The sequence below is a fragment of the Bos mutus genome, chromosome 20, assembly GCF_027580195.1.
Source record: "Bos mutus isolate GX-2022 chromosome 20, NWIPB_WYAK_1.1, whole genome shotgun sequence".
Classification (NCBI taxonomy): Eukaryota; Metazoa; Chordata; class Mammalia; order Artiodactyla; family Bovidae; genus Bos; species Bos mutus.
In genome coordinates, this window is record NC_091636.1 from 58,346,254 (window position 1) to 58,410,835 (window position 64,582).

Below are 64,582 nucleotides of genomic sequence, written 5' to 3' on the forward strand. Positions count from 1 at the left end.
GGGGATGTACCTGAAGCCTCCGTGAAGGGCTTGCACCTCACTTCACCCCCATTCACCCCGGAGCAGGTGGCGTGGAGGCGAGGACTGAGACGAGGAAATGGGGTAACCGGCCCAGCTCCCCTAGTAGCGGGTGATGGGACTGTTTGACTGAATCCAGGCCCAAGACCAAATCTAATTTGGGGAGTGATCATGTCCTAGGAGTTCAGCACCAAAAGGTCTGTCCTGGCAGTGCTGGAAAGTTAAAGCACCAAACCTCAATCTCCAAGGTCCTCAAAGTCAGGCATTTAACCAGAGCAACACAGCCAGGCTTCCAAGTTTTCATTCTCTGAGTTTTTATTTTTAGTTATTTGTTTTTACAGTCCTTCGTGGCCAGACTTGCTACAGGAGATCGACAGCAAAACCCGAGTTGGCTTGGCCTCTGACAGTAAAGATGAGGATTCAACGTGTCAATGAGGCAACCTCCGCCTTGGAGGCAGGTGGGACCATGGTCCCAGGCCGATGGGAGCCTCAGGGGCACGGTTCTCAGAGCAGATGAGGTTTTTGACAAACGCTGACATCTTAAGAGTGCAAACTGGACACTCTGCTAAAACAAGCCAAGACAGACGAGGCGGCCAGGTTTCACTGAGTTCCTGTCTGCCTTCCCTAGGCAGCCTGGCCGATGGGGAAGGAAAACCGCCGCTACGGACAGACAAGGGGTCGGTATCCCCTCCAAATTCATAACACAGACTCAGAGGCTGTGAGACCAAAACATGTTTACAGACAATGGAAGCGAGAAGGGAGCTCACTACATACATTCACTTTGGCTTTTTTCCCACATTGAAATACTCAGAAGTAACCAACCCACAGACTGCCCTGGCTCCTATAAGGAGTACCATAGTTTAGCACCATTTGTGAGACAAGTCAAGGCATTTTTTCATTATACAACAGGTCTTGAGTACAAAAAAAAAATTATTTTGAAGTTCAGAACTGAACTCAACCACCCCTGGTTACTGGGAAAAAGACTGCCAAGACTGGTTTCATCTAGAGTCCCAGATCCTTTCCCTGGATCACCTGCATTTTGGCAATTTCACCCCTGACCCACACCTACACCCGAAAAATCAACAAGAATGAGACAAAGCTCTCATCAATGTTCTATTAACAAGCCCTGGCTATTAATGAGCACTCAAGTTATGGAAATATACAGATGGCCATGAGGTCAACGGCCTCGCCTTGCTCAGTCACTAAGTCGTGTGCCGACACTTTGCAACCCCTATGGACTGTAGCCCGACAGACTCCTCTGTCCACTGAATTTTCCAGGCAAGAAGGTGGCCATTTCCTTCTCCAGGGAATCTTTCTGAACCCCAGGGATTGAACCTGCATCTCCTCCATTGCAGATAGACTCTTTACCACTGAGCCACCAGGGAAGACCCCTGGAAACAGAGATAAACGTAGCAAGTGGTTTGCTGATAACACATTTCAATATAATTATCTCCAGACTTTATGACCACTCTGGAGAGTTTAATGATACCTACTAACATCCTCCACTATCTCCAGTAATAAATTTCAATTTAGCATGAGGGGAAAAAAAAGGCAAAAGGGACAGCTCACCTCCACCCTCCCAAACTTGTAGGGTCTCAGGCTCTGTGACCTCACACAGAACGTCGTGATTTGAGTGCAGACCATCGAGCAGGCATCACCCCGCCCATTCTGGTCGTGGCCAAGCCTACCCTACCCTTACAGCCACCAGGGCTGGGGGCAGGCAAACCAGTTTAGTTTTGTGCTTTTCATGGCTCCAAGTTATTCCCTGGATCAGTTACAAGTATTGATCATCAGCTGCCCATTGTCTCAGTTCACTGCTCGATTCAGCACTGGCTTCCTGCTCTCTCCAGGCCCTGAGAAGAGACCCCCAAGAAGGTTTTCTAAAAGTTCAGCATTAGGCAGTCTACTTCTGTTACACAGGGGGCTTCAACTTTAGAAAAAGGCATCTGCAGAATCCAGGCACAGAAGTGGTGTGCGCTGGTTCAGATTTTTATCCTTTTATTAACTTACGCTAAGGAGGTCTGTTAGGCATCCGTTTTGTTTTTCAAAGGCATTTTTTCATCTAGAATCAGTTCGTCACTCTTCAGTTCACTCCTTACTGTTCTTGGGCCTTTTAACACATTACTGACTGGGGGGGTTTCACAAAAACTAACGCCTGTGGCCGGTGATTTGTTATCTAAACAAAACTGAAACGTCTCTGGTAAGTTGGTAAACTTACTTGATATTGTGCCCTGACTTTGCTCAACTATGTGGGGACTCCTATATCTTTCACACACATTTCAGATTCACTCCAAACACATTCTTATTGGTTTTTAACTAGATACAGATCATTTAAGAAAAGGCATCCATGTATTTTTGTGTATGAGCACAAGCACAATTCCCTGGAGGTTTGTATTTCTGAAAATAACTTTCTGGCTTTCAAAGGGGGAGTACCTGCAAAGTGTTGCTTTAGAAAGAGAGACAGGAACATGATGAAACTTTAACACCACAAAGGAGACAAAACCAGGAGGTACGTTTGACATCTATGCTGCAATGTAAGGAAGCTGGATCATCAGAGGTGAGACAGCACCTCAGTTACCACCTGGAAGCCCTTCAAAAACGAGGCCACACACTCTCAGGTAAATGAGCACCCTGAGGTGAAGAGGGCAGAAGGGTAACATAGCCTCCTAAAAAGCAAAGCAAAAAACAAGCGCACAAAAACCAACAAAGGTGTTTTTTCTGACAGAGGGGTGAGATTCAAGCGGTCTGAGATTTTACTTGACAAACCCTAGAACTGGAGGGAAAAATAATGAAACAATACCAAGGGGATCTCTGTTTCCACAATCAAAGAAAACGTCAGACGTTAATGGAACGTACAACGGTATAATAGGAAGTGTGAACGGCTCTATGTAGAGAGCAGGGACAATCCTGTTCTGTGCCTTTAAGGTGTTTTCAGATTTGTTGAACTCCAAGGAAGAGGAACTGACATTTCAGATCAAATCCCACACGCCGAGAGGTAATTCCATGGAACTTGTTATTTAGGTTTAATGCACTTTAAATGAGCTCAAAGGTATAAGTCACACCTGTTCAAGGCAGGTATTTTCTTTCTGATAAGACCAGAGGGCTCCAAAATGACTGAACTCTTGCAATAAATCCTGGGATAGAAAGTAAGCAAAGTGTAGGTCCCACTACCTTCCTTTTTTGGAAACACTCATACCATTTTAGAGATCCCCTCTAAGTAAATTTATCCTCCTGAATCCATTTTGGTCTCAACTCAATTTCAATTCTACTGATATCACCCAACCAGGCCAAGACCAAGAATGAAAAATGGAATTAAAGCTCTGGGTAACTATAGTTGCACGTAGCAACAAAAAAATTTTTTTTTAAAGTTCGCCAATCATCTACATTTCCTAAAGTATTGTTTCTTTGAAAGCTTTTCTTCTCTGATGCTATGATCCCTCTAAACCTGCATGACAGTCTGAGAGTCTAATATGGCCTTGGGTCAGAAAGCAACTTAAATGCACATTTTTGAGTTTTTATCAATGGGGTAGTTAAGACCACAATTTTTGCACACACTCTAACAATATCATACACAGGAACAAGAAAAAAGTATGAGATGTAATCGAGCTACCCAGAAGCCCAGTTCAAGTTCACTAAGACTAGAACATTCTCAAAAATGCAGAGATCATGAGTATCATTAAACTCAACAGAGGCGATCTGCCAGCAGTTTGATGGACACAGACACCAACTGCCTTGTACAACTGAAGTGTTTGAAGTTGTGCTTTTAAACATGTTCAAGAATGAACTGGTAGGCATTTCCTTTTATAAGCTGCATGAAAATCATGTAACATAAAATGAAGCATCCAAGCCAACAGGAAGTCGTCATTTTCATTTGGCTTCTAGGTACCTTCTTATTATTATTTGAGGCACCATTGCATTTCACAGTGAAAGACAAAGCCTCTCCAACACATTCACGCCATCTAGAGTAAAATTCAATTCAAACACCCTAATGAGTTAAGTATCTACCAAAATGTGAATATTACTGATGAGGTAATGGGAGGAATACTCGTGTAACAGTCTGCATAGTCTTCTGTGTCCTCTGAGTTTTTTCTCAACCGAAAATTTTGATTTTTAAGTAAAAGCAAAACTTACATTTTCACAAAAGTTCTGTCCCTGGGGGCGGGGCGGGGGGAGGGACAACAGATTAGATAGCTTATCAACTACATTATATTAAACCACATAAAGATTATAATTATATAGAATAAAGCTCAGTACTTCAGGGTAACACCATCTCCACAAATACTGAGCCAATCCAGGTGCTGCTGATAGTCTGAGTGAGGTGTCCACATGCCACAGGGATTCGGGCCCTGATGCAGACAAGGCTCAGCTGGTCTGCCAGAGCCTATCCCCGCCTCTCAGGCACCACCCTAGCCTGTGACTGACTAGGCAAGGGCACCATTAGTGGCCAGAACACTGCCGACCCTGGGCATCCCAAACTCAACCAAGGGCGGGTGCAGCTCGGCCATGCCTCTGCAGACAGTGTTAAGCACGCTCTTGTACTGAAAACTTACTCATGAAAACCAGAGACTCCCTGCTGCTAACTCATCCCCTCCAACAGATGCGGGACAGGAACCTGGCGATGGAAGCACTCTCCAGAAACTCATCAATTGGCCTTGGTTTCCTGTGGTTTCCACTAAAACCACACATGGGTCTAAGCTTGACTCTGACTAGATGATGGTGAATCTGTGGAACTGCAGATGAAGGAACAGCTCCTGATCCCGGGGGCTCTCCCCCCGACCACCCACCCCCGCACCAGGCTCCCGAGCGGGGGTGTCCGTGACCACAGGCGCCTGGCACGTCCTGGCAGAGCAAGAGTCCTGGGGCCGCTGCTTCTCCTGCAGCCCCTTCTCCAGCCTTTAAGCAGCTGGACCCAGTTGATGCTTCTATTAGACACTCGGCTTACAACAGCTTTAATTAACATGTAGATTTAAACCATTACTGGGTGAGACTAGCAGAGGATGCTGGGCTGTTGGCAGGCTCTGCCCCCGACTTCTACCGCGTGAACCGATTGCATAGATGTAGAGAAAGGGCACCGCAGATGCTGTAACCATCAGAACAAAACTTACCATCTTTTAAAAAAAAAAATTGAAAGCCAGTTTACTATGAGAGAGCGCTTTGGACACTTTCTGTCCAGGACGCGACTCCTCTGATATAAAAGTGTCTGTTTTATGGAGGAGGTGTAGTTTGCACCTTTTAACAGGTGTGCTCTGAAGGCTCCCACGGAAACGTACTGCATCACAGATGAGGGGGAAAAAATCGCGGTTACTTGTGATTCGCCAAAGCTAGTTCCCAGAACATTCCAGTCTGGTGAGGCTAACCGGGCCCAGGCGTCCTCAGAGGTCGGGCTCAGGGACCTGCAGGCCCGAGGCCCCCGCGAGGGGCTGCCCGCGCCCCTCAGCCTCGTGGCCAGGCGGGCCAAGCGCAGCTCACAGGCTGGTCTCCTCACACACTCGGACGGGGACATTGTAGTGCCGGTCGTCCTCGGCGATCAGGGTCACCACCGGCCAGTCCCGGGGGGCGTCGGTGGGGTAGACCGTGATGAACTCCTCAGTGCCATACTTGGAGAGCCGATACACCTGGATGGTGTGGCGCACAGCGTAGGCCAGGAGGAACATCTCGACCTGCGGGGAGAACAAAGGCTGAAGGATGCGGCTGGCTCCCCGCTCCTGCTCTGGGGTCCCCACGGGGCACAGCGCGGCTTGGCCTGAGCCCATTTTCCTCCTGCAGTCCAGCCCCAGTCCTGCCGTTATGTGTGGGTCATTATAATCAAACACATCATCAAGAAGGGGTCATATGTCGTAAGGGACTTGTGGTTTGAATACATTAAGAACATCTCAACTTGACAATAAAAAAAGCCAATAACCAGTCTAAAAACTGCCCAAAGACTTGAAAAGAATAGAGCTTTCTCCGAAGATGACATGTAAATACCACTACGTACATACAAAGTCATCGGGGGAACACAAATCAAACCCACAATGAGACGCCACTTCCCACCCACTCCAATGGCTACAATCAAACAGACAGATGATCGCGGGGAGAGACTGCCTCGCAGGCACCAGGTTTTCTTTCTTTCAGGGGAAGGAAACTGTTTCGGAACTTGGCACAGGTAAAGGTCACACAAGGCTGCAAATGTATGGACAGTGAGTGAATTGTACACTTTAAAATGGTTACTTTGGTGTTATATGAACTTCACCTCAATTTTTTTAAAAAAATGTGGTAAGGATGTGAAGAAATGGAACTCTGAAACATTGCTGGAGGGGATATAAAAGAGTGCAGCTGCTTTTACAAAGTTTGGCAGTTTCTCAAAGTTTTAAACAAAGAATTGCCATGTAGCCCAGCAGTTCCACTCCTAGATTAACATATACCCAAGAGAATTAAAAACATATGTCCCGCAAAAAACTTGTACATGATGTTCACAGCAGGATTATTCACAATCGCCAAAAAGTGGAAACAACTGAAGTGGATGTATAAAATGTGATACATCCATACAATAGAATATTATTTGTCAATAAAAAGGAATGAAGTATTGATACATGCTGCAATACTGATGAATCTGGAAGACATTAGGCTCAGTCAAAGAAGCCAGTCATAAAAGACCACATATTATAAAATTCCATTTACATGAAATGCTCAGGATAGACAAGTCTGTAAAAACAGAAAGTAAGTTAGTAGTTGCCTAGGGCTGGAAAAAGGGGAATGAGGGTATGAGGTTTCCTTTAGGAGTGATAAAATGGTCTAAAATTAGACTCTGCAAATTTAATGGCTGCAAAACTCTATAAACATACTAAAATCCACTGAGTCACACACACAAAGGGGTAAACTGGTATGTACACGATATTTCAACAAAACTGCTATTTAAACATGTTACAGCAGACTTGTGGGGACTCAGAAAGGACCATCAGAAGCCTAATACTCGAACTATGCTCTACCAGGCTTGTTAGTGCAAGCTATCTGCAGTGGTTCAAGACACGTAAGTAACTTACCTTTCGAGTACAAACAACTTTTTTAAAACAGTTATCTTCGACCCTGGCTGACTCAGCGTGACTGCCATTTTTGCTCTTTCCTGTGTAACCAGTAAAAGGCAAGCTCCAAGTCAGCCGTGCATGCAAGAAAGTGGCACTCTGAATGGAAAGCCTCCATGTTTCTCAGTTTTGAACTGTTCAGTCGCTCAGTCGTGTCCAACTCTCTGCAACCCAATGACCACAGCACGCCAGGCTTCCCTGTCCATCACCAACTCCTGGAGTTTACCCAAACTCTTGTCCATTGAGTCAGTGATGCCATCCAGCCATCTCATCCTCTGTCGTCCCCTTCTCTTCCTGCCCTCAATCTTTCCCAGCATCAGGGTCTTTTCTAATGAGTCAGCTCTTCACATCAGGTGGCCAAAGTACTGGAGTTTCAGCTTCAACATCAGTCCTTCCAAAGAACACCCAATACTGATCTCCTTTAGGATGGGCTGGTTGGATCTCCCTGCAGTCCAAGGGACTCTCAAGAGTTATCTCCAATACCACAGTTCAAAAGCATCAATTCTTTGGTGCTCAGCTTTCTTTATAGTCCAACTCTCACATCCATACATGACCACTGAAAAAACCATAGCCTGGACGAGATGGACCTTTGTTGGCAAAGTAATGTCTCTGCTTTTTAATATGCTGTCTAGGTTGGTCATAACTTTCCTTCCCAAGAGTAAGCATCTTTTAATTTCATGGCTGCAATCACCATCTGCAGTGATTTTGGAGCCCCCAAAAATAAAGTCAGCCACTGTTTCCACTGTTTCCCCATCTATTTCCCATGAAATGATGGGACTGGATGCTATGATCTTAGTTTTCTGAATGTTGAGCTTTAAGCCAACTTTTTCACTCTCCTCTTTCACTTTCATCAAAAGGCTCTTTAGTTCTTCTTCACTTTCTGCCATAAGGGTGGTGTCATCTGCATATCTGAGGTTATTGATATTTCTTCTAGAAATCTTGATTCCAGCTTGTGCTTCTTCCAGGCCAGCATTTCTCATGATGTACTCTGCATATAAGTTAAATAAGCAGGGTGACAATATATAGCCTTGACGTACTCCTTTTCCTATTTGGAACCAGTCTGTTGTTCCATGTCCAGTTCTAACTGTTGCTTCCTGACCTGTGTACAGGTTTCTCAAGAGGCAGGTTAGGTGGTCTGGTATTCCCATCTCTTTCAGAATGTTCCACAGTTTATTGTGATCCACACAAAGGCTTTGGCATAGTCAATAAAGCAGAAATAGATGTTTTTCTGGAACTCTCTTGCTTTTTCGATGATCCAGCGGATGTTGGCAATTTGATCTCTGGTTCTTCTGCCTTTTCTAAAACCACCTTCCTTGAACATCTGGAAGTTCATGGTTCACATATTGCTGAAGCCTGGCTTGGAGAATTTTGAGCATTACTTTACTAGCATCTGAGATGAGTGCAATTGTTAGGTAGTTTGAACATTCTTTGGAACTGGAATGAAAACTGACCTTTTCCAGTTCTGTGGCCACTGCTGAGTCTTCCAAATTTGCTGATATGTTGAGTGCAATACTTTCACAGCATCATCTTTTAGGATTTGAAATAGCTCAACAATTTCAAATAGCTCAACTATTTCAAAGCTAGTCACCTCCACTAGCTTTGTTCATAGTAATGCTTCATAAGGCCTACTTGACTTCACATTCCAGGATGTCTGCCTCTAGGTGAGTGATCACACCACCATGATTATCTGGGTCATGAAGATCTTTTTTGTACAGTTCTTCTGTGTATTCTTGCCACCTCTTCTTAATATCGTCTGCCTCTGTTAGGTCCATACCATTTCTGTCCTTTATTGAGCCCATCTTTGCATGAAAAGTTCCCTTGGTATCTCTAATTTTCTTGAAGAGATCTCTAGTCTTTCCCATTCTATTGTTTTCCTCTATTTCTTTGCATTGATCGCTGAGGAAGGTTTTTTATCTCTCCTTGCTATTCTTTGGAACTCTGCATTCAAATGGGTGTATCTTTCCTTTATTCCTTTGCTTTTCACTTCTCTTCTTTTCACAGCTATTTGTAAGGCCTCCTCAGACAGCCATTTTGTTTTTTTGCATTTCTTTTTCTTGGGGATGGTCTTGATCCCTGTCTCCTGTTCAATGTCACCAACCATGCTTCTCAAGTGGTTGGCTATTCAACTAAAGAAGAACTTAGGCTGTTCAGAGCAACGTGATGACCCAACAAAGAAAGAGCAGAGTGTGGTGAGTCAACGGGTGACCCACAGGACAGCACCACGCTGGGTCTGTGGGTGAAACTCCAAACTCAACCTATCTGTTGAAGATCCAAGAGCAGGCTGGCTCTCCTGGCTAAAGTCTATTTTTAAAGGATGCTACCTAATACAGCGACAGCAGCCAAGATTAAACAGGACCCTTCAGAGGACTGCTTCCCAGGGCTTGGTTTCTTTCTGGAGCCAAGGGTTCTGGTCCCATCCACCACACGACAGGAGAAAGCCCAGGCTGAGACAACCATGGTGGGTATAAAACAGGTTCACCCTCGAGGGCTGGGAGGTGGAGGGAGGTTCAAAGGGGAAGGGACATATGTATACCCTCGGCTGATTCATGTTGACGCATGGCAGAAACCAATGCAGTATTCCAAAGCAATTAACCTCCAATTAAAAATAAATAAATTTAAAAAAAAATAGGCTCACAATTCTTCGGCATGCCTGACTTGAGTGTGGGAAGAATGATGTGATCTGCTTCTAACAAACAGAACCTGGTGTAAGTACTGGTGAGTGACTTCCAAGATTAGACCACAGAAGGCACTGGAGCATCCTGGCTGTCTTCTTGGACCACCTTCTGAGAGAAGCCAGCTGCCATGTCAGGAGGACATTTGAGCAGCCCTATGGAAAGCCCCACATAGTGAGGCACTGAGCCCTCCCACTGACCCCCAGTGAGGGACTGAGCCCTCCCGCCAACAGCCAGGTGAGTGTGCACCAGGCTGCAAGTGGACCCTCCAGCTGCAGTCGAGCCCTCCGGAGACTGCAGCCCTGAGCAAGACTCAACTGCAACCTCCTGCAACCCTGAGCCAGAACCACACAACGGCAGGGCTCCTGAGCTCCAGACCCACAAAAACTGAGGCAGTAGTTGAAGGCTGATGCTGCTGCTCTGGGTTAATGTACTCCCAAAGGCACGACTCACCTGCTCCAGGCCGCCAGTGTGCCCCACCTGGTTCAGATGGTTCCGCAGCAGCTGACCAGGGTCACTTGACGTATCCCGAGCAAAGAGAAGCACAGAGAAAAACGGCACTTCCCTTCCCTTCTCCTTATCGTCATAGAGTTCAATGGCTCTGTTCAGCATTAGGAATTTGACAGCTTCATAGAGGCTGTACTCCTCTTCTTCATTTGTGAACAGTTCATCACAAGCCATCTGCCTTGCTTCTGCAGTTCTCAGTTCAGCCAGGCTTGCCCACTATAATAAGAAAGTTACATAATAATTAAACTGTTGTTCTGAAAGTCCCTGGTAAAACCCCACACTATGAGCACAAAATTATTTTCAGAATAGGTAGGTGACCACAGGTCATGTACCAACACTCAGTATTCAATCTTCCAGCTCAAACAACTGTACTCTTTAGACCACACGCTTTCCTTATTCAGCTTTTCCCCCGGCAATCTGATACAAAAGTATACTGCACTAAGGACAAGCTCTAGGATCACGGGATGGAAATTTCAACTCTCGTATCTTCCCAGGCCAAGAAACGGAACCAGTCAATAAACAAATATTTGAAGGAGAGACCTGGTGTGATGATGCCCTGCAGCATAGCTGAAATCACTCCTCCCCTTTAAGGGGCTTATGGCAGCCGATACCACCCAGAAACACCAAGCCAACCTTATGACGTGAAGATGGGCAAGGAAGACTGTGACAGCTCCTGAATACCTGTTTACTAAACTTACCCTTCTAACCTCTTATTAAAAGCTTACTTGAGTTTCAGATGAATAAATCTACTCAGGAAATTCATATTGACTTCTGATTAAAAATAAAGGAGAGAATCAGGTATTCAAGGAGAAGGCGGCAACACAGGATGAGATGGTTAGATAGTATCACCAACTCAATGAACAGCAATCTGAGCAAACTCTGAGAGGTAGTGAAGGACAGGGAAGCCTGGCCTGCTGCAGTCCATGGGGTCACAAAGAGTCGGATACGATGTAACAACTGAACAACAACAGCGACTGAACCACAACAATCAGGTATTCAGCTAACAAATGCTAACTCTTTAAGTGAGGAAGAAAACCCTGTAAGTATAAGTGGTTATAAGTTAAGAATCTCTTTGTGAATAAGAGATGCCAACACAAAACTAATCCTTGTGTATAATCAGTAACTACTGGTCCTCTGCAAAACCATTAAATTTTTTAATTCAAGAGTACATTTAACTGGTGATAACTGTGCCACAGGACTCTGAAAGCTACAACATCTCATATTTTTCAGGAGTACACCAAGCTGGCAGGTGAGAGCACGGCTCTGGAGTCAGAGTCAGGATGGAACAAGGGCCTCGCCACCCAGCAGCTGCTGGCCCCTGCAGGGCCTTAGTCTCGTCGCCTGTAAAGTGGGCACAACCACAACCACGACGCCCTGCTGGTGTTAGAATTACGTAATACTGAAAACTTTAGTGTACAGCCTGGTACCTACGAGGTGTCGGCAGTGCTGGCCCAGATTATTACTGAATAATTGTAATGGAATAATTATGAATTGGAATCACTTCAGCATCCCCCAAATCAAGACCTAGTTACTAGGCGTGTCTTTACTAGGTGTAAGAAGCGACTTCTCAAGAACTTAGAAATCTGAGTTAAAACGGACGGGCAACAGTGGCTATGCTGAAGCCTTCCTGCTCACTCCCCCAGGCCAGAGCCCTGTGCTCCACTCGCTGCTAACCCAGGGCCTGCCTGGGGCGGCGCGGGGCTCCAGCCCCTCTAATCCTGTCTTCTGCTTCAACAGGCAACACAAATAGACCCCCTCTGTCCTTCTCTTGCTCCCACGTCTTTATCACTAGTCCTTCTTCAACAGTATTATTTTCCAGCACACATTTCTCATTTTTATAAATAAAAACTAGGCTCCAGGAAGTCAGGGTCCTCCACGCATTCAACAAAGTATTTCCCAAATGCCTGTTGTATGTCAGGCTCAGGGCAGCACTGGCTGTAAAAGAATGGACAGGACGGTCTCCTCGTCTGTGGTGAGGACAACCACAGTGACAATGCCCTGCTGGTCATGACAATTACATAATAGAAACTTCAGGGTACAGCCTGGCACATATGAAGTGTATGAAGTCTCTCGTGAGGCTGTAGGTCTCATGGGGGCAGCAGACCACAGTTAAGAGGCTGACAACTGGGGTGTGTGCTAGGAAGGGTCCTGAAAGACGATGCCTGACGCCGCCTGACATCCCTCCCTACTCCATCTACGAAGCCCGGAACAATGAACAGGCCCTGTGTCCAGGGTTCCTGGTGAGGAGAGCGTCTGGGCTGTTCAGAGGCCAGCACCCGAGAGGTCCATGTGGGCCGGCGTGCAAGCAGGATACCCCACCCGCGTAAGACAGCAGAGAGCCACGGAGGGAGGGTTTATCGACCAAATCACTGGGGCTCAGCTGACCAAGTGCCTTCTCACAACTCTGCTTCAGAGAAACCCTGAGGACCGTTTTCAAAAGACAAGTTATTAAATCTACTGCCCTGGACAATCGTTGTAAAAGAAAACATGCCTAAGAAATATGGACAGAATCTTAAAACATGAACATAATTGGGAAGAATTTAATAAATGAGTATTCATATCGCTGATGATATTGTACGAGATATGGACCAAGTGACATCCCTGACACTTGGCAGTATGACTTAGAAGAAAAGACTACTATTGTAAGGTTTGCTTTAAACAAAATTAAACATTTCACTTAACATGTCATCTCTGAGAGTGTATGATGTTGATACCTCTTCATTTTACCAAACACCTCAGAGGAAGAGTTTGTGTTTGTTTAGAATCACTTTGCGTAAAATCCAGCCAAGAGCAAGTGGTAACCCACCGTTGTTGCTTAGTCACTCAGGCATGTCTGATTCATGGCAACCCCATGGACTGTAGCCCATCAGGCTCCTCCATCCATGCGATTCTCCAGGCAAGAAAACTGGAGTGGGCTGCCATTTCCTTCTCCAGGGGAATCTTCCCGACCCAGGGATCGAACTCCCATCTCCTGCATTGGCGGGTGGATTCTTTACCGCTGAGCCACCTGGGCAGCCTGTAACCCACTAAGTGAGGACTAAGAAGCGTTGTGCTGGGCCAACTGGGAGTCAGAGCTCCGTACTTATCAAAGAAAACTACATGTTCCAAACCTTCTTCCTCAGTAAAGCGAGGGACTCCTTAAGTTTATCCACCAGGTCCTTGCTCTTCCCCTCAAATTTCAGTCCCAGCTTCCACTGCTTGATCCAGCTGTATTTGCTTATGAGCTTTTCTGGTAACTAGAGTTATCAAGAAACAGAAGAGAGAAAAAAGGTTAACATTCCAAACAGTCCATCGCACAAGCCAAGCTGTGAGAAACAACGTACCCTAGGAGACCGACCTTGTGGCCTTTGTTTCCAGAATTAATTTTTGCACATCTGTCTGGGTTTAGGTCGGAGGACCTAAATCTAGAAGTCAGGAGGTCAGAAACAGCCACTCTGCGGAGGGCTGCTAGAGTGACAAGGTGGTTCTGGGTGAGGCCCAAAGGCATGGTCTACCTTGCTGGGCTCCCGCCACAGCCAGGAACACTCCAGAGCTCTGTGTAAGGGTGTGTGAAGGCAGTGTCCACGCAGGTCTTGGCATAACCCACCCAGGCGCCAGCTGGGCTCACTGGCCCCCACCCTGCCACTCCCTGATGCCTGACTCAGGAAGGCGCTTTGGGTCTAATGAGATGGTCCGGAAACAGCAAAAACCTGCTCCTTTCCTGACTAGGAAAACAAAACCTAATTTCCAATTTTTACACTACCATCATAGTTTTAAGATGAAAAAGAAACAAGATGGTCTCCAGTTTAAGTACCTAATCAGTAAAAAAAAAAAAAAAAAAGTACCTAATCAGTGTAAGTAAGATAAAAGACTACAACTGCAAATAAGAAGCAAGGGTTAAGGGACCAGGCTGGCTGGCTTGTTAGAGAAAGGACACCGTCACTCGGCCTTTTTTCCTGGAGTGTCTGTTACTTTGTTTTCCCCTCATCATCAGTAGAATCTGGAGTCTGAAAGGCAAGCTGGGACAAAACTCAATCGATGTCAGCATGGGAACCCAGACTCTCCCAGCAGTCTAGGGTGTGTCAGGAGAAGTCCACGTTATTGGGCTGGGCACGGGCATGTCACCTCAGTGCTATAAAACGCAGAAAGGAAAAACAGTTCACTTCCAAGTCAAAAGATCATTAGAGAATGATGAATTCTTCCCTGGAACCGGAGCTTAACAATCATAAATACAGTTTTAAATGAGGCCGTATGTTCTGTTCTCCTGAATCTAAGACACTGAAGACCCTTCATGAATGATAACTCAGTTTCACCTTCTCGATCTACAGCAATCATGAGAAACTAAGGGGGTTTCATCTCTCCAAAGAGACAAAACCACTACAGGGACTGAGCTCCTCTTCAGCTAGTTACCACAGTGAGGCCATCTACACTTAACTTGCTCGTGGGGGTGGGAGGGTTGCGTTCTCACTTATCATGATGACAAACGACCCCCCTTTCCACCCAAGAGGAGCCCAGCGCTGCGCCCACGCTGTCCTGCATTTCAGCAACATGTGGGCGGTTCTCCTGCAAACCTTCTGTTAGGCCCTCTGGTTTCTCACCAGAACCTAAAATGCCCTCAAGTGGCAACACGCTGCAATCCCAACTGAGCACTAAGAAGCGCCAATGAGCAGAAAGTACTGGCTGCGCAGATGCGAGCTGGGAGACAGGGTGGGGGAAGCCCAGGAGAGCACGTGAGCATCACGGGACACTGGGTCAGGACCCACAAAGCAGGCATAGCACTCAAGTACTCGAGAGACCCCAAAGACCTAACTCCACAGAGGACCCAAATAAAAGTCCATTCCCTCGCTCCTTCCATGCATGGACCAAATTGTCGCTAGAGTAATTCTCCAGGGTTGTATACTTCTGGGAGATGTGGTGATCCTGGAAAAAGCCCCAAAATTGAGGTGTGAAAAGAAACTATGAGGAAAGAATAATGGGAGTTGAAATCCTTTACTCAGATTTAAAAAAAGAAGAAGAAAGAGTATAACTTTACATGCTTTTGGGGATCATGAGACACACGTCACACATACAAGGCTATTCCTTTACACTGCACACTCAGAGACTGGACTTCTCTTAAGAGTAAAGGAGATTTAAGGAAGAAACAAAATTAAAAACAGGAAACAATGATGGGAAATACTTAACAAAGTAGGCAATCAGCTTTGGTGTAATTTCATTTGTGACTAAAATATTTTTTAAAAGCCTATTTTCTCTAGCAAATGTCCATAATCCTTGAAGTCAGTACTATGACTAAAGGGACAGCATATACCGAAAACGTGTCCTTCCCCAAACTCATAATATGAGTTTTGATACGGTTTATCCTACTCTAAGCAAACACCGCCACAGGTCCCACCCATTCAAGAGACATTCTGAAACTTAACGGAACCCCTGTCCCAAAGGACACCACCTCTTGGGGGACCAGGTGCTGCCCAAGTTTAAGAAGAGCCAGAGCAAGCCACATCCAAGGTCAGGGTCAGATGATCTGACTACAGTCAACACCACAGAGACCGGGGTCTGGACGGAGGCAGACACAACACACAAGGAGCCCAGACCTGAAGACAGGCGGTGAGGAGCGGCCAGACTGTGAGACGGGCTGTGACGGCAAGGCCAGAGCAGCTGAGCAGTGCAGGAAGCGTGGCCTGGCCCTCCACCACCGAGCTCACACCAAGGGAGGCTCTCGGTCCTGTGCTTCCTGTTGCCCCATCATGTCCTGAAACCAAATGTGTTCCAGGAGCGAGGGACGATGCCAAGAGCTGTGGACAGCCTCTCCCCAGATGTGAGTACAAGCAGATACTGCCAGCTACAGGGCGTGGGGCTTCTCTGGGCTCACCGCACAGATTTCCTGATGAGATAAATGCATGCTCGGTCAAGGGACGTTTAGCACAGCAGGTGGCCGGCAGGCTGGGGCCGAGGCTAGCTCCAGCTCTACAGATTCACGTACAAGCTCAGGTGTCCCAGGACCTGTCTGACTCGCAGTGCTGAGGAGGGGGGTTGGGGTGGTCGCAGTCAGAAGAGGTCCTCGGCAATTCAGAGATTCCAGCATCGGGGGAAACGGAGACTGACTTGCTGTCAGACGGTTACTGTGCATCTAACAGCAAGCCCAGCCCATTTTAAACTCAAATCGTTTATACCAAGTTCTAACAGCAAGCATGGTTTAATTCTTATGATCGGATACGACTTATTCTAATTTAGTGGGAAGATGGACAGGAAATACTCAGAGACTTTCATAGCCAAACTCCTGTAAGACTTTCATGTTTGGTAGACAGAGTTAGGTATCAGCTGATCTGCTTGTTTTAGGCATGTGTGTTAACACATGTTGAGATGTGTCCTTACGACAGTTACACGGGGCTATCTGGTGATGGAGAGACCCCACTTCCAGGTGAGGTGGTCCAGGCACCCACCCTCCACGGCACACACTGCCAGTCTCTGTGGGTCTCTCCACCCATCTGCGCTCACACGTGGTTCCACCTTGACTTGTTCCAGTCACGCCACACCACCCTCTCACTCAGCGAGACCCCTATCAGGGCAGACTTCCTGAGGGAGGACCAAGCGGAGGGGCCGGGATGAGAACAGGGATGGGATGGCGGCCACATGCAAGAGCACGCGACAGCTGGGAGGGGTGAGAGACTAGTCTGGGCAAGGACAGCACCCAGTCTATGTGACCCTCCTGCGCTGGGCAAGGGCAGCAACCCAGTCTACGCGCCCCTCCTGCGCTGTCACCTCGAATAAGAAACATGAGGTGCACGTGCCACCTGCTCAAGACACATCACAAAACAGATCCTCCCAGGAAAAGGCTCAAATCAAGGCAAGATGCTGGGGGCCAAAAAGTTAACACAGGGACAAGTCTTCTGGCTGCAGGAGAGCAAGAGAAGTTTCATAGACTTTCATACGACACCCCCGGCAGGTATGATGAGCTTTTTTCTGACGCAGGCCTCCTGGCATTCAATAAAGGTTAGATGACAAAAATAATACCACTGTGACTAACTAATTAGATTATGCTCCCAAGAGAAAAACTCTACTGATTGGCTGATACATACAGAAAAGGGAAGAAATGAGAATGCTTGAGAATTTCCATATGACTCAAATTCAGCCAGGAAAACCACCTTAAAGCCCCACAACTCACACACACAACATATTCTCATAACCATCAGAAACCAAGCACAGTCCACCTAGACTGTTTTCAGTATGACAGATGACCCTACCCAGATGGATCCTGTCAGTAAAACAAAAGGGACATCGTGCTTTACTTTTACGGGGAATATTTTATATGCTTAACTACGTGGACCAGAGTTACCTGGAAATTAACCTGCACCAGAGTTTCTTGGAAAGTAAAAGAATTCTAATTCATTACATCAATTAAATTCATAAATCTAAGCAGCTCCTTAAAGTAAAAAGTTCAAAGGAAAAGAGCCTACACTTAAGAAGCACTTTATGTCACAAGCTGTAATTTAAGCTTTGGTTAGCAAACAGAAGTTAAAGCAAAACTGAGTGAGGTTGCTCGTGTTTGCTTCTCCAGCAGCGGCTCAGGTCCATAGGCAGGCTGACCAACATTTCCAAAATATTTCAGTGCTAATACTTAGCATAACCTGCAAAGCTAAAAAAGCCTACTGTATCAATTTCTTTTTGCTTCTTTATTGAAAAAAGAAATAAGCTAATACTGAGAAATCAGCTTGAGATGGCGCATCTGATTAGAAGAACCTCTCACAGATCACCTAGACACTTACACAAGGGTGCTGCTTTCATGCCGCTTTATAGAGTGGGTATCTCCAGGCGGACAGGCGGTATTCTCCACCCACTGGGCCTGGCTGTGCTCGGAGACTATGTGACACCCCGACCACCTAACAGATCTGCAATTAGCTGAGCTGCCAGCCAGTATCCTCTACAAGTCTTTATTCCAGGCAAATACTCCAGCTCCTTCAACTGTTCTCAGGAGATAGATTGCCTCGGGCACACGCCCTTCTGTCCCGAGGGTACAGGCACAGAGCTGCCCGCAGTCCCTAAAATGGGATCTGACCAGCCCAGTTCAAGACAGGCTGTCACTGCCTGTGTTAAGCAGTATTCCTTTGTTTTTTTAAAACTTTTTATTTTGTATTGGCGTATAGCCGATTAACAATGCTGTGAGTTTCAGGTAAACAGTGAAGGGACTCAGCCATACGTATACATGTATCCACTCTCCCCCAAACGCCCCTCCCATCCAGGCTGCCACGTAACAGTGAGCAGAGTTCCCTGTGCTGCACAGTGGGTCCTTGCTGGTTATCCATTTTAAATATAGTAGTGTGTACATGTCCACCTCAAACTCCCTACCTATCCCTTTCATTACAAAACAGGCTTCCTCATCACTGAGGCCATCACACACCTGTGGGCTGCTACTGGGCCTGTGATCCACTAAAATCCCGACTTTTTCCCCCTAAGTTGCTGGGGAGGCACGTCTCCCAGAGCTGACACTTTGGGTTTTGGTTCGGGGGGTTAAGACAAGCCCAAGATTTCCCATTTTCTTCCAATTAATGTCATATTGTGAGCTCCACTCAACCATGACTGCCCCCCAAGCTCTCGAGGGATGGTCTATCATCTAACCTATCGTGACCTCAGCTGACGTCCATCATGGATACACGACACAGGGGTAACGTGACTCCTTGGGGTGTCACTGTCAGGCTGCAGATTCAAAACAACTAACGAGGGCCAGGCATGGGACAGAGCCCCCAACCCTCCCCTCCCCAGGAAGCCTCCCCCAGCTGACAGCAACCATCTCTCTGCCGGTGTTGCCGCCCTGTCACGTACCAAGCCTATGACTCTCCTTACACTCTCCAGACGGTGCTGATTCCCTGAACTGGAGCCAGAAGCCCAGAAACGTGCCTTTGGAAACCCCAGCAGGTTCTCAGAGAGTATAATACAAAGCCCACTTGGTGGAGACTGCAACCCGGAAGTCAAACTGCCCTCAGTGCTCTGGCAAGCCCTAAACAAACCCCTGCTCTCTAGTTCAGCTGAGGCACTAAATAAATTTTATCATCTTCCTCCTCCGGGAAATAACAATCATTTTTGGTCGCTTCACTATGCAAAGCCATCCCAGCCACAGAAAGCTGCAGAAACCTGCGCGCTGACATCGCACTGCAGGCAAGCACCAGCACACAGCGCGGGCAGACAAAGGAAGTCTTTGCTGCAGAAACGACGGGAAACAGTGCAGACTCAAACCTGCGGCAGCAGCGTACCAGCGTGAGCTCCGGGTCCTGCAGCCAGGAGGGCAGCGCCGCCGGCTGACTCATGGCCTGGAACAGCGTGGCCCTCAGCGCACAGTAGTTATCTCCGCGGACTCGCCTGATGGAGGTGAATTTCTGAGACACCTCCTCGTAGCCCTGCGCAAAAATCATCAAAGAATTCAAATGGTTGCTACTGACCTCAGAGAGCGGGGAGAATTTTATTCGTGTGGAAGAAATGTGCCCCCGAAGCCCCCCACCCCGATCAGAGGAAGAATGGCCAAGTCTTTCCTGCAGGATATTTTAATTCCTTTTTTATTCATCAAAAGAAATTAACGAATGTTAGTATCGTACAAAATATCAGCATATGCAGCAGACGCAACATATTAGAACATATAGAATAGGACACTAAGTATTATTAAAATGCTGCTGCTGCTGCTGCTAAGTCACTTCAGTCGTGTCCGACTCTGTGCGACCCCATAGACAGCAGCCCAGCAGGCTCCCCCATCCCTGGGATTCTCCAGGCAAGAACACTGGAGTGGGTTGCCATTTCCTTCTCCAATGCATTAAAGTGAAAAGTGAAAGTAAAGTCACTCAGTTGTATCCGACTCCTAACGACTCCATGGACTGCAGCCTACAAGGCTCCTCCGTCCATAGGATTTGCCAGGCAAGAGTACTAGATTGGGTTGCCATTGCCTTCTCCATTAAAATGCTAGTTACCCCCTAAGTTGAAGTCGTATGTCCCTTTCTAAGCAACTGGTGTAACACTCACTTATTAATAACCAACAATCTGAAGGCTTTGGTCTGTGTTTAAGTTGACCCTAAACCCTTTCTTTGGAAGGAATGATGCTAAAGCTGAAACTCCAGTACTCTGGCCACCTCATGCAAAGAGTTGACTCATTGGAAAAGACTCTGATGCTGGGAGGGATTGAGGGCAGGAGGAGAAGAGGACAACAGAGGATGAGATGGCTGGATGGCATCACTGACTCGATGAACGTGAGTCTGAGTGAACTCCAGAAGTTGGTGATGGACAGGGAGGCCTGGTGTGCTGCGATTCATGGGGTTGAAAAGAGTCGGACGCGACTGAACTGAACTGAACTGAAACTCTTTAATGAGGAGACAGGAAAGAAAAGAGATGTACCCAGCTTATATGCCCAATCCCCCAGCCGTGTCTGACTCTTTGCAACCCTATGGTCTATTGCCCACCAGGCTCCTCTATCCATGGGATTTTCCAGACAAGAACACTGGAGTGGGTTGCCATTTCCTACGCAAGGGGAATCTTCCTGGCCCAAGGCTCAAACCCTCATCTTTTGCATCTCCCTGTGTTGACAGATGGATTCTTCACCTGGCTATGTCTCCATATTAAAAATAACACTCTGTCCCCCAAATTTCCATGAAGTACATAAAAGACTATATGTATTGTCTTGGAGGTGCCTGGATAAATTCTGTTTTTTAAAAAGTGGATTGAAATGTCATTATTATTCAGCCTGGAAGTGAAACAAGGAAATGAAAATTCTCGGTGACATGCTCAGTCACTCAAACACAGCCATCCAAACGGACCGTTTTGAGCACACTCCCCTTAAAAGGACACCATGAAATCCCAGGGAGCTGGTCCAGGCACCTGGCTGACTGAGATCTCTGTTGGATGCTGCTCAGGCCTCAGCATCAACTTTCAGGCTTTCCCATCTCACTCCCCCTTGACCACATGGATCTGTCGCTTGCCCTGCTCTTCCTCGACAGCCACTTAAAACCCTGTTTCCCCCTCAACACACACGTACACAAAGGAAGAAGTGACACCCTCCTGGGGTGGGGACCCCGTAGACAGTCATCCTGTGTCCAAGCACTGGACCCTGTCATAAGTTGTTTTCAAGATTCAAGTCACAGGATGATGTTCGAAGTGGATATAAAAGTATTTCTTTCCAATAATAAAATTCTGAGAGCTGCATTTCTGTTCAGTGGCCCAACCACTGCAATAGAAGGCCCATCAGGGAGACTTATGCCTACTAAATGCACCTCTTCCTTATGGTGAACCCCCAGCTGTCCCAAATACTAGTTCAACAGCAACTGCACCTTTCCAAATGCATAAATCACTCATGGGATCGTGCAGTACACTGTAGTCCATATTCAGTGAAAAAATCCAGAGAAGCGGGCCCAGCGGTCCAGATCTGTGGTGTACAAGGGTCAACTGTAGGAGCAATCTCCACCCATGGGGGATGCTGGATTCAGGATCCACCTGAGGGGGACCGAGAGGGGTGCTGCCTGACTCCTATGCGGCGGGAGTGGTGACCCAGCCTGGCCACAGCCCAGCGGGGCCGCGTCATGGGAATCCCCGACGTCCCACAGCCTTGGAAGAACTACCTTTGGGTCATCCAGTTATGCAATGGGACTGAGAGGGGGCAGCTCCTGGGGTACCCTAAATAAAGGCAGGAGCTCCAGGTCCCACTGCTAAGGGAGTGAGGGAGAGTCCAGGCCCCGAGGACTGGAGGATGTGAAAATAAATCCAGGTGGGGACAGCAGATGTAGGTCACACAAGGCTGTGACCTCACCGGCCAGAAGGGCATTTCAGCCAAATGCCCCCAAGGGGCCAACCCGTGGCTGGTCCAGCTCAGAAGAGCACACAGTCATTTATGCGTTTTTCAAAGAAGTCAAGTTGCTGACTAACTGATAATGATTTTGTATTAATACTGAGACGGCCCTTATCTTTGCAGTCTGTTTCCTCATCTCTAAAGTTAGAAGCCCTGTAGTAACACAGTCTAATGGCAGTTGTCGTAACTATAACATCTAAACATAACGGCAACCCACTCCAGTATTCTTGCCTGGAGAATCCGATGGACAGGGGAGCCTGGTGGGCTGCTGTTCAAGGGGTTGCACAGAGCTGGACACGACTGAAGCGAATTAGCATGCACGCGTGCATGGGAGAAGGCAATGGCAACCCGCTCCAGTACTCTTGCCTAGAGAATCCCATGGACAGGCGAGCCTGGTGGGCTGCTGTCTATGGGGTCACACAGAATCGGACACAACTGAAGCGACTTAGCAGCATACAAAAGGACATGCTAAATAATTACCTATGGTAGACTACTGGAAAAACTCAAATGCACGCATCCACGCGTCATACCTTTTTCATACATGTTGCTTTTTGCGTATTTCCCCTCCATTCTTTTTTGCAGTAGTCCATGATATCCATTTCAGGAGCTACACTTAATCTAGCTTCTGTGAAAGAATCCAAAAAAAGGGGTGGGGTGGGGGGGGGGGGGAATAAGGAGACAAAGTATGATCAGAATAACAGCACAGCTTCGTCTGAGAGTTCCTTTCTTGCTCACTGCAGTCCCTCCCACGTCTAGAATCCCAAGACTGCTGACCACCCAGTGCATTTAGTAGGCCACCACCTGACTCCCAGATGACCACAGAGGTCTCCCGCTGAGCCTGTCACCAGACCCTACCGGCCATCCCCCACACAGCAGCCAGAGTGGTGCATTCAAAAACCTAAGTGAGATGCTACCTACCCCAGCTGGGCTCCAGGGCCTCCCATCACACCTGGGAGTCTACTCCCTTCCTCCCTACAAGAGGCCCCCCTGCCCTGGCCCTCCACTGCCTCTCGGGTCTCAGCGCCCCCACTACCCACACCGACAGCTCCTGCCCTACCTGTGAGGTACCTGCTCCTCACGCTCTGCAGGTCTCTGCTTACCTCTGACACTGACATTCAATGTCAAAACATCTCACACACACACTCTCTCTCTCATACACACACACTCACACACACACACACTTTCACTCTGTTCCCCTTACATGGTTCTGCTTTTCTTCTTGGCACTGATCTACACCTGACATATTTCTTTCTCTGTACCCTGCCTCTCTCATCCTTAAACACACACACACATACACACTTTCACTCTGTTCCTCTTACATGGTTCTGCTTTTCTTCTTGGCACTGATCAGCACCTAACATATTTCTTTTTCTGTATGCTGCTTCTCCCATCCCTACACACACACACACACACACATACATACACACATAGCAAAACATGAGCTCCCTGAGGGCAGGGGCTTGGTCTGTTTCTCAGCTGTGCCCTCAGCACCGGCAACCACACTGACCTAAGTATCCTCAAATAATGTTCATTCAAACACGCAATAGTCTAAGCTTTGAGACCACATAGCTAGTGATTTGTAATTTTTCCACATCCATTATACAAAGAGATAACACCTCTATTACAGATGTATATTTAATAATCTTTATTTCGTTATATCCTGCTTTGATCCCAAAGGGCTATAAACTGTTGATAATCAGCCAGAAACTAACGGAGCTCTCAATGTGAGCTGAAACACAGGCCTGTTTGATTCTAATAACACATACCCCCCAAATAAAAGAGATAACTGATGATCAGACAGATGTTACAGTAAAAAATAAAAAGGCCTTAAGACTTCTCTTGTTTAACACACGAGGCCTGGGGTTGGATTATGTGGCCTAGGCATATGCACGCACACGTGTAGGTCTTTGTATGTTTTAGGAAGAAAGAGAGCTAAATTCCCAGGCATATCTTGACTTCCTTTTTAAAATATTGAAGAAGTAAATGTTAGCAAAGAAATCAGGATATAAACACAGAAGTACCTCATGGCATATTTACTCAAGAGGAAGTTGTACATAAAGATGTTATAGTCAACTCAATCCAACAAACACTGTGTTTCTAATATGTGCCAAGCACTGAGCTAGGAGCAGAGGCATATGAAGATGATAAAGGCCCAGATTTGGTCCTGAAAGGGTTTAGAGACTACTTAAGAAAAAAGGACCACAGGCCTTGACCCTGCAAGATGTGATGGATGTGGGATGACGGATGGAGGAGCACAAGAAGAACCCCTAAGCCCTTCCTGCACTTTAATAAGTAAAACAACTTTTTAAGACATAAAATGTCAGAATTGCCTATTTTAAAAATCTCATTGATAAATCCTTTCATAAGGAAAATAAACCTTCTATACAAAAGGGAAAATAACACACACACAGGTAACAAATACATTTATCTGTGCTTAAGTCAGGATTGGCTTAAAGGTGAACCAGACCTAGAGCCTAGACCACGAATACCACGGCTGCACAGCCAACCCTCAAATAAAGAGCAGTCACTGTCAAAAACACTTTGTGAGTATTTATTAGTGGAAGGAAGAGTTCCCTTTAATCGCTTTTCAACTCGCCTCCTCAGAAAGCCCGAGGAGCTACACGTGTCCAGAGTCGAGGATGTTCACTGGGACATGTTCTGCCACGAGCAGAGCAGCTTCCAGCTCGGGAAGGGCCCCCAGAGAAGAAAGTCCAGCCCTGGTGCTCTCCTCACCCACGGTCCTCTTTCCTGTGGGTTGGACACCCGGGCCCTCCACAGGCCGGCAGGGGCCCCATCTCAGGACTGAGTGGAGGAGGCAGGAGGCTGACTGGGCTCAGAGCCCAGGCCACAAGCCACAGTCCTCTGATGAATCAGAGGTCTGCGTGAGGCAGTGAGGGTGGGAAAATGGGTACTTAAACAGCTGCCAGCATCGGAAGTGCACCCCCAGTCCCATCCAGCTGGGCACTGGGAGGAAGACTCCAAGAGCCACTGCAGGCTGGGAGCTGGAGATGCAGGACGGCCTGAGCCCGACCTCAGGCAGCTTACAGTCTAAGTCAGCGTCTGCTCTAGTTATCTGCATGCTACATAGGCTGCTTACTGCCCCAGGAATGCACATTTCTAATGGCCAAATAAACTCCACCAAAAACAAATTCAAAAAACACAAAGGGGAAGCTGAAAAGCAAGAGTGGTCACCAGAAGCTGAAATAACCAAGAGGTTTTGTTCCTTAACCACCATATGGTGACCAAGACAAGGATTCAGACCCTTGGAGGATGCGAAGTTAAAACTGAACCCTTCCAGAATGCTGGGACTCTCAATCAAGAGGCTAGGGCAAGAATTGAAAACTTTTTCTCTAATGGGCCAGAGTGTAAATAACGTAGGCTTTAAGGCTATAAAGTTTCTGTCACAACTACTCAACTTACTATTCATGAAAATCACCATGTGCGATGTGTAAACTAAGGAGTTCCAATAAAACTTTATTTACAAAACCAGGTGGCATCTCAACTTTGGCCAGGGAGCTAGTGTTTGCTGACCCCTGGACTAGGTGGGGTCAGCTTCCTGGGTGGCACGAATGGTAAAGAATCTGACTGCCAATGCAGGAGATGTTAAGAGATATAGGTTCGATCCCTGGGTCGGGAAGATCCCCTGGAGAAGGAAATGGCAACCAGTTCCTTGCCTGGAGAATCCCATAGACAGAGGAGTCTGGTGGGCTACCGTCCACGGGGTCGCAAAGAATAGGACATGACTCAGGCTACTTTGCACTCACGGACTAGGTGATTAACAGAGAGCATGAGAAAACTTTCTGCTTTGACCTGGGATCTGCCTTGGGGACAGAGGACCTAAGATCTCATAACCACAGGCCAGCTCTCACACAGGGACAGGGTGTGACTTCACACCAGCTGCAAGACCCTGGGAACTCAAACCCAGAAATTCACCTGACGTGGCCCAAGGCAGGTGACTCCCGGGTGCACGGCAGAAACGAGACCAAACTCCCTCACACTCAAGACAGGCTGCACAATCTCTCCACAGACACACAAAAGCTGAACGTAGAACCAAACTCTGAAGAAACAAGAAGTAAGCAAAAACAGCAACTGGCATAAGTAGACCTGCCAGGATTTTCAGCTAATGGAATTATCAGGTCCAGAAAAGAATGTTTAAAATGCTTAAGGGAATAAAAGAAGAAATAAAAACTTGAGCAAAGAGCAATACACTATCAAAAAAGACCAAGCAAATTGGGAAGGAAAACAGATCTTTTCCAAAAGAGAAAGAGAAAACCTTTCTAAAGGAACTATCCAGAATGTAACAGAGGCCAAAAGTCAGAAAATACTTGAAAGGGTGTGTAACTGAGGGCCCTGGATAACTGAATGGGAGCTAGCAAACACCTGATTTGGAGCTCTGGAAGCAGTAAACAGAATAGGAAAAAGGCAGTATTTAGAGAGATAATGGCTGAGAATTCTGAACTGATGAAAACTAAGCATCTTCAGATTTTAAAAGGTAAAAACAATCCCTAACAAAGTGCTAAAAAAAAAAAAAAATCCGTACTTAAGAGACCCTGAGGAGAAACTTGTAGGACACCGAAGACAGAGAGGAGACAGGGAAAGACAGACTGCCAAGAGTCAGACTGACTGCAGTGTTTTCCAAGAGAAGACAGGGAAAGACAGACTGCCAAGAGTCGGACTGACCACAGTGTTTTCAACTATGAAAGAAACAAGAGAGTGGAATGAAACCTTCAAGGAAAATTAGAGAAAATGTATTATTCACCTGGGGTTATTCACGAAACAAGGTGAAGTCAAGACATTTTTGCAAAAAACGGAGCTGCTCACCAGAGGCCCATCCACAGGATGTTACATCAGGAAGGACAACGAAGCCAGAAGGACTGAGATGCAGGGTGTGAAGGGACCCGTGTTGCCTCAGACCAGAGCTGGAAGAGACAAGACCCCCTGAAAAGCACCTGTGTGGGGCTCCCCTGGGGACAGAAGGGAACCCAACAGAGAGCCCACAGAGCAAGCGAGGAGGCCAGAGGCCCCTGCAGACGGGGCAGGAACAGACAAGGGCTGAGGAAGCGCCTTCTCCTCAGACGGGACTGCCGAGTCCTACCATTGAGGTGAAGTGTGTGCAACTGCCGTTGGGGCCCTGAGACGCCTCTGAAGGCTGTGGGGGCCGGGAACCCGCGGGGCTGGACCACAACAGAGCGCATCATCTTCCCCGGTTACCACAGGGAGGAGTTCCGCCAACTCCCTGTGAGGAAGGCTAGAGAACTGTCTTCAGAGACCCCACCCGTATCTTCTGCTCCTAACGACACATCCTAACACTTTGTCACCAGCACCGTAAATGAGAGCCGGTTCCTAAACCAGAACATTACGCAAGTGGCGCGCAGGAAAACGCAGCTTGTGAATCATTCGGTGGCTCAGTCATGTCCGACTCTGCGACCCTGTGGACTGCGGCACTCCAGGCCTGTTGTCCTTCACCATCTCCTGGAGTTTGATCAAACTCACGTTTTTGATTCAGTGATGCCATCCAACCATCTCATTCTGTCAGCCCCTTCTCCTCCTTCCCTCTGTCTGAATGGTCTGTGGGGTATCCCCTAATGGAGCTCCCTCCCTGGCCTCCTGCCCGGGGCAACTTGGGGAGGAAGGAGGTGCTTCCCCACACCCGGCCCGACGGCCATGGTCGAAGCAGGCTCACCCTAGCAGCCAGGGGTCGATGGATGCTGAAGGATGAACAGAGCGCATGCAGCTGAGCACAAGTGTGGACAGGAAGTCACAACATGACGGGAGAATTAAGAGCTATCATGTCCACCACCGTTCTTTCTTATAAGTCAAATCAAATTCACATGGCCTTCTGCACTCAAAGACCCAGAGGGCCAGCTTCGCAGTAAATCCTTCCACTTGAAATGAAAAACGCACTTCAAACCCCAACTCTCCCTCTATGAAAATAAGGAAGTCAAGAACTTAAGAGAGAGTGGTGTCAAGAGGTTAGACAAATTCTCACGGGTGCAAAAATGCTATGAATGTAAGGAACGCAAGCAAAGTACTTGCAGTGAAATTTTAAAGCCTCAGAAAACAGTAGTCCCCAAATACACCCAAAATATTTTTACCCAGCAAAATGAATAATCCAGTGGAGGTAAGACCAAATGCCTAAGAATGCTTCCGAGGAAGTCCATCTTCCTAGGAAAGTGTGTCTCAATATTTTATGAAAATGGATATACTGATTTAACTGCATTTTCTACTATAAACAGTAAGAACTCTTTATAAAGAAAACAATTTCAAACGTACCTGATGACCCTCTTTCATGTATAAGTAATTCTTTCTCCTTTTCTATTTCATCCGCCGCACGATACATGTCCTCCTCGCTGAAATCACACCAAATCAGACATTTCAAAAATTTGTGGCACTGACATGTCCTTCTTATCACAACATGCAGCTGCTTTATGAATTTATAAGACACGCAAAGTTTAACGTTTTTACATTACATGATGATAGTCTGATAAAATATGGGTTTTTCGCCTTAGACTTGTATTTCTAGCATTACTAACTCAGACTTTTTGAAGTGAGACATTTTACCGCTCCACTGGCTACGCGGTTCTGGGGCCATTTCAACTGTGATGTCTTTAATGCCTCCACCACACACGTAAGCATCTTAGCATGCTCATCTATGCTCATCAGCGAAACTGTTTCTGACTCTCCAGGTTTCAAGCATGGAGATGGTGCTAATAAAAGCACTGAGGAGCGCAGGCCAACTGCCGACTTTGGGACATCACAGGCAAATTTTCCAAGAGCTCCTCGAAAAAAAAGGACAGGAGATTCACAAGATCCCCTGGGCCACACCAGCTCCCTGAGGCGCTCGTGCTCCCTGATGCCCACAGGAAAGCAGCTCCCCAACCTTGTGCTGGGCATATGCCCACCAACCCCCACACTTTTGTTGGGACTTACACAGCAGCTCCCTAAAGAGTCTCCTGGCTCCTTCAGTGAGCCAACAAGAACCTACTAAGTCCTGGAAAGGAGAAAACCCCACTGGCTGCTAGACAAGGAGAGCAAATGGAACTTTCAGATTCTAAGATGACTCCTGTTCCCCTCAAGATGCACCATGGTGATGGGAAACAGTGATGCCATTCTGTTTTTGCTGGAACACAGGACAGGTGAAAGCGCAAGTCGCCCAAAAATGGAAGGTGGGGAGGTGAGGCACGGAGGATGGGAGAAGCCTGGAGGCCTGTGGACCGATGTCTGCTGGAAGGGGAGACCAGCACACCCTGCAGGGCCCAGAAAGGTCAGAACTAGAGGTACACCGAGGACTTTGTGGGGGGCATGGGAGACCTCCAGGGCTGCAAGCAACAGACCCCCCGTTCCCAGTACTCCCCACAACAGCACACCCCTGCTCCTCACACAGGACGGGAGGCTCCAGGCACCGGGGCACATAGGAAAGAGGAGTTACTTAGGAACTAAGGGGATGGCCCCCACGTGCCTGACTCCGGGAGCTCCCCAGCGCCTCGAGCACGGCTCAGAAGCCAGAGGAAAGAGGAAGGGGGTGCCGCTGAGAGAAACAGACTGAGGTGGGGACCAACACACCCTCCACCCTTGAAACCCTTCAACGGCTCCCAAATAAGCAGGGAAGTCTAAATCTGGACGCACCCCACCACGCTAGCCCTACACACACACACACACACACACACACACTTCAGGCCAAACACTTGATGGGCCCAGCCTGTGCTTTTACACCTGTGACTGGCTCTGCTGACGCCCCTGCATGAATGGCTCACTGTCCACCCCAACAGGGCACAGGCTGTGTGGGCGGCCTCGCTGGAGCATGCCACAGGCTGCAGTTGACCACCAGGGTGTGACCATTCCTCACTCCAGCCCTCGTCAACCACGTGCATCACGTGGAACTCAAGGGACTACGCTTCTCAGCACCTAAATTTATCCACCTGTAAAAATAACGGTGAGAGGACTCACAAGAAACTGCTCTGAAAATAAGACACGCAGGCACTCAACAGTCAAAAAAGTTTGCTAGCCTCATTAATTCTCATATCTATCCATCTGGGCAGAGGAGGGACGGATGATTCACCCAATGATCATTTCTTACCCGTTTTCCTTTTCTTCTCTTTTCTCGAAAGTGATGGTGTGTGTGTGCCTGTCTTTTGTTGTTGTTGTGGGATTGAGGGGGACATATTAGGGAAAGGGTACTCTCCATGTGCTCTAACCCCAGTGAGATTTCAAGTAAAAGGTGTGATGTCACCCATGCAGCCAGGGCCAGGGTTAAAAGCAAACAGAAACCAGATTCACAGGGACTATACATCAAACACTTCAAGTAAAAAGTGACTAAACGTGTTAGTTCTTCTTTTAATAGTTTAATGTTATCTTTCAGCCTCCTTCCAAGCTTTATTAAATAGGAGAGAAATTCTGATCGTATAAAACCGGCATTTAAGTGAATTGTTTTCATAATACCATTATCAGAAGCACGTCTTTGTGGAAGCCACTTCCCCAATCTTGGCCTCAGTTTTCTCGTCTTCAAAATGAGATGACCAGACAAGATCTAAATAATCTATGTAGTTCCTCTTCCAGTTCTTGGTTCTAACGGACTATGAAGTTATTCTCACTTCATGCGAATTCTGTGGCTATGGGCAGGCGTCTCTGCCTCCACTCTTGTCTCCTGCCTTTCTTATCTACAGAATAACCAAAGTGCATGGCAACACCAGGGCCCAGAGGAGGTTCTCTAAACTAGCATCTCTCTGAATAGCCGCAAATACAAACTCCCACAAAGACCAACATCAGAGAAACGAAGAGAAGCCTACAGGAGAACTAAGTGCAACGGGAAGACAGAGCAGAAAGGAAGGTTACTGGAAACAGAAATGCGGTGATTCAAGACATACAGAAGAAGCACAGCAGAAACTGATGAATGGGAGGCCCAGAGTGTATTCAAATCACTTTAGCCACACTATTTCATTCAGATTCTGTGCATGGCCACCAAAGACATCTGCTAACTCTCCAAGGCCACCAGGGAAACTGTAATACGGCTTTTAAAGACCATTGTATTTCCTTGGGGAGAAGCTATAAGTTCAAGCAATAAAGCTCAATTAGTTTGGTCAGAAAATGAGACATTTAATAGCCAAAATGAAATATTCATCCAACACGAGGACTGCCAACTAGAAAGAGAGATGTGGGAAAGCAAGAAAAATTAAAATAATTTTATTTAAGAAAATACTTCACTTAGTAAGCCTTTAACTTTTTTAAATATCAAAAAGGAACTAATATTTTTAACAGCAAAAAGAAATTATATTTAAAATCGGGAATCTGAAATAGCTGGAGGTTTAAATTTTTGTTTGGGAAAGGAAGACAGGGAAACAATGAAAGGAAAGGGGCTATTTGATAAGATCAGATCTTCCGTGCTGACCAGTTTCAGAAATGTGGCAATTTTGTGTGTGTGTCAAGCTGGGGTTGGGATGAGAGGTGTTCACCATTTGGCACAGAGTCCATTGAAATCCATAGGCTCAAAATGATCACTACAGCAAAAAATTTCCTTCCAGAAAACATACAGATTGCTAGAAAAGTAGTGAAGAAAAGTAAAAGTCTTAAATGTGACCTGATTTCTTGGGGACCATGGCATGTGAGCAGTACTCAGTTAAAATTTTAAAACCAAAATGCTAATAATTCCTGCTTAGAAAATTATTAGTTTAGCACCATAATGTTATTCTAAAGTGTGTATTTTCAAGCTCCCATTTTCTCTTAGAAATGAAATATTTTACTCTTAATGTTAAAGTATCAATATACACCATTCAGCAGGTTACATGACACTGTCTGTTAACTTATAACCTTCCTCTTGCTCTGTTCAAAGACCTGGATAACAATAAATGAAACTTAAATTTTAAAATGCTGACTACATTTAGACAAAATTATACTAGTCCCCAAAACAAAAGCTATAATATAAGCTAAAAACACAGAGCTCAGCGAAGCAGAAGACATTTCTGTGAAGCCAATTTTTCGATTTCTGATAAACTGAACACATAATATGAAAAAAGTCAACTCTAACATATGCAAAGCTAACAAGACAGCATCTCAGTCACTCACTGTTGTGGACATTTGCACCAAGTTCCCCTTAGCTATCTAAAAAAGCTAAACTGAGTATGACTCTGTTCAGCTCTCTGGACTTGCAGCTCATGCTTAATTTGGCCTGTCCTAGAAGACTAACAGCCTGGGCAGTGTAGATGAGACAGCGGCAACCACTGTGACACCGGGCACCGTCCCACACAAACACAGGAAAAGCAAAGATCACTCTACTCAGCCTTTCTCCACCTCTCAGCGGTTGTCTAAGATGAGTGAGCCACACATCAAATGCAGGAAAGTACCGGCGCCCAGGCCAAAATTCCACCTCCTTTCTGCAAGTGGACTTTCCATGACTGGCTCAGTGACTCCCAAAGGGGTCTGGGGACAAGCTGGACCCCTGCAACCTAAGGTTTCTCAGGGGCACCCCAGCTCTGAAGCAGGTTCTACCCCCAGGTGGGGAAAGGACCAGAAGGGAGTAGCTGTTACCCCATCAGACAGCACCCCCGCAGCTACTAAGGTGCGAGGTGGGTGAGAAAACACATTCGCTCTTAGCAACACCCAAGAGCAAGGGCTTCACAAGTTGCTAGTTACAGCCCTTCTGATCCACAGCTTTCCTCTGAACCTCAGTCCAGAAAGACATAAATATGCATACAATTTTGCTTTCGATTTCAGAAGGGTACACAGACACATCATGCTGCCCTCTACACACCACGAGCCTGTGGACCCAATTTAAACCCTGTCCCCTCCTCAGGCAGATAGAGAAGGACCATGGAGTAGGCTCACTTCTCAATTCCCAAAGCATGTCTAGCCTGGACACAAACCATGTCCAGGGCCACCCTGGTCCTCAGGGGCCAGAGTCTTAGCTTAGCTGAAAGGAAGAAGTGGGTCCACCCTAAGTTTCAATTTTATGGGTCAGGTGAGCAGGAGACAGAGGATAGGAGACCTGCTGACAGGAAGAGTGAGGAAGTTTCCAAAGAAGTCAACTGAATCAGGTCTGACCTAACACTTCCTCAAAAGGGACCCTGCATCGTCGTGCAAGCCATCCCTGGGGCTTGTCCAAGGGATGCCAGCCAACCACAGTTCTCAAATGAAGGAAGGAAAGGAAAGCGATTCAGAATGCAGCTTATCCACAAGATCTCTGTGTCTGTCTTCCCCACGATTTCTCTGGGGGGAAATCACAATGAGCCCAGTCACAAGGAATCTGTATCCTATGGACAGCCTAGGAAATGAGCCATCCCTCTGTCGACTCATGGCTAATCCCCTCAGAGTCATATTCTGAATGTATAAAGGCTGCCAAAGTTGGGTTTGTATTCATAATTTCTATCCACTGAATGAATTACAATGACTCTGCAGGATGTCCCCAAACATCTGCATCTTATGGTGTTTCGTATTGGCAGGTGCAAGCACTTTACTCAATTTCTGTGCAGATCAAACTTAACTCTCTGGGTGGGAAGAAGGGACTTGGCTCCAGTCACAGAAAAACACAAGGTTAAAAAACCATTTTAGGACCTAGTTCAGGCATTCCACTATGTCCCTATATCTGCACTCAACTCTTAGGCTGCACACATCATCGTGGGAGAACGGCACACGCTACGCTGCAAACTACACAATGGACAATGTGAGGCAGCAGTTTCCCTGGCCCTTAAGAAAGTATCCCAACACAGCAGCCCACCGCCCATATAACAAATAGGAAAGCCCAAAACGTGGGATGTGACGTTCAGAAGCTGCCATTTGAAATTCTTTTCACCTCCTTTCCCTTGCTTCCCTTTGTTCTCTTACCAGTTAAAAGAGAATGAGGTCATCAAAGACAACAAAAATAGCAAGAAAAAGAAACTAAGCTACTACTTAAAAGGCAAACTGGAACATCTATTCCAGAAAAAAAAAAAGTGAAGTTTGCAGGCATTATAAGTCATGCCTCTCTGCCCAGTTTTGCTGAGGAAGCCAGAAAGACGTTGGGGGGAGGGGGGCGGTCCCCGGCACCCAGGCATCGGGGGTAGCCCTGGAACCTACTCCCTGCACCTCCCTGGCCAAGCTATACGGATCAGATCCGAGCTCAGCTTCCTGACGCACCAAGTGACAGACCTGGACTGGGGTTTTCAGGCCTTTCGGCTCCACGCCTAGAGATCTGCCGACAGCAGACAGAAGAGACACCTGCGCCACAGAACCTGCGCATCAGGAAAGATGTTCCTTTTGCGCCATGACCCACTTCCTCAGGCACTCAGACTCTGGGAAGCACATCCAGCAGAAAAACTTGCCAAATAACTCTGTGTATTTTGGGGACCCTGGTTCAAAGTTTCTGCATCTCCCAGGGGAGGCCAGGAAATGGTTGAGGCAGCGTTTGAGGGCCAGAGCCAGTAGGTGGGGGCACAGCTCAGACTACCTGGGCATAAGTGAGAGAGCAGCAGTTAGCCTGGCAGCAGCAGGTAGGAACCAGCCTGAGCTTCGAAAGGGCAGAAGTAAAAGACCACGCCCGCTTTATCAGTTGCTGAGTCTGAAGTAGGGCTCAGACGTACAGAGCAAAACTGCAACCACAGGTCACAGCTGCTCACACATGGGCCTGCACAGTGGTTTCAATTTAAAAATAAAAGGCTACTATTTAAAAATCAAGGGAATTCCCTGGCAGTCCAGCGGTTAGGACTAGGTGGGCCAGGGCCCAGGATTCAATCCCCAGTCAGGTTGTGTCATGGCCAAAAAATAAATAAATAAATAAATAAAAATAGAAAACAAAAATAAAGCACATGGATGAAGTTTTGAAAAAACAAAATAGGGGACTTCCCTGTCGGTCCAGTGGTTAAGATTCCAAGCAGCCACTGCAGAGAACACAGGTTCCATCCCTGATCAGGGAACTACGATCCCACGTGCCATGCTGTTCCGTCCAGCCAAAACAAAACCGATAAATAAATAAATCTTTAAAATAAAGTAAAATTTTTTGAAAAAGAACGTTTCAAACAAAACTCAAGAATCTTTGGATTCTTTACAGAAAATCCAGCAACTACTGGCCGGGCTTCCCTGGTGGCTCAGATGGTGAAGAATCTGCCTGCAGTGCAGGAGACCCAGGTTCGATCCCTGGGTCGGGAAGATTCCCTGGAGAAGGAAATGGCAACCCACTCCAGTATTCTTGCCTGGAGAATCCCACAGACAGCGGAGCCGGGCAGGCTGTAGTCCTTGGCATCACAAAGTCAGATCTGACTGAGTGACTAACACACACAGGTTGGAACTTAATGGATTCTACCTCCATCAGACTCAGCTCTCCAGGAACCCATGGTCTACACCTGGCTAGCTTCACTCAGGTGACCTGGCTGGCTCCTGGAGTCAGGAGTTTGAAACCTCCTGCTCTCAATCTTTCCCAGTGGCCATTAAGTGCAGCTAACACTCTCCCAAGGGGTATGGGTGCTCATTGAGAATGTCACAGTCCATAATAAAGGACCATGCAAGCCAGATGATTATAATACATTACCTGTAATAACATTTCCCACCCAGAACCCCTGTTTTTAGGAAATGGGGGTGGGGGGAGAGTGGGAGGCGCAGGGCACTTTCCCGCTAATCTGTCAAACTGGTTTTCTGAGTAGAATTCCAAAGGCATTTGTATGTGACTACCATTTACAAGTGCAGAAAAGTTTCAGCCTTCAAGTTTATATTCTGCTTCCACCCCTGCCCCCAGACTCTTGCGACTTACACCACCTTCTGTACAGTTCAATAAAGAATTGATCAGGCTTCCCTGACGGCTCAGACAGTAAAGAATCCATCTGCAGTGCAGGAGATCTGGGTTCAATCCCTGGGCTAGGGAGATCTCTTGGAGAAAGGACTGGCAACCCACTCCAGTATTCTTGCCTGGAGAATCCCCATGGACAGAGAAGCCAGGTGAGCTACAGTCCATGCGGTCGCAAAGAGTCGGACACGACTGAGCGACAGACACTTTAACCAGCACAGCCTTCCGTATTTAAAAATAAAGGCGGGGGCGGCGGGCGGGGGGGAGCTGGGGACAACTAGAAAAGCAGCCAGCGGCCAAAACAACTAGGTCAAACTCCGTCCGAAGTCTGTCTAACAGGTGGGACGCTCATCAAGCAGAGACTTGCCTTCCAAGAACAAACACGTCGCGTGGTGCGGTGTTCCTGTGGTGGGGGACAAGGGACAACCTTATTTTCCTTCCGGCCACAGGTCGGAGGAAAGATCTCATGGGAGTGAGGTATATAAGAAAATATGCTGCTGGAGTTTGTTTCCCAGGCTTCTGGAGCTTTCTTTAGCTTTAGAGCTACGGAGATATCAAAAAAAGGGGAGGGGGGTGTGGGGACACTGGATAACCAGAACTTTTAAGATGCGCCTTCCGGAAAAACTTTTGTAATTGGGACACTGGATACAAGGGTTTAACGAATTCCTCTATTTCCGACGATCGTTCTTAGATGCGAAGGGCCCTCCGCCGGCTACTCCCCAGCCCACCCCATCCCCCCCAATACTCCCCGCAGCGTCCCCTCAGGGGGCCGAGCCCGGAGCCCCCTCCCCGCCCCTGGCCCCGCGCACCGCGCATCGCACTCACTGCTCGGACGGGCACTGCACCGCGACCCGCGGTGGCCCGCCGGCCGCAGACTTCCCGCCCTCCGGCGCCGCGGCCCCCGCCTCCCATGCCGGCTTCTCCGTACAGCTAGCGCCCGACCACGCTTCGGGCTGAGGCATCGTCCCCCGACTCATGGGGCCGCCGCTGGCGGCGGCGCCGCACGGCTTCGGCCGCCTCCCAGCGATCCGGAGGCTCTCCCGTCGGGGCGCCCGGGCCGCAGCCGTCTCCTCAGCCGCGCCGCTGGCCCGCCAGCTAGCTACCGTGCCCAGGGCGCTTCCGCGCGCGTCACCGCCGCCCGCCCTGTGACCTCTGACCCGCGGCGAGGGCGGGAGAGGGGGGCGCGGCCCGCGCGGGCCGGGAGTCTCGCGACGCCCAGGCTGCGCATGCGCCCGCGCGGGGGTGGAGCGGTAAGAGACTAAAGGCCCGCCCACGCGAGACGCCACTGGGCGTACTCCGCCCCCGCCCGCTGGCGCCCCGCCCCGGAGCCTCTCGGAGAGCGCTGTTCAAGTCGCTGACTGCCCCTTGTCGTCGCGTCTCCAGGCGAGAGGGCGAGAAAGCCCTGGACCAGCGGCGGGACGCGTCCTCCGTGAGGAGAAGGCGTTCATTTCAGTTGCTCAGTCGTGTCCGACTCTTTGCGACCCCATGACCGCAGCACGCCAGGCTTCCCTGTCCATCACCAACTTCCGGAGTACACCCAAACCCATGTCCATTGAGTCGGTGATGCCATCCAACCATCTCATCCTCTGTCGTCCCCTTCTCCTCCTGCCCCCAATCCCTCCCAGCATCAAAGTCTTTTCCAATGAATCAACTCTTCGCATGAGCTGGCCAACGTACTGCAATTCAGCTTCATCATCAGTCCTTCCAATGAACACCCAGTACTGATCTCCTTTAGGATGGACTGTTTGGATCTGCTTGAAGTCCAAGGGACTCTCAAGAGTCTTCTCCAACACCACAGTTCAAAAGCATCAATTCTTCTGTGCTCAGCTTTCTTTATAGTCCAACTCTCACATCCATACATGACCACTGGAAAAGCCATAGTCTTGACTAGATGGACCTTTGTTGGCAAAGTAATGTCTCTGCTTTTTAATATGCTGTCTGAAGTGAAGTGAAGTCGCAAAGTCGTGTCCAACTCTTTGCGACCCGTGGACTGTAGCCTACCAGGCTTCTCCGTCCCTGCGATTCTCCAGGCAAGAGTACTGGAGTGGGTTGCCATTTCCTTCTCCAAGGGACCTTCCTGACCCAGGGATTGAACCCAGCTCTCCTGCATTGCACGCAGACGTGTTACCGTCTGAGCCACCAGGGAAGCTGTCTAGGTTGGTCATAACTTTCCTTCCCAGGAGTAAGTGTCTTTTAATTTTACGGCTGCAATCACCATCTGCAGTGATTTTGGAGCCCCAAAAAATAAAGTCTGACACTGTTTCCACTTTTTCCCCATCTATTTCCCATGAAGTGATGGGACCAGATGCCATGATCTTCGTTTTCTGAATGTTGAGCTTTAAGCCAACTTTTTCACTCTCCTCTTTCACTTTGATCAAGAGGCTCTTTAGTTCCTCTTCACTTTCTGCCATAAGGGTGGTGTCATCTGCATATCTGAGGTTATTGTTATTTCTCCCAGCAATCTTGATTCCAGCTTGTGCTTCCTCCAGCCCAGCGTTTCTCATGATGTACTCTGCATGTAAGTTAAATAAGCAGGGTGACAATATACAGCCCTGATGTACTCCTTTTCCTATTTGGAACCAGTCTGTTGTTCCATGTCCAGTTCTAACTGTTGCTTCCTGACCTGCATACAGGTTTCTCAAGAGGCAGGTCAGGTGGTCTGGTATTCCCATCTCTTTCAGAATTTTCCACAGTTTATTGTGTTCCACACAGTCAAAGGCTTTGGCATAGTCAATAAAGCAGAAATAGATGTTTTTCTGGAACTCTCTTGCTTTTTCCATGATCCAGCAGATGTTGGCAATTTGATCTCTGGTTTCTCTGCCTTTTTAAAACCAGCTTGAACATCAGGAAGTTCACAGTTCACGTATTGCTGAAGCCTGGCTTGGAGAATTTTAAGCATTACTTTACTAGCGTGTGAAATTGAGTGCAATTGTGCAGTAGTTTGAGCATTCTTTGGCCTTGCCTTTCTTTGGGATTGGAATGAAAACTGACCTTTTCCAGTCCTGTGGCCACTGCTGAGTTTTCCAAATTTGCTGGCATATTGAGTGCAGCACTTTCACAGCATCATCTTTCAGGATTTGAAATAGCTCAACTGTGACAGGGCCCTATCCTGTTTGGGCACCAATGTTGCCCTGGGCTTTGGAGCTTTGCCCTGGGCTTTGGAGCTTCGCCCTCCGCTATTGGGGTTTCCTTTGACTGGAGAGCGAGGGATAGGGGCCGTGTGGGTGATGTGTGGCTGCCTTACCCCGGTGACAGTTTCATCACCCTCAGCCTGCATAGCCCGGAGCCCTGAGCCCCGCAGGCCTTGGGGGTCGGGCTTGTGGCTCCAGGGCTGGCCGTTACCGTCTCTTCCTCCATGAGGGCGACAAGTGGGAAGTGGTTGAACCCGACAGGTGAGCCAACGCAGCACAGCGTCTGTTCTCAGACGACATCCTTTCGATAGGAGATTTGATTTACGAGGAGCAAGGAGAAAATATTAACACACTTCAAAGAAAACAAAAATGTTTCATCTGTGGGGAGGGAATAGTGGGGCAGCCGCTAAAGATGCAAGGGGCGAAGAACGCTGGGCGAAGTATGGACAAAGAAATGGCTTAGGCAGTTCCAAAATCCAAGTAGTTCTAGGGCAGAACGGGTTCATAATGGGGTTTTATTGAAAGACGAACCTCCAGTAATATGTAGTGGCAGCTCCACTACTCCTTCCAATAAGAGCGCTGGAGAGAGAGACCAGATCTTGAAAAAAGCCTCCTTCGACTCACTAGGGAGCTTGTGTTTGAGCCTCTTCGAAAGATCGGAAGGAAGAGATTATTTTGAAAGATCTTGTGGTCTGCAGTTAGAGAAAGATTGGGAAAAGGCAGGACAGGGAGTCTGAGTAGTAGTCAGCATCAAAAGGAGACACTAGATGAAAAGAATACTTGCACTTTTAGGTAACCCCCTTTAATTTTATATTGAAAAGTAATAAATATACATGCTAAAAAATGCATAGCATACAAAAGAATATACAGTTAAGTTCTGTATGGATATTAAAGGATTGTAGTGGGGTGATTAGTGTCCCCTAAAAGTCATCCTCTTTATTTGGAAATAGATTCTTTTGTATTTTCAATGTATATGTGTATAATGTCTCACAATTTTTTTTTTAATTAACATTACAGAACTAAATTATTAGAGAGCAAGTGTGTTAAACTACACTCAAAAACTAAATCAGAGTTTCTTGGAGTTGTGAGAAGTAAGCCCATGAACTGTGATATAATTACAGTTAGCCTATTCTTATGTCCAGATGAATAAATAATAGCAGAAAAATCTATAAGCTAAGTGAAAGCCTGTATAATCACATGGCTAGAGACAATTCCAGTTAGTTTCCAGCTTTCTCTTAGAATCAAATATTCCTAAATTAGGTAACTAAAATGATGACATTATAATTTGACTTGGTGACTAGATTTTGAACCATCTCAAACTCACATTGCTTCTTCATTGCCTTGCCTAGAATAGTTAATGCATGAAAAATTCTGAGTTCCTTTTCTTTCAATACTTCAGCCCTATTTACAGTTACTGTTCATGAAGAATATTACTGAGCCATTGTAGTTTTTGTTTGTTGGCATGATTGATTTTTTAAATTCTCTATAAGGAGCTTAGTACAGTTGGATGCATATCTTCCTCTACAATACCAAAAGCTCATATTTTACAGTAAAGTGAAAACACCCTATATTTTTACTCTATGGAATTCCCCAGTATCACAGTTATCAAAAATAGACTTCAAGTGTATTCTATACCTCAGTTTCTAAAGTAGCCACAAGTATTTCTAGTTTCATTTAGAAATTAACAACTTGAGGAATAGCTGAGTATTTATTTGGAAGACCCCCTACTTTTAGCATTTTTTTTTTTTTTTTTACTGTTTTTTGTTTGTTTGTTTTTTAACGTGGACCGTTTTTTATAAAGTCTTTATAGAATATACCACTACATTGCTTCTGCTTTATGCTTTGGTCCCTGACCAAGGATCGAACCTGTACCCCCTGCATTGCAAGGTGAAGCCTCAACTGCTGGACCACTGGGGAAGACCCAATATGCTTCTTGATTGTGGAATGTTCATTATCTGTAAATGGGACTCTGGGGCAGGGGGCTGCTGTATCTTTGCAGTTCAAAAGACTGGAATAAATAACTTTACAGGGAAAAAATGGGGGAGATAGTTCATTAAAAATACCTTGTACTAGTAACAGTTTACCTGGAAACCCCCAAAATTGTCCCCAAGAGTTTTTCTTGGGAGAAGTGTGTGTCATAATGAAATTTTATCATGAAATTGAAATGATTTCATACATAAGGATATGACAGAAAATGATGTTATACAAATACTTGGAATTCTGGAAAATATTAAACCAGTCTTTTGCCTCCAGCTAAATAGAACTTCATCCTAAACAAGTAATTCAGGCAGCTGATAATTTTAAATTATTTGAAGAGCTTCTAATGGAATTCCATACCCTTAGAACCTTAATATCTGCTATGTACTGAATCATGGCTCCTCCAAATTGATATGTTGAAGCCATATCTGCCAATATGACTGTACTTGGTGATATGAGCTGAATATTTGTGTCGTCCCAAAATTCATGTGTTGAAACCCTCATCTCCAGTAAGGTGGTTTTAGGAGGTGGGCCATAGGGAGGTAATTAGGATCAAAGGAGGGCAGGACTCAAGGACTGATGTTGAAGCTGAAACTCCAGTACTTTGGCCACCTGATTGAGAAGAGCTGACTCATTCGAAAAGACCCTGATGCTGGGAAAGATTGAAGGCAAGAGGAGAAGGGGACGACAGAGGATGAGATGGTTGGATGGCATCACCGACTCAGTGGACATGAGTTTGAATAAACTCCGGAAGTTGGTGATGGACAGGGAGGCCTGGCATGCTGCAGTCCATGGGGTCGCAAAGAGTCAGACACGACTGAGCAACTGAACGGAACTGAGGCCAGGAGGGTGGAGCCCTCATGAATGAGACTAGTAAGCACCCTTATAAGAGTCACAAGAGTACATGGTCTTACACTTAGGCCTTTAATAATTTTCAGTTTATTTTTGTATATGGTGTTAGAGAATGTCCTAATTTCATTCTTTTACATGAAACTGTCCAGTTTTCCCAGAGCCACTTATTAAAGAGATTGTCTTTTCTCCATTGTGTTTTCTTGCCCCCTTCATCATAGATTGATTGATCATTAATTGTGTGGGCTTCTTTCTCTGTTTTCTGTCCTGGTCCATTCATCTAGGGTCTGTTTTTGTGCCAGTACCATTCTGCTTTGATTACTATAGTCTTGTGGTCTTCTCTAAAGTCAGGGCACATGATTCCTCCAGTTCTGTCCTTCTTTCTCAAGACTGTTTGGTTATTTTGTGTTTCCATACAAATTTTAAAAGCTTTTGCTCTAGTTCTGTGAAAATTGCCATTGGTAATTTGATAGGTTTGCATTGAATCTGTAGATTACCTTGGGTAGTATGGTCATTTCAACAGTACTGATTCTTCTAATGCAAGAACATGATGAATCTTTCCATCTGTTTGTGTTGTCTTCAATTTCTTTCACCAGCATCTTATAATTTTTGAAATACAGAAATGGATAGAGGAAAACATAAGCAGAACACTCTTTAACACAAATCACAGTGATATTTTTTGGATTCATCTCCTAGAGTAATGGAAATAGAAACAAAAATAAATAAATGAGGTCTCATTAAATTTAAAAGCTTTTGCACAGCAAAGGAAATCATAAACAAAATGAAAAGACAGCCTATAGATTGGGAGAAAATACTTGCAAATGATGCAACCAACAAGTGGTTGATTTTCCAGATATACAAACAGCTCATATAACTCACCTGAGAAGCCTGTAGGCAGGTCAAAAAGCAACAGTTAAAACCAGACATGGAAGAACAGACTGGTTCAAAATTGGGAAAGAAGTATGTCAAGGCTGTATGTTGTGACCCTGCTTATTTAACTTCTGTGCCGAGTACATCATGCGAAATGATGGCTGTGTAAATCACAAGCTGAAATCAAGCTGAAAAGGCTGAGTGCTGAAGAATTGATGCCTTCAAACTGTGGTGTTGGAGAAGCCTCTTAGGAGTCCCTTGGACAGCAAGGAGATAAAATCAGTCAATCTTAAAGGAAATCAACCCAGAATATTCATTGGAAGGACTGATGCTGAAGCTGTGGCTCCAATACTTTGGTCACCTGATGAGAATGATTCATTGGAAAAGACCCTGATGCTGGGAAAGATTGAGGGCAGGAGTTGAAGGGACAACAGAGGATGAGACGGTTGGGTGGCATTTCTGACTCAATAGACATGAGTTTGAGCAAACTCTGGGAAATGGTGAAGGACACGGAGGCCTGGCATGCTGCAGTCCATGGGGTCACAAAAAGACACAACTGAGCGGCTGAACAACTCACCACATAGCTCAATATAAAAAATCCAACAACCCAATCAAAAAATGGGCAGAAAATTTGGACATTTCTCCAAAAAAGACATATGGATGACCAACAGACACAAGAATAGATGTTCAACATCACTAATTATTAGAAAAATGCAAATCAAAACTACAATGAGGTATCACTACACACCAGTCAGAATGGCTATCATCAAAAAGTCTACAAATAATAAATTCTGGAGAGGGTGTGGGGAAAAGGAAACTCCCATGCACTCTTGGTGGCTTCCTGGGTGCCTCACTGATAAAGAATCTGCCTGTAATGCTGGAGGCACCAGTTCAATCCCTGGGTTGGGAAGATCCACTGGAGGAGGGCATGGCAACGTCTTCTTGCCTGGAGAATCCCCCATGGACAGAGGAGCCTGCTGGGCTTCAGCCCATAGGGTCACAAAGAGTTGGACACAACTGAAGTGACTTAGCACATGTACTCTTGGTAGGAATGTAAATTGGTACAACCACGATGGAAAACAGTATGGAGGTTCCTTAAAAAAACTAAAAGTAGAGTTATCATATGATCCAGCAATCCCACTCCTGGGCGTTAAGATGAAAACTCTAATTCAAAAAGAGAATGCACCCCAGTATTCATAACAGCACTATTTACAATACCCAAGACATCGAAGCAACCAAAATGTCCATTGACAGATGAATGGATGAAGAAGACGTGGTATATTTATACAATGGAATATTATTTGGCTATAAAAAAAGAATGAAATGATGCTGTTTGGAGCAACATGGAGGAACCTAGAGATTATCATATTTAATGAATTCCATTTACATGTGGAATCTAAAAAAATGATATAAATGAAGTTTTTTACAAAACATAAACAGACTCACTGACATGGAAAACAAAATTATAGTTACCAAAGGAGAAAGGAGGGGGAGGGATAAATTAGGACTTGAGGATTAAAAGATATACACTACTATATATAGTCAATTTTTCTCAGACACAGTCCCTGCCAACTACCGATCTGTTTTCCATTCCTATAGTTCAGCATTTTTGCAGAATGTCATATAAATGGTACCACAGTCCAGAATCTTCTAGGACTTATTTCTTTCACTGATTATAATGTCTAGATTCACGCAAGTGTTGTGTATTATAGTTCACTTTATTTATATACTATCATATTTATATAGAATAGTATATAAATATGGGGGGAAATGTCACTATGTAGGGAGGTACCAGTTTGTTCATCCATTAACCAACTTAAATATATTAGGGTCATTTCCAGTTCTGGGCAAGTATTAAGGTACATAAATATTTGTACACAGATTTTTGTGTGAATATAAGTCTTTATTTCACTTTGGAAAAATATCTAGGAATGAAATTACTGGGTCAAATGATACATGTATGTCTAACTTTATAAGAAACTGTAAAACTCTTTTCACAGGTGGTCCTAACTTTTTACACCTCTACTATGAATGTCTGAGAGCTCGGGCTGCATCCTTGCCAGCACTTCATCTTATCTTTAAATTTGTAGTGGTAACTCTGTGGTTATAATATGCATTTCCCTAATGATTAATGATGTTGAGTATTTTTTCATGTGCTATTTGCCATTCATGTAATCTAATTTGGCAAAATATACACTTAATTATTTTGACCATAAAAAAAAAGAATAGATAAGCAAAAAAGACCTATTGTATAGCACAGGGAAATATATTCAATATCTTGTGTATGTGCTTAGTCGCTCAGTCGTGTCCAACTCTTTGCAACCCCATGGACTGTAGCTCACCAGGCTCCTCTGTCCATGGGATTCTCCAGGCAAGAATACTGGAGTGGGTTGCCATGCCCTCCTCTAGGGGATTTTCCCAGCCCAGGGATTGAACCCAGGTCTCCCACATTACAGGTGGATTCTTTACCATCTGAGCCACAGTTCCCTATAATGGGATCTGAAATATAATGAATATATTATATCTGAAATATAATGAATCTGAAAAAGAATGGACATATTTATAAGTGAATCATTTTTGTTGTACACCTGAAACATTGTGATTTTACTACACTTCAATAAAAATTATAAAAACCAAAATAATTGATTAATTTTTTTAAAAGTCACAAAGAAGTTTGCTCTTCCTCTCTGCTCTCTGCCAGGTGAGGGTGTAAGAAGTCAGCAGTCTACAAATCAGAAAATATTCCTCCCCAGAACTCCACCATGGTGGCACCTTGATCTTGGACTTGCAGGCTCCAGAATTGTAAGAAATAAATTTCTATTGTTTAAACCATCCAGTGTATGGTAGTGTGTTAAACAGCTTGAACTAAGACATTTGGAAATAGGGACTGTGAGAAGGGGATGAAGGTGAAATGAAGTCCTAAGAAAGTAGGACTGAAAGTCACTCAGTCATCATGTCCAATTCTGTGACCCCACAGTTCTACAGTTCATGGAATTCTCCCTGCAAGAATACTGGAGTGGGAGCCTTTCCTTTCTCCAGGGGATCTTCCCAGGTCTCCCAGGGATCAAACCCAGGTCTCCTGCATTGCAGGCGGATTCTCTACCTGGCCTCCCTGTCCATCACCAACTCCTAGAGCTTACTCAAACTCATGTCCATTGAGTTGGTGATGCCATCTAACCATTTCTTCCTCTGTCATCCCCTTCTTCTCCTGCCTTCAAACTTTCCCAGCATCAGGGTCTTTTCCAATGAGTCAGTTCTTCAAATCAGGTGGCCTAAGTATTGGAGCTTCAGCTTCAGCATCAGTCCTTCCAATGAATATTCAGAACTGATTTCCTTTAGGATTGACTGGTTTGATCTTGCTGTCTAAGGGACTACCCAGGGTCTTCTCCAACACCACAGTTCAAAAGCATCAGTTCTTATGGTCCAACTCTCACATCCATACATGACTACTGGAAAAACCATAGCTTTGACTAGACAGACCTTTGTCAGTAAAGTAATGTCTCTGCTTTTTAATATGCTGCCTAGGTTTGTCATAGCTTTTCTTCCAAGGATCTAGCATCTTTCAATTTCATGGCTTGCAGTCACCATCTGCAGTGATTTTGGAGCCCAAGGAAATAAAGCCTGTCACTGTTTGCATTGTTTTCCAATCTATTTGCCATGAAGAAACAGTGGAAACAGTGTCAGACTATTTTTTGGGGCTCCAAAATCACTGCAGATGGTGATTGCAGCCATAAAATTAAAAGACACTTACTTCTTGGAAGGAAAGTTATGACCAACCTAGATAGCATATTGAAAAGCAGAGACATTACTTTGCCAACAAAGGTCCATCTGTTCAAGGCTATGGTTTTTCCTGTGGTCATGTATGGATGTGAGAGTTGGACTGTGAAGAAAGCTGAGCGCCGAAGAATTGATGCTTTTGAACTCTGGTGCTGGAGAAGACTCTTGAGAGTCCCTTGGACTGCAAGGAGATCCAACCAGTCCATTCTGAAGGAGATCAGCCCTGCGATTTCTTTGGAAGGACTGATGCTAAAGCTGAAACTCCAGTACTTTGGCCACCTCATGCGAAGAATTGACTCATTGGAAAAGACTCTGATGCTGGGAGGGATTGAGGGCAGGAGGAGAAGGGGACAACAGAGGATGAGATGGCTGGATGGCATCACTGATTCGATGGACGTGAGTCTAAGTGAACTCCGGAAGTTGGTGATGGACAGGGAGGTCTGGCGTGTTGTGATTCATGGAGTCACAGAGTCGGACACGACTGAGCGACTGAACTGAGCTGAACTGATGGGACCAGATGCCATGATCTTAGTTTTTTGACTGTTGAGTTTTAAGCCATCTTTTTCACTGTCCTCTTTAATCTTCATAAAGAGGCTCTTTAGTTCCTCTTCACCGTCTGCCATAAGGGTGATGTCATCCGCACATCTCAGGTTATTGATAATTCTCCTGGAAATCTTGATTCCAGCTTGTGCTTCTTCCAGCCTGGCATTTCACATAAAGCGGGCAAAAATATTCAGATGACTACCTCAGAATAACCAGCCAAAACCCTTTGGTTTTATCAGTGTGGCAGCTGGGGGCCACAGGTTCTGTTCTTGAGCCAGAACCCAAAGCCACATTCAGTCCTTGGCTCTGCAGCTCCATTCCATCTCTTACCCACAGAGGACACACAGGGTTCTGTGAGAAAGCCCATGTTTATTAATGATGAGGTACCTCTAAGGAGGAGGTCATCTCTGAGATGTATTTGAGTATAGAGCTGTCTGACATCTGTGTTAGCCTGTCACCTTTTTGGGGCCAGACCATCTGGCTTGTGGGTTCTTAGTTCCCCAACCTGGGATTGAACCCAGGCCCTGGCAGTGAAAGCGCCGAGTCCTAACCACAGAACCACCAGAAAATTGCCTAAAACAGTCATTTAGAAATATGAAGTGTCCATATGCCTATCTCGGCAAGCTGGATTGTGATTTATTAATATCTCACAACCGACTGGCCTAGCAAAGCTGGAAGTTGCCCTGGTCTCTCTTCCTCTTCTTCAGGATGTAATGCTATCAGATCAGGACTGTACCCTTACAACCTCATTTAATTTTACTTCCGTAAGGCCCCACATCCAATATGTCACATTAGGGGTTAGGGCTTCAACCTACAAATTTTAGCTGGACACAAACACTCATTTCCCAACACTCATAAATCTTTATATGTCTTGTTCCTAACCCAATAGAATCATAAATTTCTTCTAGATTAAATCCTTATATCAATATCATGTGGCAATGTATTAATAGTATCTGTTCTGTTCAGTTGCTCAGTCGTGTCCGACTCTGACCCCCGTGGACTACAGCATGCCAGGCTTCCCTGTCCATTACCAACTCCCAGAGCTTACTCAAACTCATGTCCATCAAGCTGGTGATGCCATCCAACCATCTCATCCCCTGTATTAATAGTATAGCAGAGAAAAAGTCAGCTCGATGGCCTTGAGTCAGTCATGGGACCTCTGTGAGCCTCAGCCTATTCAGATGTAAAGTCTAGATAGCAACTCTTATAAATATGTTATGAAGCTCAGAAGGGAGGTGTGTCAAGGGTATGGAATCATATTCATGAAATAATAGCTAACTCTAATCCTTTTAACATTTTGTAGCTTATGAAGCACCATTGTCTACATCATCCTGCTGAATGAAGACCTGAATGCCTCAGACACTTCTGGCTCCAAGCTTCACGATCTTTAAGGTCTTAGATCAACTGGTATAGTGAAAAGAAAGTGTTCATTTTAAGATAACCTTGATCTTCACTAGGTCATCATTTGTTTTACGCAGTGAAGTAATTCAGTGCGTTGGTCTAGCTCTTGGGGTTATCAAGAGATTGTGTTAATAAGTCTTCTGGCAAGGAGAAGAAAATATCAGTTGTTTTAATGTCTATTCTTTTGTAAAATTAATCAGTTACTTGCTATTTTCCTTAAATAGTTGTTCAGAACACATATAGCCTTGTAAGTCCAGTCACAGACACTAGGTGGCACCATAAGAGCCTCACCTGCACCAGTTCCTGACAATCCAACAGCCCTTTCTCACCATGTACAGCCTGAAAACATGCTAAAGATTTTTAGCACAGAATCTAGGGTGAAACTTAGGGAAATGTTCTTCCTTTTCTGTGTAGAGTGTATATGTTTTCTTTTTAAAACGTTAATCTCCTAGTTTGAATCGTACAGAGAGGAACAAGGCTCTCAGGGCAAACTACAGCCAGTGTGAATCTGGTGAGGAGACTAGGTCTGAATCCCAGTGCTGATGCTTAGCATCTGGTTTTCCGGGAGATGGTCTCTTTCCTGCCCTGTATCTGCCTCTCATTGGATTGCTGGGAGGACCAGACAGAGTCATGTATGAGGACTGCCTTCTGCTTCAATTAGAAACCAAGGTTCTTTTCTGCCTCTGCAGCCCTCCTCTTCCTTGGGAGGCTCCCGCCTTGCACCAGCTCTGGGCCCCTGCTGCCCTGGCCCCTCCCTACTCTTTTCTCAACTGCACGATCCCTTTAAACATTTAAAAGGACTCTGGCATCAGATTTATTTTCAGCTTCCACTCAAACAGCTGAAACTTGCGCTTCTTAGTGTCCCTCACACCAGTGGTCCAGCTCCTCTTCAACAGCCTCACGGTGCAGAGTACCGAGTGGAAGAACACAGGCGTAGACGTGTACTATCACCCTGGTCATAAACAGCTGTGTAGATGTAAAGAACAAACTTTTGGACTCTGTGGGAGAAGGCGAGGGTGGGATGATTTGAGAGAATAGAGTTGAAACATGTATATTACCATATGTGAAATAGATCACCAGTCCAGGTTCTATGCATGAAACAGGGCGCTCAAAGCTGGTGCACTGGGACGAACCTGAGGGATGAAATGAGGAGGGAGGTGGGAGGAGGGTTCGGGATGGGGGACACATATACACCTGTGGCTGATTCATGTCAATGTATGGCAAAACCACTACAATATTGTAAAATAATTAGCCTCCAATTAAATAAATTAATTAAAAGATTCTACTGGCCTAGAAAAACTTTTACTGAAATTGGTAAAATGTTTCAAAAAACAAAAAAATAAAATAAACAGCTGTGTAACCCTGAGCACATCATTAATCCCTCTGAGCATCAGTATTCTAGGGGATGAAAATATCTGCCCACAGGAGAATTAAGAGAATAAGTAGATAAAAAGAGATTTTTAAAAAGATACATTTTTATGATTTTATCTTTTGCATCTTCCACATATGTGACCTCTCCCTGTGACCCAGAGGTACCGCTCTGAAGGGCAAGTGGATGAATGGGTAGACTAGGATTATTAGAGTAAAATGCTCATAAGAGGCATGGTGTAGTTTACTTGTAAAACAGGTATTTCAGTTCAGTCAGTTCAGTCACTCAGTTGTGTCCGACTCTTTGCAACCCCATGGACTGCAGCACGCCAGGCCTCCCTCCCGGAGCTCACCCAAACTCACGTCCATTGAGTCGGTGATGCCATCCAACCATCTCATCCTCTGTCATCCCCTTCTCCTCCTGCCTTCAAACTTTCCCAGCATCAGGGTCTTTTCCAATGAATCAATTCTTCACATCAGGTGCCCAAAGTATTGGAGTTTCAGCTTCAGCATCAGTCCTTCCAATGTAATTGAGAGATAAAACTAAAGGCTTGAGGAAAGTAGGGCTTAGTGATTATGCTAAAATATAGTTTGGAAATAAAACAGGGGAGACCCAGGTTATCCCCACCTCCTGTTGCCCCACCACAACCACAGAGGGTCGTGAGGACCACAGAGGAGGAGCCTCAGAGGAAGCGGGCCGGGAGGGCAGAGGAGCTGGGTTGTCCCCGCATGGTCAGGCCACCCAAGATGGCTGTCCTCTTGCTCTCTGTACATCCCCTGCTTGACCCATCCTTGTGTCACCTCCACCCACTCACCTGACTGCCCTTCCCTCTTCAGTAAATGTCTACGTACTTGCCCCAGGCCCGAACTAGTGATTGCTTTAATCCTTAGGGTAAAGAATCCGCCTGCCATGCAGGAGACCTGGGTTCAATCCCTGGGTTGGGAAAATCCCCTGGAGAAGGGAAAGACTACCCACTCCAATATTCTGACCTGGAGAATTCCATGGACTGTATAGTCCCTGGGGTCGCAAAGAGTCGGACACGACTGAGCGACTCTCACTTTTCACAGTATCTCCACCTTGCTGGCTCATGAAAGGAGTGGTGAGGAGGTGTTCCTCTGCTGGTTTCCCTGGTAACCAATGAGCCAACCTGACATCAGTTCCCCCATTCATTGGTGACCTCCCCTCCCCCCGGGAGTGAAGACAGCTGTCATGTCCAGCCTGCAGGCTGCCACACACACACGGCAGGAGTCACTCCAGGACCTTGCTTCACACAGGTCAGGCCCTCCTTTCCCTTAACACCATTGATGTCTCTGGCACTGAATCCCGGGGGCTTTCTTCAGTCTTTTATTGGTTGTTTAATTTTTTTTTTTGGTTGTGCTGGGTCTTCTTTGCTGCACATGGGCTTCTGTCTAGTTGCAGAGGACAGGGGCTACTCTTCCTTGTGGTGCGCAGGCTTCTCATTGCAGCGCTTGTCACAGAGCACAGCCTCCAGGCACGCGGGCTTCGGTCATTTCGGCACACAGGCTCAGTAGTTGTGGCGCATGGGCTTATGCTCCAGGGCACGTGAAATCTTCCCAGACCAGGGATCGAGCCGGTGTTCCCTGCATTGGTAGGAAGATTCTTATGCACTGTACCACCATGGAAGTCCTCTTTCTTCAGTCTCTGAGCTGGCCAGTACTGGGTTTGCAGGCCTGTGGGGTGTGACAGTTCCCTTTCTAGAGTCCAGCACACACCTAAGCGTGAAGCCACGAAACCTCGGTGCGTTCCTTAACCCCAAAATCAGGGAGACGGAAAAAGTCCACAGCGTATTAATATATTTAGTCAGTTAGTCCTCAGAACAGCCCTACATACCACTATTGCCCACAGTAAGGCCGCAACACACAGCTATCATTGGCCCATTTTACTGAAGAGGAAAGTGACAGGACTTTACTTCAGGCCAGCTGGCTTCCAAGGCCATGCTCTTCTTAACCATCACGTCACACAGCCTTTCAGTAAATGTCAATGCCCTGCACTCACCCCACCCCATCTCTGTTTCAGTGCCAGGGTTAAGAGGTTGAGTTACAGAAGTTAGGCTGCCACGTGTTTCACGCTATTACTATTTATGGTCTGCACTCTGCAGGATCTTCAGGTGTGGTTCATCACCTGTTGTTTCTTCTCTCTTCCCCAAACCCTGCTGCTGCTGCTGCTAAGTCACTTCAGTCGTGTCCGACTCTGTGCGACCCCATAGATGGCAGCCCACCAGGCTCCCCCGTCCCTGGGATTCTCCAGGCAAGAACACCAGAGTGGGTTGCCATTTCCTTCTCCAATGCATGAAAGTGAAAAGTGAAAGTGAAGTCGCTCAGTCGTGTCTGACTCTTAGCGACCTCATGGACTGCAGCCCACCAGGCTCCTCCATCCATGGGATTTTCCAGGCAAGAGTACTGGAGTGGGTTGCCATTGCCTTCTCCACCCCAAACCCTACCATGGACCTAAACCTTCATCATTCTCTGCTGTGCTCACCTGTTTCAATAAACTTGCTTGTGGTTCATGGAGAAAATCAGTGCCATCAGGGGTGGGTCCTCCCAGCTTCTCTCCTTCCCTCAACTAACTTTATCTTCAAGGGCACCCTCTCCTCCCCCTTGGCCACCAGTTTTCCAGGAAGAGATGTCTCTATCTTCCTATTTTAGTCCCTCTTCTCCTTCACCTCCTCCAGGATTTCTCTTGTGTCTCTGTTTCCAACTTCTTCAACCTTCCCCCTCTCTGCTACATCCTTTCAGCATATAAACCAAGTAAGGTCCTTCCTCTCCTTCACAATGTCTCCACCCATAATTGTCCCAGATGTCAGAAATTTCCAGCCACCAGTCCCTGGACTCTTCCTAAGTAGTGTAGAAATTTCACTAATTCATGAAAAAAAATTTTTTGAGAAAATTAGGATAATATAGGGAGTTTCTCATTAAGCTAAAGTAATTAAATTTAAATGACTTTCTTTTGTTCTAATGTTATGACTTTTTTTTTTTTTTTTTAACTGTTCTGATATTCTCTGTATAGGACACCCTCTGTGGGTCCATATCCTCGGATGCAGGGGGCTGACTGTACTGTGCCGTTTTATATAAGGGACTTGAGCACCTGTAGAGTTTGCTATCCTTTAATGAACAGCCCCTTGATGAAAGTGAAAGAGGAGAGTGAAAAAGTTGGCTTAAAGCTCAACATTCAAAAAACGAAGATCATGGCATCTGGTCCCATCACTTCATGGGAAATAGATGGGAAAACAGCAGAAACAGTGTCAGACTTAATTTTTGGGGGCTCCAAAATCACTGCAAATGGTGACTGCAGCCATGAAATTAAAAGACGCTTACTCCTTGGAAGGAAAGTTATGACCAACCTAGATAGCATATTCAAAAGCAGAGACATTACTTTTGCCAACAAGGTCCATCTAGTCAAGGCTATGGTTTTTCCAGTGGTCATGTATGGATATGAGAGTTGGACTGTGAAGAAAGCTGAGCACTGAAGAATTGATGCTTTTGAACTGTGGTGTTGGAGAAGACTCTTGAGAGTCCCTTGGACTGCAAGGAGATCCAACCAGTCCATTCTGAAGGAAATCAGCCCTGGGTATTCTTTGGAAGGAATGATGCTAAAGCTGAAACTCAGTACTTTGGCCACCTCAGGCGAAGAGTTGACTCATTGGAAAAGACTCTGATGCTGGGAGGGATTGGGAGCAGGAGGAGAAGGGGACGACAGAGGATGAGATGGCTGGATGGCATCACTGACTCGATGGACATGAGTTTGAGTGAACTCCAGGAGATGGTGATGGACAGGGAGGCCTGGAGTGCTGCGATTCATGGGGTTGCAAAGAGTCGGACACGACTGAGCAACTGAACTGAACTAAACTGAATGAATATCCTGGAACGAATCCCTCAAGGGTCCCAGGGATGATGGTATACCGTCTATCAGAAGTGGGAAGACTTGGCTTGAGCAATGAAGGAACCCTTTCCCTGTGTTAAGAGAACGAGATTTGGGGCATCATTGTTATTGTGCATAACCTAGCCCAGAAGTCCTCAAGCTTTTTGGTCTCTGAATATCTCTACCCTCTTTACACTCTTATAGAACGATGAAGGACCTGTATTGACTATGTTTCCTTACTTTCTGTACTCTTAATGCTCTGGTGGGGCTTCCCAGGTAAAGAATCCCCCTGCCAATGCAAGAGACACAAGAGACACGAGTTCCTGGGTCTGGAAAATCCTCTGGAGGAGGAACTGGCTACCCACTCCAGTGTTCCATGGACAGAGGAGCCTAATGGGCTACAGTCCACGGGATCAGAAAGAGTCAGACATGACTCAGTGACTGAGTATGCACAATGCTCCAGTGCCTGGGAGCTTGCTGGCCCAGGAGAGACTGTCCCTTTGAGGACAAGCTGATTCCAGAGATAACAAACTCTCCCCTTGAGAATATGCCTTTCATGTGCAAAGTAACCCATCCAAAGCCATATCCTAAGCCCACCACCCCCAACCATGCCCTTTATCCAGCCCATGGTACTCCTATTCTTTGGGTTGTACAGGGATACGCTGTTTTATTGTGAGAGGGTAACAGGCAGGAAGGCCAGGGGTCTCCAAATGGAGGAAATAGCCTGCAAGTGTCAGACATTTTTATCTCTCTTAAGCGGCAGGAGGAAACAAACTAGGATTATTTTTTCCTTCTCTATACAAATTTAAAGGGAGGTTTCTCTTAAAATACTGCGTTGCCATAATGACACCTGGTTTCGCCTAGAGATAACCAATGCCTTTTTCTTATGGAAATGTTCGTCTTAAGCTATGCTAATGTACTATGCCTTTACCCCAAACTCTGTCTCCAAGTCGGTTCCACCTCTTGTCCCAGAACCTACATGACAAACCAGTATGGATATTGTTCCCCTAATCTATGTAAATGAAACTATTTGTATGGTGGTCTGCCCTTCTTCAAGATTCAAGTTAATCATTTTATGGCCCAGGATAAACCATTTGGGGCCAAGATTATCCCAAAATACATCTTATGGGTGAGGGGCCTGGTGCCATTCTGAATTTTAAGACATTCCTTTCTTTCATTAACAGACTGCTAGTGACTATATAACATCCAGCTGAAGACTAGCAGGGGAGTACTCTTTCTGCCCCCTTCTGATGCCTATGTCAGAAGCTTTCTCTATCTCCTTTATACTTCAATAAAACTTTATTACACAAAAGCTCTGAGCGATCAAGCCTCGTCTCTGGCCCCGGATTGAATTCTTCTCCTCCGGGGGCCAAGAATCCCGGTGTATTCGCGTGATTCAACAACAACCTTTCAATTGCACCTCACATATACTGCCTTTTTTTTTTTTTTAAACAAATGGAAGGCTTGTGACAAACCTGCATTGAGGAAGTCTGTTGGTGCCATTTTCCTAGCAGTTACTTTTTTAAAAAAAGACTACTTTTTTAAAATATAACACTATATAGTAAAGTAATGCTCAAAATTCTCCAAGCCAGGCTTCAGCAATACGTGAACTGTGAACTTCCAGTTGTTCAAGCTGGTTTTAGAAAAGGCAGAGGAACCAGAGATCAAATTGCCAACATCTGCTGGATCATGGAAAATGCAAGCGAGTTCCAGAAAAACATCTATTTCTGCTTTATTGACTATGCCAAAGCCTTTGACTGTGTGGATCACAATAAACTGTGGAAAATTCTGAAAGAGATGGGAATACCAGACTACCTGACCTGCCTCTTGAGAAATCTGTATGCAGGTCAGGAAGTAACAGTTAGAACTGGACATGGAACAACAGACTGGTTCCAAATAGGAAAAGGAGTACATCAAGGCTGTATATTGTCACCCTGCTTATTTAACTTATATGCAGAGTACATCATGAGAAATGCTGGGCTGGAGGAAGCACAAGCTGGAATCAAGATTGCTGGGAGAAATATCAATAACCTCAGATATGCAGATGACACCACCCTTATGGCAGAAAGTGAAGAAGAACTAAAAAGCCTCTTGATGAAGGTGAAAGAGGAGAGTGAAAAAGTTGGCTTAAAACTCAACATTCAGAAAACGAAGATCATGGCATCTGGTCCCATCACTTCATGGGAAATAGATGGGGAAAAAGTGGAAACGGTGTCAGACTTTATTTTTTGGGGCTCCAAAATCACTGCAGATGGTGACTGCAGCCATGAAATTAAAAGATGCTTACTCCTTGGAAGGAAAGTTATGACCAACCTAGATAGCATATTGAAAGCAGAGACATTACTTTGCCAACAAAGGTCCATCTAGTCAAGGCTATGGTTTTTCCAGTGGTCATGTATGGATGTGAGAGTTGGACTGTGAAGAAAGCTGAGCACTGAAGAATTGATGCTTTTGAACTGTGGTGTTGGAGAAGACTCTTGAGAGTCCCTTGGACTGCAAGGAGATCCAACCAGTCCATTCTGAAGGAGATCAGCCCTGGGTATTCTTTGGAAGGGATGATGCTAAAGCTGAAACTCCAGTATTTTGGCCACCTCAGGCGAAGAGTTGACTCATTGGAAAAGACTCTGATGCTGGGAGGGATTGGGGGCAGGAGGAGAAGGGGACAACAGAGGATGAGATGGCTGGATGGCATCACTGACTCGATGGACGTGAGTCTGAGTGAACTCCGGGAGTTGGTGATGGACAGGGAGGCCTGGAGTGCTGCAATTCATGGGGTTGCAAAGAGTCGGACACGACTGAGCGACTGAACTGACCTGACTGATTGTACACTTTAATAGACTGCACAGTCTACTCATACACAGTATAGTGTAAACGTGACTTCTATATGCACTGGAAACCAAAAAATGTATGTGACTCACCTTATGGCCACATTTGCTTTACTGTAGCGTCTGGAACCAAACCTACAGTATTGCTGAAGTCTGCCTATATTCACCTTTCCTAATCACCCAGGGCAAGACACAGGAAACCCCAGGACAGTGCCTACACCCTAGAACATGGGAATTACTCAAATCAGCCAACCCAAAACCTGCTTACCCTGCCTTGCCTGTTCCTTTCTACAGAAACCACCATGAGACTCCCAGTGATGATTTCCCCTCACTCCTTCGACAGCCCGGTATGACAGTGCAGGCCTCCTACTCTTAGGAACAGACTTCCCTTTCAATGACAGTCATCGACTGAACTAACCATACCTGAGTAATAACGAAGTCTACATTTTGAAACAGGACCCCAACTGACTTTTGTTTATGTGGATTCTCTATGTTGATATTTACTGTTTTAGATATTAAAACTGAGAAAATGCAAAAATACCTAAATGAATCCATTATACTTTAGCATAGTAACATCTTAATGCAAAAAACTATGTTTTCCAAAACAAAAAAATAACTGTGGGAAGAGTAGCCCTATTTCAGTTTTTGCAATTCTCTTTAATGTATAACTGAATATAATGCAGCTGGATTTGGGGGCCTGCTTCTGCATTCAAAGAGCAGCATTATCACATTGTGGAAAATTCCACCATATATTCATGAGCGATTGAGAATAAAAAAGGCAAATAATATTTTAGCATTTAATCATCTATTTTGAAATTGACCTCATCAGATCAGATCAGTCGCTCAGTCATGTCCGACTCTTTGCGACCCCATGAATCGCAGCACGCCAGGCCTCCCTGTCTATCACCAACTCCCGGAGTTCACTCAGACTCACGTCCATCGAGTCAGTGATGCCATCCAGCCATCTCATCCTCTGTCGTCCCCTTCTCTTCCTGCCCCCAATCCCTCCCAGCATCAGGGTCTTTTCCAATGAATCAACTCTTAAGTGAAAAAGTTGACTTAAAGCTCAACATTCAGAAAACGAAGATCCGGTCCCACCACTTCATGGGAAATAGATGGGGAAACAGTGGAAACAGTGTCAGACTTTATTTTTCTGGGCTCCAAAATCACTACAGATGGTGACTGCAGCCATTGACCTCATAGACCCGCTGAAAAGGTCCCCAGACCACACTTTGAGAATGCTGCTGGTGCTAAGTCACTTCAGTCGTGTCCAAGTCTGTGTGACCCCATAGACGGCAGCTCACCAGGCTCCCCCATCCCTGGGATTCTCCAGGCGAGAACACTGGAGTGGGTCACCATTTCCTTCTCCAATGCATGAAAGTGAAAAGTGAAAGTGAAGTCGCTCAGTCGTGTCCAACTCTTAGCGACCCCATGGAATGCAGCCTTCCAGGCTCCTCCATCCATGGGATTTTCCAGGCAGGAGTACTGGAGTGGGGTGCTATTGCCTTCTCCATTGAGAATGCTAACCTAGACAATATTGACTAATACAAACAAGTTCTTTAGAATTCCTGATGCTGGCCTCCCCCCACCCCCAGCCTGGCCCAGCCCAGGCTTGGAAGCCTGACATGGGGCTCAGAACTCTTATTCCCACTGAAGGACCTCTGCAATATAATTATTATCCAGTTTGTGAGTTGCCCACCCAGGGTTGGGGGTCAGTCTTTCCTGGTGGGCCAGTGGTAAAGAATTCCCCTGCCAATTCAGGAGACCTGGGTTCCATCCCTGGGTCAGGAAGATCCCCTGGAGGAGGAAATTCAGGAGGAAATACCAGAGGAGCAACCCACTCTGGTATTCTTTCCTGGAAAATCCCATGGACCAAAGAGCCTTGCAGGCTGTAGTCCATGGGATTGCAAAGGGTCAGACATGACTGAGCAACTGAGCACACGCACACCCGGGGTGGCGGGGGTGTGTGTGTGGGATTTAATTACATTACGAGTCCATCCCTCCTACCTGTCTCACTGTGGTTCCTTCTTTAGGTCTTTAATTGTAGAAGATCTTTTCTGGGACGCCCTTCATCAGTGGTTGTTCTCAGATAGTTGTGATTGTGGTGTGCTTGTGAGAGGAGGTGAGCTCAAGGTCTTTCTGTTCCACCGTCTTGGCTGCTCTCCTTTTCCTCATCTTAAAAGGCCACCAATCCTACAGGATTAGGGACCCACACTTACAACCTCATCTGACCTTAATCACCTCCCTCAAGGCCCTATCTCTAAATATAGTCACACTGGGCATAGGACTTCAACCTATGAATTTCAGACTGGGGTGCGGAACACAATTCAGTCCATAACAGGAGGTGAAAATTGAAAACCGAGATTGTGAGGGAAAAACAACAAAGCTAAAGAAAGAGGTGAAGCAACGTGCTATAATGTGTTACCAGGCTGGCTACTACTTCATATAAAACTTCAGAAAAACAAAAACAGGCTGGTAAATGTATGGCAAATTGGGCTCTTCCAGAAGGACTGCAAGAAAGAATCCCATCTTGGACTATTCTGTGGTAGGAAGATGCTACTTGCCTGAGTCCCTGCCCCAACCCCCATCTCCTATTTCCTATTAGTCAAGCTTCACCCCCATGGAAAGCTAACTCAACACATCACTGGGTGGTGTCAGCAAGCCTTTCGGTGCATGCAGGATGGCTAGATTCCATTCTGTGTGATGTAGCATTTCATCCAAGCCCAGAAGTTAGGGAGGGATACAGCCTGTGAGATTCCAGGCCTGGGGCATTTTAGTCAGACCAGCCAGCCCAACAACTGCTGCAAAAGTGGTGGTGGAGGGGGTGCAGCCTAGGAGTTAGAAGCAAGTGTCAGCTGAGACAGAGATGTCTGATGCAGTAATTGACATCTGTAGAAGATTCAGAACTACTACTACGCTGTTCTAAGTACAGAGGTGGCTATCCTAAACTCACATTTCCCGAATGGATCACAAACCTGAAGGTCATTGAGAAAGTGCATTTTGATAGTCATGGAAAATCCTGTTGTTCTTCAGTCGCTAAGTCATGTCCGACTCTTTGTGAACTGCAGCACACCAGGCTTCTCTGTCCTTCACTATCTCCCGGAATTTGCTCAAACTCATGGCCAGTGAGTCTGTGATGCATTGCAAATGAAGTGTATTAAAAATATTACACCAGGGCTTCCCTGGTGTCTCAGATGGTAAAGAATCTGCCTGCAATGCAGGAGACCTGGGCTTGATCCCTGGGTTGGGAAGATCCCCTAGAGGAGAGCTTGACGACCCACTCCAGTAGTCTTGCCTGGAGAATCCCCATGGACAGAGTAGACTGGCAGGCTACATCCATGGGGTTGCAAAGAGTCAGACATGACTGAGTGACTAAGCACAATGAAAATATTTAATAACCAAATAGTATAATTCATCCAATTTGAACAGAGGAGTCTTAGCCTTTAATAAATGTTATGTTTGATATCCTCCATATCCAACTGTTAATACTGGTTACTACATTGTATCCTTCAGATTTGTTTAAAAACCAATGGAGTAAGTTACACTATAGTTTTTCTCATGAAATATGAAATTTATCAGATGGCTGTGAAATAAGTGTGAGAACTCAAGATATATTCAGAATGGCAGTCAAATTGACAGCTGTCTTATCTTGTCCAACTAATTTTTAATTGAAGTGACACTGGAAAGTGCCTTGGGAGATGACATGGCTTATGCTTATTACAAGACCACTATGCTCTTGCTATTTTAAAGAACAAAAATATATGAGCTCTACTACTTGACACTCAATAGTAAGATTGAGTCATGATTGCCTACCATAGTCTTAAACCCTGAACTGTGGAACATCTTCATTGCTGTTGAATCTTTTTGAGTTTTCAGATTTTTTTTTTCCTGTAGTATTCATTGTTAGATTCAAGGTTTATCACGTGACTTGTCATGCACATGTGTGTCTTTGTGTGTATTTTGTATTTAGGGAGTAGAGTGGTTATTTCAAGTGGCTTATAGAAGAGCAGGCATGCTCAGCTGACAATATTAAAACTTCCACAGGATTGAAAAATAGGTATATAAGTTGTCACCTCCAAAACAAACTGGAGTCATTGACAGAATCAACAGGGATAGCCAGGATGGTGTAGCCATGGGAGCAGCATTCCCAGAGGCATCAGCAGCTATAAAGCATTACCTGCAAATTCCGTGAACAAGAGGCAGAGAATTAAGATGATGGTTCTGATGGCCAGAAGTCACACAAAACTCTGAGATCCACACAAAGTACATCATGTCTCCTCGATTAGAAATTAGTTCTTTTACTGATACCCAAGCACCCATGCGAAGAGAGAGCCAGCTCATTGGAGAAGAGCCTGATGCTGGGAAAGATTGACGGCAAAAGAAGGGGGGCGGCAGAGAAGGAGGTGGTTAGATAGCATCACCAACTCGATGAACATGAATCTGAGTGAACTCCGGGAGATGGTGAAGGACAGGGGAGCCTGGTGTGCTGCAGTCCATGGGGCTGCAAAGAGTTAGATATGACTTAGCGACTGAAAAACAACAACAAGCACCTATGATCTCCAAATATCAGCCTACAGCCCCATCTTCCCTACCAAGTTCCAGACCATATATTCCACCTCAAAATTCTACTTCAAAATTCTCATGCCTCAAACCATGTCTATCAGAAGTCTCACCATTGCTTCATATTTCCTATCTTTGTTGATGATATTGCAATCCATTTGTTCTCTCTAAGTTAGCCATTTAATTCATCCTTTCAAAGGTGTTTTTTGGTGATATGCACTGGGTACATAACAGTAAACACAGCAAAGTCCCTTCCCTTATGAATCTTGCTTGTGTTGGTGAAATGGACTATAGCTAAAATATGCAGGTGTGTGTGTGTGTGTGTGTGTGTGTGAGAGAGAGAGAGAGAGACAGAGACAGAGAGTGTGAGTAGCAAGCTCTCTGGGAAACAAAGCAGAGTAAAGAGATAGTGAATGATAAAATATGCTATTTTATATAAGTTATCAGAAAAATCCCAGTATTATTAAATTCCTGTCTCATCCTTGCCTCCTATATCCAACTGGTCATTAAGGCGAGTCATTGATCCCCCTGCCTGTGCTGTCTCTCCTCCGTCTCATTCCATTTTCCATGCTTCCATCCGAGTCATTCTTTAAAGTTCAGATGGCTGTTTGCATTCACTATTATTGACGTGACAGTCACAGGTTCATCCATCCTACCTTCCAAACCACAACTATCACTCTTCAGTTACCCGTGGGAAATAATTTCTCCATCTAGGTGGTTCCAAACGTCAATAGGTATAAAACAGCTTTATCAAGATTTGTTTTCCATTAGTCTCTTCATTATAATGTGGTCTCCTTCTAGTAAAGAGTGTACCATAATTCTTTGTGTCCCCACACCTGACCTGGTTCCTAGCCCAGAGTTAGTAATGAGCATATATTTGTTTGGTTTATTTGAAGTACAAAAAATATTAAAATTAAATGTTCTTCTTCTTTCAATAGAAGCTAGCTCTGGCAGAATTTCAGAGCGTCTAGTTGTTACCTGACTATCCAAGTCTTTATAATCGTGGCCCTTGGTGACATTCCAACAGAATGATATTATCTACTCCACCAGATGATACAAAATTTTTTTCTCCAGGTGTCATAATAATTCCTAGTGAGTCCTTCCCAGAACTTGGCTCTGTGAACTCCAGGTGAGCTTTTGTTCACCTGCTCTGAAATGTCTGACAAATGAGTGGAGGTTGACGGAGCCCATGTTTTCATAAGGCTCTCATCTTTCTGACATTATGTAGGGCAGGTTAGTGACTGAAGTGGTAACTTGACTGAGAAGACTTCTATGTGAAGATTTTTGTTGTAGACTGTGACTTGTCCATAACCCAGTAATGAACAATGGTTAAAGAAATAAACCAAAACACCAAAACAAAATAAGACAAAAACTCTTGCTTTACTGTAATGCTGATGAGACCGGCAGAGAAAAGTTCAAAGTCAATTCTAATCATTCAGATAGCATCCTCAAAAGATGGAAAATTAATTAAAGTTGCTGTTTACTATCTTCTAAAGATCATAATGACATCAAAAATAGAACTCAGGTCTTCTGACTCCCTCTAAATATTTATTTTTAATATAAATCTACATAAGAATTATTTGGATAGCATATACAAAGTACTTCACATGACCCAGTTATGACTTTAAGAAACCAGGGGGAAACATTTTGAAAGCTACATAAATTAAGAGTGAATTTCAGATGTTTGTAAATTAAACTATTATATCTCACTTCTGTTCAAAAAATAAGCATTGAAACATAAGTATTAATAAATATCATTTACCCTTATGAACAAATTAAATTTTGAATGCTTGAATGATTCTTCAATTGATAAGAATTATTGATTTTTAGCAGAAGGAAGAATATTTTGTTAACTGAAGCATATAATGGAAAACTACCAATGTAGGGAAGATATATTTTTAGCTCAGGGTTATGAAAGAAGGTATTTTTTCAACTCAGGGTAAGTATTGGATAAATACTGTATTTGAAACTTTTTAAAATTAATTTTTTTTGATGTGTAGTTGATTTATAACATTTTAAAAAATTTCTCCTATGTAGCAAATGATTCAGGTATTATATAATTAAGTTTTATATATATTATTCTTTTTTTATTATAGATTATTAAAAGATATAGAATATGTTATTTATACACCATATATTATATGTGTGTGTTATATATATATATTTATAATGAAAAAGAATATGGTTGTTTATGCAGTAAATACTTGTTCTTTATCTATTTTATATATGATAGTTTGTATCTGCTAAACCCACACTCTTAATTTATCCCTCTCCCATCCCCTTTCCCCTTTGGTAACCACAGGTTTGTTTACTATGCTGGTAAGTCCGTTTCTGTTTTGTAAATAAGTTCATTTGTATTATATTTTAGATTCCACATGTAAATGACATCATATATTTGTCTAAAGAGCCTCTTGATGAAAATGAAAGAGGATAGTGAAAAAGTTGGCTGAAAGCTCAACATTCAGTAAACTAAGATCATGGCATTTGGTCCCATCACTTCATGGGAAATACATGGATAAACAATGGAAACAGTGTCAGACTTTATTTTTGGGGGCTCCAAAATCACTGCAGATGGTGATTGCAGCCATGAAATTAAAAGACGCTTACTCCTTGGGAAAAAAGTTATGACCAACCTATATAGCATATTAAAAAGCAGAGACATTACTTTGCCAACAAAGGTCCATCTAGTCAAGGCCATGATTTTTCCAGTAGTCATGTATGGATGTCAGAGTTGGACTGTGAAGAAAGCTGAGAGCCGAAGAATTGATGCTTTTGAACTGTGGTGTTGGAGAAGACTCTTGAGAGTCCCTTGAACTGCAAGGAGATCCAACCAGTCCATCCTAAAGGAGATCAGTCCTGAATATTCATTGGAAGGACTGATGTTGAAGCTGAAACTCCAATACTTTGGCCATCTGATGGGAAAAATTGACTCATTTGAAAAGACCCTGATGCTGGGAAAGATTGAAGGTGGGAGGAGAAGGGGATGACAGAGGATGACGAGGTCGGATGGCATCACCAACTCAATGGACATGAGTTTGAGTAAACTCCAGGAGTTGGTGATGGACAGGGAGGCCTGGCGTGCTGCAGTCCATGGGGTCACAAAGAGTCGGACACGACTGAGCGACTGAACTGAACTGACTGATAATGTCTTTCTCTGTTGGGCTTGCTCACTTAATACAATAATCTCTAAGTCCACCGATATTGCTGCAACTGGCATTATTTTATTTTTTATGGCTGAGTAATATTCCATTGTGTTTTCTTTTTCCATTTATCTTTATCTGTTCTTTTGGTGGACACTTCAGTTGCTTCCACATCTTGGTTATTGTAAATAGTGCTGCTGTGAACATTGGGGTGCATTTGTCTTTTCAAATTCGACTTTTCATCTTTTCCAGATATATGCCCAAGAGTGGGGTTACTGGATCATATGGTAATTAAATTTTTTAGCTTTTAAAGGAACCTCCATACTGATTTCCAGTGTCTGCACCAATTCACATTCCCACCAATGGTGTAGAAGGGTTCCCTATTCTCCATACCCTCTCCAGAAATTATTTGTAGACTTCTAAAATGAAGGCTAAATCTGACTGGTGTGAGGTGATATCTCATTGTAG

The 64,582-nt window shown here is 45.5% G+C and overlaps 1 protein-coding gene across 3 annotated transcripts; it reads right to left on the reverse strand.

The window, feature by feature from the left end:
• Nucleotides 1-735: 735 nt before the first annotated feature.
• OTULIN (OTU deubiquitinase with linear linkage specificity) lies at nt 736-36,934 on the reverse strand. 3 transcript variants are annotated; one of them, XM_070357703.1, is made up of 7 exons: nt 36,619-36,934; nt 28,323-28,399; nt 22,580-22,674; nt 19,480-19,623; nt 13,369-13,494; nt 10,205-10,474; nt 736-5,678 (listed from the first exon to the last, which is right to left on the reverse strand). In XM_070357703.1, the coding sequence occupies exons 1-7, from the start codon at nt 36,768-36,770 to the stop codon at nt 5,484-5,486; spliced, it is 1,059 nt and encodes a 352-aa protein (XP_070213804.1). In that variant the 5' UTR covers nt 36,771-36,934; the 3' UTR covers nt 736-5,483. The 3 variants fall into 3 exon arrangements, with proteins under 3 accessions (XP_070213804.1, XP_070213803.1, XP_070213805.1); XM_070357702.1 differs by lacking the exon at nt 36,619-36,934 and adding an exon at nt 29,763-36,463; XM_070357704.1 differs by lacking the exons at nt 13,369-13,494; nt 36,619-36,934 and adding an exon at nt 29,763-36,476.
• Nucleotides 36,935-64,582: the final 27,648 nt, after the last annotated feature.

What these genes read in the sequence shown, in the direction of transcription:
- OTULIN (XM_070357702.1), bottom strand. Translation starts at nt 29,920, where the DNA reads ATGCACGTGGTTGACGAGGGCTGGAGTGAGGAATGGTCACACCCTGGT. An exon ending in AAGCAACATGTATGAAAAAG is followed by an intron (nt 19,624 to 22,579) that starts GTATGACGCGTG and finishes ATTTTTGCGCAG; the next exon opens with GGCTACGAGGAGGTGTCTCA. An exon ending in ACACTGGCGGCCTGGAGCAG is followed by an intron (nt 5,679 to 10,204) that starts GTGAGTCGTGCC and finishes TTCTCCCCGCAG; the next exon opens with GTCGAGATGTTCCTCCTGGC.